Source organism: Triticum urartu, chromosome 2, assembly GCF_003073215.2.
Source record: "Triticum urartu cultivar G1812 chromosome 2, Tu2.1, whole genome shotgun sequence".
Taxonomy (NCBI): Eukaryota; Viridiplantae; Streptophyta; class Magnoliopsida; order Poales; family Poaceae; genus Triticum; species Triticum urartu.
In genome coordinates, this window is record NC_053023.1 from 691,155,828 (window position 1) to 691,227,916 (window position 72,089).

Sequence of the window (72,089 nt, forward strand, 5' to 3'; positions counted from 1 at the left end):
CCACTAGTAGTGCTGATCATAACACTTCTATTAAAATGCTTAAAGAAGCTATTTTTCTGAGGTTTGGAGTCCCTAGATATTTAATGACTGATGGTGGTTCACATTTTTATTCATGGTGCTTTCCATAAAATGCTTGCTAAATATGACGTCAATCATACAATTGCATCTCCGTATCACCACAGTCTAGTGGTCAAGTAGAATTGAGTAATAGAGAACTCAAATTAATTTTGCAAAATACTGTCAATAGGTTTAGAAAGAATTGGTCCAAGAAACTTGATGATGCATTATGGGCCTGTAGAACTGCATATAAAAATCCTATGGGTATGTCTCGGTATAAAATGGTATATGGAAAAGCATGTCACTTACCTCTCGAACTAGAACATAAGGCATATTGGGCTATTAAAGAGCTCAACTATGATTTCAAACTTTCCGGTGAGAAGAGGTTATTTGATATTAGCTCACTTGATGAATGGAGAACGCAAGCTTATGAAAATGCCAAGTTGTTTAAAGAAAAGGTTAAAAGATGGCATGACAAAAGGATACAAAAGCGTGAGTTTAATGTAGGTGATTACGTACTATTATACAACTCTCGTTTAAGATTTTTTGCAGGAAAACTTCTCTCTAAATGGGAAGGCCCCTATGTTATCGAGGAGGTCTATCGTTCTGGTGCCATAAAAATCAACAACTTCGAAGGCACAAATCCGAAGGTGGTAAACGGTCAGAGAATTAAACATTATATCTCAGGTAATCCCATAAATATTGAAACCAATATTATTGAAACTGTAACCCTGGAGGAATACATAAGGGACACTTTCCAGAACGTTTCAGACTCCGAAAAGGAATAGGTATGTGGTACGGTAAGTAAACTGACTCCAAAACAATTTTTAAGGCAATATTTCTCCGTTTTGGAATATTTAGAAAAATAGAAAATTAAGTAGCAGTCCGGGAAGGACACGAGGGCCCCACGAGGGTGGAGGGCGCGCCCTACCCCCCTGGGCGTACCCCCCTACCTCGTGAGCACCTCGTGTGCCTTCCGGACTCCGTTTTCTTGCACGATACATATTTTGGTCGGTAAAAATTCACTATATATTCCCCCGAAGGTTTTGACTCCCGTATCACGCAATTATCCTCTGTTTTTGTTTCGAGCAGTCCCGCTGCAGATTAGATCAACATGTCTTCCCAGGATTCGGAAGGAGAAAGCTATGTGGATGATTACTTAGCTAATCCTAAGGTCTATGGAGATGTGGAGCACGATGGTTGGACCACGGAGGAAGAAGAGGACTATGAACCCAATGGTAAGGAGGAGACGAGCTCAGATGAAGATGAAGCCCCATTACCTCAACCGGGGGATATGCACGTGGAGTTCAAAAAGTCAAGTCTCCCTGATAGGGTAAAGAAACCAAAATTTGAGTTTATCCATTTTCGTCTCTTGCACGAAAATAAGCAGGACCTATGCAAAAAGATATTAACCCTGGAGTGGGAGATTGATGATCTGAGGGATCAAAATGCCGTCCTCAAGCGTAAATTAAGGGAGAAGTCTATGCCATCAACTAAGTCAACAACACCTCCACCTTCTTCATCAACCAAGGAGATATAATCACATGGGTATGGGCACTCCCCTTGGCAACCGCCAAGCTTCGGGGAGGTGCCCCGGTATCGTATCACAATCACAACTCCTATCTTTACCGTTTTCCTTAGTTCGATCCTATTAGTAGTATTTTGATCTAGTAGAATAAAGTTTATGGCATGATCTAGTTTTGAGTTTTGCCTTATGTCCTTCTATGTAATCGAGTCCGTGAGCTATATAATAAAGATTAGTGTTGTGTCAGGGGCTTGATTTTCTTGCTATGATTTTGGGTGAATAAAAGAAAAGAGAAAAAGAATAAGAAGAAACAAAAGTTCATATTGATCTTATTGATAGTAATGACTTCACATAGAAAGAGTGTGACGATTAAAAGTTGTTGGGAGTTGGCAGGCATAGCTTTGGTCGTCGTTGCAATTAATAGGAAGTAATAAGGAAAGAGAGGTTTCACATATAAATATACTATTATTGACATCTTTTATGATTGGGAGCACTCATCGAAATATGACATGCTAAAGAGTTGATGTTGGATAAGGAAGACAACGTAATGGGTTATGTTTTCTTACATCTGAGATAATGTATGTTGTCATGGATCATCCAACATGTTGATCTTGCCTTTCCCCCTCATGCTAGACAAATTCTCAGCACCAAGTAGAGATACTACTTGTGCTTCCAAATACCCTTAAACCAGTTTTGCCATGAGAGTCCACCATATCTACCTATGGATTGAGTAAGATCCTTCAAGTAAGTTGTCATCGGTGCAAAGCAATAAAAATTACTCTAAATATGTATGATTGGTGTGGGAGAAATAAGCTTTATACGATCTTGTGATGTGGAAGTAATAAAAGCGACGGACTGCATAATAAAGGTTCATATCACAAGGGGCAATATAAAGTGACGTTCTTTCGCATTAAGATTTTGTGCATCCAACCATAAAAGCGCATGGCAACCTCTGCTTCCCTCTGCGAAGGGCCTATCTTTTATTATTATCTTCTACCTTATGCAAGTGTCATGGTGATCTTCACCTCTCCCTTTTTCATTTTATCCTTTGGCAAGCCCAGCATGTTGGAAAGAACCTGATATATATATATATCTAATTGGATGTAGGGGGGCATGAGTTATTATTGTTGACATCACCCTCGAGGTAAAAGGTTGTGGGGCGAAACTATAAGCCCCTATCTTTCTCTGTGTCCGATTAAAACTCCGTAACCACAAGTATTGCGTGAGTGTTAGCAATTATGAAGACTAGATGATAGTTGAGTATGTGGACTTGCTTTTTAGCTCTGACATAGACTCTTTCTGATGTTATGATAAATTGCAATTGCTTCAATGACTGAGGTTATAGTTTGTTGGTTCTCAATAAGGTTTCTGATTCATACTTTTGCATTGTGAATAGATCATCACTTGAACATAAGTAATCATATGACAATATTTATGTATGTTGCTGTTATGAGAATAATCATGATGCCCTCATGTCTGTATTTTATTTTTATCGATGCCTCTATGTCTAAACATGGGGACATATTTATTGTTATCGGTTTTCGCTTGAGGACAAGCGAGGTCTAAACTTGGGGGAGTTGATACATCCATTTTGCATCATGCTTTTATATCGATATTTATTGCATTATGGGCTGTTATTTCACATTATGTCACAATACTTATGGCTATTCTCTCTTATTTTACAAGGTTTACATAAGGAGGGAGAATGCCGGCAGCTGGAATTCTGGGCTGGAAAAGGAGCAAATATTAGAGACCTATTCTGCACAACTCCAAAAGTCCTAAAACTCCACGGAATACCTTATAATAAATAATGAAAAATCCTCGCCAAAGATGAAGACTAGGGGGCCCACACCCTTTCCACGAGGGTGGGGGGCGCCCCCCTAGGGCGTGTCCCCCTACCTCGTGGGCCCCCTGGTGGCTCTCCGATGACCATCTTCTCCTATATGAAGTCTTTCGTCGAGAAAAAAATAAGAAGCAACCTTTCGGGACGAAACTCCGCCGCCACGAGGAGGAACCTTGGCAGATCCAATCTAGAGCTCCGGCAGAGCTGTTCTGCCGGGGAAACTTCCCTCCCGGAGGGGGAAATCATCGCCATCGTCATCACCAATGCTCCTCTCATCGGGAGAGGGCAATCTCCATCAACATCTTCATCAGCACCATCTCATCTCAAAACCCTAGTTCATCTCTTGTATCCAATTCTTGTATCCAAGTCCGGGATTGGTGCTAGTAGGTTGCTAGTAGTGTTAATTACTCCTTGTAGTTGATGCTAGTTGGTTTAATTGGTGGAAGATCATATGTTCAGATCCTTTATGCATATTATTACCCCTCTGATTATGAACATGAATGTGCTTTGTGAGTAGTTACGTTTGTTCCTGAGGACAAGGGAGAAGTCTTGCTATTAGTAGTCATGTGAATTTGGTATTCGTTCGATATTTTGATGAGATGTATGTTATCTAGCCTCTAGTGGTGTTATGTGAACGTTGACTACATAACACTTCACCATTATTTGGGCCTAGAGGAAGGCATTGGGAAGTAATAAGTAGATGATGGGTTGCTAGAGTGACAGAAGCTTAAACCCTAGTTTATGCGTTGCTTCGTAAGGGGCTGATTTGGATCCATATGTTTCATGCTATGGTTAGGTTTACCTTAATACTTTTCTTGTAGTTGCGGATGCTTGCAATAGAGGTTAATCATAAGTGGAATGCTTGTTCAAGTAAGAACAGCACCCAAGCACCGGTCCGCCCACATGTCAAATTATCAAAGTACCGAACGCGAATCATATGAACGTGATGAAAACTAGCTTGACAATATTCCCATGTGTCCTCGGGAGCGCTTTTCATTATATAAGAGTTTGTCCAGGCTTGTCCTTTGCTACAAAAAGGATTGGGCCACCTTGCTGCACTTTATTTCAGTACTTGCAGAGAATACCTTGCTGAAAACCGCTTATCATTTCCTTCTGCTCCTTGTTGGGTTCGACACTCTTACTTATCGAAAGGACTACGATAGATCCCCTATACTTGTGGGTCATCAATCACACCATAAGGCTGTGAAGCATATTCTTTGATATCTAGCTCACACACCAACACTTGGATTGTGGTACCCCAAGGGCTCGGCTTTTGATCTCATTGGATTTTCAGACTCAGACTATGTTGGTGATCGTGTGGACCGCAAGTCAACATCTGGCACATGCCATTTCCTCGGACGATCTTTGGTCTGTTGGTCCTCGAAGAAACATAACTGCGTATCACTGTCTACTGCTGAAGCTGAGTACATTGATGTTGGTTCTTGCTGTGCTCAACTACTATGGATGAAGCAAACACTCAAGGACTACGACATCAACGTGAAGAATGTGCCACTATACTATGACAATGACAGTGCCATCAAGATTGCTCATAACCCAGTTCAGCACTCGAAGACAAAGCACATTCAGTTTCGTCATCATTTTCTTCGCGATCATGTGTTGAAGGGCGACATCTCTATTGAGCATGTGAAGACTGAAGAACAGCTAGCCGATATCTTCACTAAGCCCTTGGATGAGAAGAGATTTAGCAAGTTGCGGTGTGAGCTAAATATCCTAGAATCTTCGAATGTTCTTTGAAAAGGACACTCATCCTAACACTTATGCAAAATTGATGACTTATTTGTGCAACACATGAAGAAACGTTTTTCTTCAATCAATGAAGAATAACACTCTAAGTGTGAAGAAATTAACGAAGAATTTGATTCTCAGAACCCTACGACAATTGTACGCCGGGTCTGAAATCATCATTCTTATACGGTGGGCCACGCCACCACAGAATGTTGAAAATCTTCAATTGAGTTTTTCCTCAGTTCTTTGAAATTCCTCAGTTGTTTTTCAACTTGCATTGTCTTCACCATTTCCGTCATTTTTCTTCATTGGATATATATGTTGGGGAACGTAGTAATTTCAAAAAAATGCCTACGCACACGCAAGATCATGGTGATGCATAGCAATGAGAGGGGAGAGTGTTGCCCACGTACCCTCGTAGACCGAAAGCGGAAGCGTTTGCACAACACGGTTGATGTAGTCGTACGTCTTCATGATCCGACCGATCAAGTACCGAACATATGGCACCTCCGAGTTCAGCACACGTTCAGCCCGATGACGTCCCTCGAACTCCGATCCAGCCGAGTGTTGAGGGAGAGTTTCGTCAGCACGACGGCGTGGTGACGATGTTGATGTTCTACCGACGCAGGGCTTCGCCTAAGCACCGCTACAGTATTATCGAGGTGGACTATGGTGGAGGGGGGCACCGCGCACGGCTAAAGGCTCAAACGATCAATTGTTGTGTCCATGGGGTGCCCCCTTGCCCCCATATATAAATGAGCAAGGGGGTGCGGCCGGCCAGGGAGAGGGCGCGCCAGGAGGAGTCCTACTCCCACCGGGAGTAGGACTCCCCCCCTTTCCTAGTTGGAATAGGATTCGGGAGAAGGAAAGAGAGAGGGGAAGAAGGAAAGAGGGGGCCAGCCCCCCTTGCCCTAAACCAATTCGGTTTGGGACTTGGGGGTGCGCCCCACACTCCCCTTGCTTCCCTCTATTTCCACTAAGGCCCATGTAGGCCCATTAAGCCCCCGGGGGGTTCCGGTAACCTCCCGGCACTCCGGTAAAATCCCAATTTCACCCGGAACACTTCCGACATCCAAATATGGGCTTCCAATATATCAATCTTCATGTCTCGACCATTTTGAGACTCCTCGTCATGTCCTTGATCACATCCGGGACTCCGAACAACCTTCGGTACATCAAAACATATAAACTCATAATATAACAGTCATCATAACGTTAAGCGTGTGGACCCTACGGGTTCGAGAACTATGTAGACATGACCGAGACACGTCTCCGGTCAATAACCAATAGCGGAACCTGGATGCTCATATTGGCTCCCACATATTCTACAAATATCTTTATCGGTCAAACCGCACAACAACATACGTTGTTCCCTTTGTCATCGGTATGTTACTTGCCCGAGATTCGATCGTTGGTATCTCAATACCTAGTTCAATCTCGTTACCGGCAAGTCTCTTTACTCGTTTCGTAATACATCATCCTGCAACTAACTCATTAGTTGCAATGCTTGCAAGGCTTAATACAACATTCCTTTATGCTTTGCAGAATAATTCTACATTATCTCCTATCAACAATATGTCATTCACATATACTTATCAGAAATGTTGTAGTGCTCCCACTCACTTTCTTGTAAATACAGGCTTCACCGCAAGTCTATATAAAACTATATGCTTTGATCAACTTATCAAAGCGTATATTCCAACTCCAAGATGCTTGCACCAGTCCATAGATGGATCGCTGGAGCTTGCATATTTTGTTAGTACCTTTAGGATTGACAAAACCTTCTGGTTGCATCATATACAACTCTTCTTTAATAATCCATTAAGGAATGCAGTTTTGTTTATCCATTTGCTAGATTTCATAAAATGCGACAATTGCTAACATGATTCGGACAGACTTAAGCATAGATACGAGTGAGAAACTCTCATCGTAGTCAACACCTTGAACTTATCAAAACCCTTTTTGCAACAATTCTAGCTTTGTAGATAGTAACACTACTATCAGCGTCCGTCTTCCTCTTGAAGATCCATTTAATCTTAATGGCTCACCGATCAATGGGCAAGTCAATCAAAGTCCATACTTTGTTCCCATACATGGATCTCATCTCAGATTTCATGGCCTCAAGCCATTTCGCGGAATCTGGGCTCATCATCGCTTCCTCATAGTTCGTAGGCTCGTCATGGTCAAGTAACATGACCTCCAGAACAGGATTACCGTACCACTCTGGTGCGGATCTCACTCTGATTTACCTACGAGGTTCGGTAATAACTTGATCTGAAGTTACATGATCATCATCATTAGCTTCCTCACTAATTGGTGTAGTAGTTACAGGAACAGATTTATGTGATGAACTACTTTCCCATAAGGGAGCAGGTACAGTTACCTCATCAAGTTCTACTTTCCTCCCACTCACTTCTTTCGAGAGAAACTCCTTCTCTAGAAAGGATCCATTCTCAGCAATGAATATCTTGCCTTCGAATCTGTGATAGAAGGTGTACCCAACATTTTATTTTTGGGTATCCTATGAAGATGCACTTCTCCGGTTTGGGTTTGAGCTTATCAGGTTGAAACTTTTTCACATAAGCATTGCAACCTCAAACTTTAAGAAACGACAGCTTAGGTTTCTTGCCAAACCATAGTTCATACGATGTCTTCTCAACGGATTTAGATGGTGCCCTATTTAATGTGAATGTAGCTGTCTCTAATGCATAACCCCAAAACGATAGTGGTAAATCGGTAAGAGACATCATAGATCGCACAATATCTAATAAAGTATGGTTACGATGTTTGGACACACTATTACACTGTGGTTTTCAAGGTGGCATGAGTAGTGAAACTATTTCACATTGTTTAACTGAAGGCCAAACTCGTAACTCAAATATTTTACTTCTGCGATCATATCGTAGAAACTTTTATTTTTGTTACGATGATTCTCCACTTCACTCTGAAATTCTTTGAACTTTCCAAATGTATCAGACTTGTGTTTCATCAAGTAGATATACTCATATCTGCTCAAATCATCTGTGAAGATCAGAAAATAATGATACCTGCCACGAGCCTCAATATTCATCGGACCACATACATCAGTATGTATGATTTCCAACAAATCTGTTGCTCGCTCCATTGTTCCGGAGAATGGAGTCTTAGTCATCTTGCCCATGAGGCATGGTTCACAAGCGTCAACTGATTCATAATCAAGTGATTCAAAAATCCCATCAGCACGGATTTTCTTCATGCGCTTTACACCAATATGACCTAAACGGCAGTGCCACAAATAAGTTGCACTGTCATTATTAACTTTGCATCTTTTGGCTTCAATATTATAAAAATGTGTATCACCACGATCGAGATCCAACAAACCATTTTCATTGGGTGTATGACCATAGAAGGTTTTATTCATGTAAACAGAACAACAATTATTCTCTAACTTACATGAATAACCGTATTGCAATAAACATGATCCAATCATATTCATGCTCAACGCAAACACTAAATAACATTTATTTTAGGTTTAACACTAATACCGAAAGTATAGGGAGTGTGCGATGATGATCATATCAATCTTGGAACCATTTCCAATACACATTGTCACTTCACCCTTAACTAGTCTCTGTTCATTCTGCAACTCCCGTTTCGAGTTACTATTCTTAGTAACTAAACTAGTATCAAATACTAAAGGGTTGCTATAGACATTAGTAAAGTACACATCAATAACATGTATATCAAATATACCTATGTTCACTTTGCCAACCTTCTTATCCGCCAATTACTTGGGGTAGTTCCGCTTCCAATGACCGGTCCCTTTGCAGTAGAAGCACTCAGTTTCAGGCTTAGGTCCAGACTTGGGTTTTTTTCACTTGAGCAGCAACTTGTTTGTCGTTCTTCTTGAAGTTCCCGTTTCTTCCCTTTGTCCCTTTACTTGAAACTAGTGGTTTTGTTTACCATCAACACTTGATGCTTTTCTTGATTTCTACCTTTGTCGATTTCAGCATCACGAAGAGCTTGGGAATCGTTTCTGTTATCCCTTGCATATTATAGTTCATCACAAAGTTCTACTAACTTGGTGATGGTGACTAGAGAATTCTGTCAATCACTATTTTATTTGGAAGATTAACTCCCACTTGATTCAAGCGATTGTAGTACCCAGACAATCTGAGCACATGCTCACTGCTTGAGCTATTCTCCTCCATCTTTTAGCTATAGAACTTGTTGGAGACTTCATATCTCTCAACTCGGGTATTTAATTGAAATATTAACTTCAACTCCTGGAACATCTCATATGGTCCATGACATTCAAAACGTCTTTGAAGTCCCGATTCTAAGCCGTTTAAGCATGGTGCACTAAACTATCAAGTAGTCATCATATTGAGCTAGCCAAACGTTCATAACATCTGCATCTGCTCCTGCAATAGGTTTGTCACCTAGCGGTGCATCAAGGACATAATTTTTGTGTGCAGCAATGAGGATAAACCTCAGATCACGGATCCAATCCGCATCATTGCCACTAAAATCTTTCAACTTAGTTTTCTCTGCGAACATATCAAAAATAAAACATGGGAGCTAAACGCGAGCTATTGATCTACAACATAGATATGCTAATACTACCAGGACTAAGTTCATGATAAATTTAAGTTCAATTAATCATATTACTTAAGAACTCCCACTTAGAAAGACATCCCTTTAATCTTCTAAGTGATCACGTGAACCAAATCAACTAAACCATAATCGATCATCACGTGAAATGGAGTAGTTTTCAATGGTGAACATCACTATGTTGATCATATCTACTATATGATTCACGCTCGACCTTTCGGTCTCAGTGTTCTGAGGCCATATCTGCATATGCTAGGCTCGTCAAGTTTAACCTGAGGATTCTGCGTGTGCAAAACTGGCTTGCACCCGTTGAAGATGGACGTAGAGCTTATCACACCCGATCATCACGTGGTGTCTGGGCACGATGAACTTTTGCAACGGTGCATACTCAGGGAGAACACTTTTATCTTGAAATTTAGTGAGAGATCATCTTATAATGCTACCGTCAATCAAAGCAAGATAAGATGCATAAAAGATAAACATCACATGCAATCAATATAAGTGATATGATATGGCCATCATCATCTTGTGCTTGTGATCTTCATCTCCGAAGCACCGTCATGATCACTATCGTCACCGGCACGACACCTTGATCACCATCGTAGCATCGTTGTCATCTCGCCGATCTTATGCTTCCACGACTATCGCTACCGCTTAGTGATAAAGTAAAGCATTACAGCGCAATTGCATTGCATACAATAAAGCGACAACCATATGGCTCCTGCCAGTTGCCGATAACTCGGTTACAAAACATGATCATATCATACAATAAAATTTAGCATCATGTCTTGACCATATCACATCACAACATGCCCTGCAAAAACAAGTTAGACGTCCTCTACTTTGTTGTTGCAAGTTTTACGTGGCTGCTACAGGCTTAGCAAGAACCGTTCTTACCTATGCATCAAAACCACAACGATAGTTTGTCAAGTTGGTGTTGTTTTAACCTTCGCAAGGACCGGGCGTAGCCACACTCGGTTCAACTAAAGTTGGAGAAACTGACACCCGCCAGCCACCTGTGTGCAAAGCACGTCGGTAGAACCAGTCTCGCATAAGCGTACGCGTAATGTCGGTCCGGGCCGCTTCATCCAACAATACCGCCGAACCAAAGTATGACATGCTGGTAAGCAGTATGACTTATATCGCCCACAACTCACTTGTGTTCTACTCGTGCATATGACATCTACGCATAAAACCTGGCTCGGATGCCACTGTTGGGGAACATAGTAATTTCAAAAAAATTCCTACGCACACGCAAGATCATGGTGATGCATAGCAACGAGAGGGGAGAGTGTTATCCACGTACCCTCGTAGACCAAAAGCAGAAGCGTTTGCACAACGCGGTTGATGTAGTCGTACGTCTTCACGATCCGACCGATCAAGTATCGAACGTACGGCACATCCGAGTTCAGCACACGTTCAGCCCGATGACGTCCCTCGAACTCCGATCCAGCCGAGTGTTGAGGGAGAGTTTTGACAGCACGATGGCGTGGTGACGATGTTGATGTTCTACCGACGCAGGGCTTCGCCTAAGCACCGCTACAGTATTATCGAGGTGGACTATGGTGGAGGGGGGCACCGCACACGGCTAAAGGATCAAATGATCAATTGTTGTGTCCATGGGATGCCCCCTTGCCCCCATATATAAAGGAGCAAGGGGGGTGCGGCCGGCTAGGGAGAGGGCGCGCCAGGAGGAGTCCTACTCCCACCGGGAGTAGGACTCCCCCCTTTTCCTAGTTGGAATAGGATTTGGGAGAAGGAAAGAGAGAGGGGAAGAAGGAAAGAGGGGGTCGACCCCCCTTTCCCTAAACCAATTCGGTTGGGCCTTGGGGGCGTGCCCCACACTCCTCTTGCTTCCCTCTATTTCCACTAAGGCCCATGTAGGCCCATTAAGCCCCAGGGGGTTCCGGTAACCTCCCGGTACTCCGGTAAAATCCCGATTTCACCCGGAACACTTCCGACATCCAAACATAGGCTTCCAATATATCAATCTTCATGTCTCGACCATTTTGAGACTCCTTGTCATGTCCTTGATCACATCCGGGACTCCGAACAACCTTCGGTACATCAAAACATATAAACTCATAATATAACCGTCATTGTAACGTTAAGCGTGCGGACCCTACGGGTTCGAGAACTATGTAGACATGACCGAGACACATCTCCGGTCAATAACCAATATCGGAACCTGGATGCTCATATTGGCTCCCACATATTCTATGAAGATCTTTGTCGGTCAAACCGCACAACAACATACGTTGTTCCCTTTGTCATCGGTATGTTACTTGCCCGAGATTCGATCGTCGGTATCTCAATACCTAGTTCAATCTCGTTACCGACAAGTCTCTTTCCTCGTTCCTTAATACATCATCCCGCAACTAACTCATTAGTTGCAATGCTTGTAAGGCTTAAGTGATGTGCATTACCGAGAGGGCCCAGAGATACCTCTCCGACAATCGGAGTGACAAATCCTAATCTCAAAATACGCCAACCCAACAAGTACCTTTGGAGACACCTGTAGAGCACCTTTATAATCACCCAGTTTGTAAGTGCATCTAGTGCCACCCCTAGTTGGTTTTGGAGTATTGACGACAAACCTAGCTGAGGGACTAATGTGTTTGTGAGAATTGCAGGAAAACACAGGTAGAAGTCCCTCATTGATTCGGTTTTACTACCAGAGATGACCCCTAAAAATGTACGAAGACATTGAAGACAATGGTGGTTTATGAAGATATTCATATTGAAGACAATGACAGGAGAAGACTCCCTATGAAGCTTTTGGAACTCGAAGACCTAGATCCTTCGTAGTTTTATTTCATTCATGTTGTGTCATAGGAACCACCGTACTGTTAAGTGGGGTCGAAGAGAACCAGTCAGAATGACTGAAGTGATGCCTAATTCAAATCCTATGTCTTCGAGCGAAGACTTTGAGAGAAAATCTTTCCAGAGTCAGACAAGTCAGCTTTACTTGTAGCCCAAGTAAAGTTGTCGTGTGAGTTCAAAATTCGACCGTTGGTACACGTGTCAGTTCCTTAGTGACCCAGGGTCATTTCGGACAGATCAGGTCGGGTTGCCAAGTGGCTATAAATAGTCCACCCCCCACAACCATAAACGGTTGGCTGCTCAGATTTCAGTGCACGGCTTTTGTCGTTTAAGAGCAACCCACCTCGAAGCCTTTAAAAGAAAAATTCCCAGTGAGGAGAAAAGCCCTAACCACCCAGAGCCAGAGCAAATTGGGCATCACTTAAGTCTTCGTGTCTGTGTGATCTGACGACTTATTACACTTGAGGACTGTGCATTCTCCAGACGGTTAGGCGTCGCGTTCTGAGCATCCAAGAGAAATTGTGGATTGTCAGTGAACGAAGTCTGTGAAGGTTTGGGAGTCTACCTTGAAGACTTACTTGAGTGATTGGGCGAGGTCTGTGTGACCTTAGCTCAAGGAGAAAACGGTGAGGACTGGGTGTCTTGGACTAAGTGTCCTTGACTGGGTGTCCGGGACTGTGTGTCCTTTGGTTTAAATACCTAGCCGCTCCAACCAGACGTACAGTTGTCACAGCAACTGGAACTGGTCCAACAAATCATTGTCTTCAACGCATCACTGGTTTCATCTTCACTTCCTTTCACTTACAGTTATTCATTGTGAAGCCATTGCATGCTTGCTTTATCTCTTGTCTTCACAACATGAATGTATGATCTGTTTGGCTTCATAACTTCTTCCTACCTGATCCTTATTACACTGAAGCTGTTTGTCATTGCGCTTTCACTCTATTGAATACATGACCATGGCTGGCCTAGTGTAATCTAACTTCCGCTGCATAGTAATAGGCAAAATCTTCACTGTTTGTCTTCATAACTCTCACGTTTTGAAGACTTTCATAAAAATCGCCTATTCACCCCCCCTCTAGTCGATATAACGCACTTTCAATTGGTATCAGAGCAGGGTGCTCCCTTGTTCTGTGTGATTCGGTTTAACCACCTGGAGTTTTAGCTATGTCGACTGCAGGGATAATCAAAGTCTCCGCTGCTTGTCCCGTCTTCGATGGAACTGAATATCCCTACTGGAAGAATAAGATGCGCATGCATCTTGAAGCCATTGACGTCGACCTATGGTATGTCGTCGAAAACGGCGTTCCTAAGGCTGGAGAAGGTGTCACTGCTGCTGATGTCAAGAAGTTCGTTCAACTGGACTCTACTGCCAAGAATATCATCTGTGGTCATCTGACCAAAGGACAGTATGGCCGTGTGAGTGCCTTGAAGACATCCAAACTGGTCTGGGATTGGCTCTCCAAAGTTAATGAAGGCATATCAACCCAGAGAGATCAAAGAATCAGTGTCCTTCGCAATCTCTTCAACCGCTTCAAACGAAATGACAATGAGAATGTCCAGCACACCTTTGATCGGCTCAATGACATCACAAATGAGCTTCAAGCCCTCGGCGCTACTGAGATCACCAAACATGAAATCGTCAAGACGCTGCTGAGATCACTTGATAGTTCGTTTGACATTCTGGCCCTGATGATTCAAGAACGTCCTGATTTCAAGACACTCGATCCGTCTGACATACTTGAGAGGCTCAACACACATGAGTTTCAGCTTTCTGAGAAAAGAGATATCTACGGTCCAAACTATGGGCGAACTCGTGCCTTGAAGGCAAAAGCTGTCTCCTCATCTGAAGAAGAATCTGACTGCAGTTTTGATGATCCTGAAGACATTGGAAGAGAACTTGCAATGCTAGTGAAGAAGTTCCAAAAATTCACTAAGAAGAAAGGCTTCAGGAAATCTTCACGATCAAGCTCAAGGAATGATGAAGCTTCTGCTCATGACTACAAGAAGAAAACATGTCACAAGTGCAAGAAAACTGGACACTTCATCTCTGAGTGTCCACACTGGGACAATGAGAACAGAAGGAAGAAGAAGAGCAAGGAATATGATTCTGACGACAAGAAGAAGAATAAATACTCAAGGTCTTCTTCCAAAACTTCATCAAGGTCTTCATCACACAAGAAGAGCTCATCTGGCAAGGCACACGCGTTTGTTGGAAAGGAGATGGATTCAGAGGAGGAGTCCGCCTCTGAGGAGGCAGAGGTGGAGTCTGAGGAGGAGTCTGATTCTGGCATTGCGAGTCTGGCTACAGCATACGTCGCCAAGTCCATCTTCAATACTGAAGACAATGACTGCATCACCGACACCGACGCAAATGACAAGAACGACTCCACTCCTACCTACTGCTTCATGGCACGCGGTGCCAAGGTAATCACACGCACAACTCGCTATGAAACATCTAGTGACGATGACTCTGAATGTGATTCAAAACCTAGCTACAAAACACTTGCTAAAATTGCAACTGAACAACAGAAAGCTATGGAACATATTCAAAAATTGTTAGACAGAAGCGATGATCTGTTGGGTGCTGAAATGACTCGATCTGAATCCTTAATTGAAGACATAAAAAACCTTCACGTTAAGTATCAGGAACTTGAAGATCGTCATGATACTCTCTCAACAACTCATGAAAAGCTTTCCTATGATTATCTTCAAAGGAAGCAAGAACTTGAGAAATTGAGGGTGGCTCATGAAGATCTTCAAAAGGAAAACGAGTCACTTCGCGCTGAACAGATCAGTCCCGCTCAGGAAGGATTTGAACCACCATGTCTTAAATGCATTGAGCGTGATAATGCTGCTTCTGTTGCTGAATGTTCCTCTGCTACTACTGTTTCAATATCTTCAACTGTTGATGTGGTAACTAACCCCTCTGCTGAGGATACCACTGCTATTGCTGATGAGAATGCTAGGTTGAAGACATTGCTTGAAACAGGGATGTACAAAAGTCTGAAAGGGCATCAGACATTATGTGATGTCCTTAAGAAGCAGATTCTGAACCGAAACCCTAGGAAAGAGGGTGTTGGGTTCGTGAGGAAAATTAATGCAGATGGGTCTTACTGGAAACCTGAGCAGTACCCCAAAACTACGTGGGTTGCTGCAAAGGAACTTTCAGCAGATCCATCCAATTTATCTGGCTTCACTTGTGCTAACCCAATTGTCATTGATGAATCCTTTGATGCAAACTATAAGCTATTTAAGAATCAGAATGGTGAAGTGTTTGCCAGGTACATTGGTACTAACTGCAGGAATGGACCGCCTATGAAGAAGATCTGGGTTCCGAAAACATGTCTGGAAAATCTTCCTGTGAATGTCTTCATGACACCTCACTTGAAGAAGACAAACCTCAAACCAAAGGCTTCATATGGTCCAAATGCTTCATACAAACAGGGAACTCACCTGAGTCGCACTAACGCAAATGTTTTGCAGGGGAACCATACTCAGGCATATGAATATGAGAGTGGTTCATCGAACCGTCATGTTCATATGACCAAAAATTATTCTGCTTATTCCTATGAGTATTATTGTCCCCCTGCTAGACTGTTTGCTAAGGCTTCAAAGCCAAAATTCTCAGATGCTGCTCTTAGACTCATAGCTTCTAAGCCACCCTTGATGTGGGTGGTTAAGAAAGCTTAACCTTTTTTTTGCAGGGAAAGGTCTCCAGCACAAAAACAAAATCTTCTGATGCTATTGCTGGGGACCATAAAAATCTTGTGGGGCGCAAGATAAACTGCCCAAATGGCATCATTATGTACTTCATTCCTGAATCGCATGCTACTCTCCCCATTAGTCCTAATCTGGATCTAAGTTTTCATAACCCACTGGTTCGCCAAATGTTTATGCTTCACAACACTCTTCGTGAAGCCTATCCCCCTAACTGCACTGTAGGGTACGATACCAGCGACTTCAAAGTCTTCAGAATGGATTATTGACAGTGGGTGTACAAATCACATGACTGGCAGAAGAAGCCTTCTTATGGACTCAACTTTACGTCCATCCGACAAGAGCCACATTACATTCGCTGACACTGGTAAAAGTAAGGTATTGGGTCTAGGTAGAGTTGCAATCTCAAAGGATCAACACATGGATAAAGTCATGCTTGTTGAATCCCTTGGCTTCAACTTAATGTCTGTCTCAATGCTTTGCGATTTGAATATGATTGTAATGTTTGGCAAATATCGCTGCCTGGTGCTAATGGAATCTGACAAATCTCTAGTGTTTGAAGGGTATAGGAAAGGTGATTTGTATGTGGTAGATTTCTCAGCAGGACCACAACTTGCAGTATGTCTTCTTGCAAAAGCTTCAGAATGCTGGCTTTGGCATCGAAGGCTTGGGCATGCTGGCATGAGGAACCTCCACACCCTTGCGAAGAAAAAGCACGTCATAGGCATCGAAGGCGTCAAGTTCAAGAAAGATCACTTATGCGGTGCCTGTGAAGCAGGGAAGATGACAAGGGCAAAACATCCTTCGAAGACAATCATGACCACTACTCAACCTTTCGAACTGCTTCACATGGATCTTTTCGGTCCCACTCACTACTCAACTTTTACTACTTCTGCATGCCTCTATGGCTTCGTAATTGTTGATGATTATTCTAGATATACTTGGGTGCACATAATCCTTTACAAGACTGAAGTGCAGGATGTCTTCAGACGCTTCACAAATCGAGCTATGAACAATTTTGGCGCCAAGATAAAGCACATCAGAAGTGACAATGGCACTGAATTCAAGAACACTGGCCTTGATACATATCTGGATACCTTGGGCATCACACATGAATTCTCAGCTCCAACACACCACAGCAGAATGGCATCGTCAAACGCAAGAACAGAACACTCATTGAGATGGCCAGAACAATGCTAGATGAATACAAGACTCCAAGAAAATTCTGGACTGAAGCCATTGATACTGCATGCCATACAATCAATCGTGTTTATCTTCACAAGCTTCTGAACAAGACATCCTATGAACTCCTAACTGGCAAGAAGCCAAATGTCAGTTATTTCAGAGTATTTGGCGCAAAATGCTGGATCAAGGACCCACACCACAACTCAAAGTTTGCACCAAAAGCACATGAGGGCTTCATACTTGGATATGGAAAGGATTCGCACTCCTACAGAGTCTTCAACCTCTACCACTACAAAGTGGTTGAAACAGTGGATGTGCGGTTTGATGAAACCAATGGATCACAAAGAGAGCAATTGCCAAATGTGCTAGATGAAGTTCCAGCAAATGAATCAATCAAGCTTATGGGAACTGGAGAAATTGTACCTTCTGAAGCTCAACCTGAAGAAGAACTTATCATCTTAGCATCTGATCCACATGAAGACAATGCTCAGCCTGAAGATATACCTTCAAATGACCACACAGATCAGCAAGAGCAAAGTCTTCACCCCACACACCCTCGTGTTGCAAATGAAGTACAAATTGACAAAATACTGGACAACATCAATGCATCTGGTCCACTCACTCGTTCAAGGGCAACTCAGCTAACAAACTTCTGTGGGCATTTCGCATTCGTCTCAATATCAGAACCCAAGAAAGTTGAAGAAGCCTTCATGGAACCTGAATGGATTCAAGCTATGCAAGAAGAGCTTCAACAGTTTGAGCTGAATAATGTATGGGAACTGGTTAAGCGTCCTGATCCACGGAAGCACAACATAATAGGCACCAAATGGATATACCGCAACAAGCAAGATGAGCATGGTCAAGTTGTCAGAAACAAAGCTCGTCTAGTTGCTCAAGGATATACTCAAGTGGAGGGCATTGACTTCGATGAAACATTTGCTCCTGTGGCTAGGCTTGAAGCCATACGCATACTGCTGGCCTATGCAAATCATCATAACATACTTCTCTATCAGATGGATGTGAAAAGTGCCTTTCTCAATGGCAAGATTGAAGAAGAAGTGTATGTTGCACAACCACCTGGCTTTGAAAATCCAAAACATCCTGATATGGTATACAAGCTCAACAAGGCACTGTATGGCCTCAAACAAGCCCCTAGGGCCTGGTATGATACACTCAAGTACTTTCTGAAAAGCAAAGGCTTCATACCTGGTTCCCTGGATCCCACTCTTTTCACGAAGACATATGATGGTGAACTGTTTGTGTGCCAAATATATGTGGATGACATTATCTTCGGCTGCACCAATCAGAAGTATAGTGAAGAGTTTGGATACATGATGCAAGAGCAATATCAGATGTCCATGATGGGGGAGCTGAAGTTCTTTCTCGGTCTTCAAATACGGCAACAACGCAACGGCATCTTCATATCTCAAGAGAAATATCTTAAAGAGTGCCTGAAGAAGTTCGGTGTGCAAGACTGCAAAGGCTTCACAACACCAATGCCAGCCAAGCATCATCTGGGTCCCGACGACAATGGTAAAGAGTTCGATCAAAAGGTATACCGCTCCATGATTGGGTCTTTGCTTTATTTATGTGCATCTAGGCCAGATATCATGCTTAGTGTTTCCATGTGTGCTCGATTTCAAGCGACACCAAAGGAGTCGCATCACTTAGCTGTGAAGCGAATTCTTCGATATTTGGCTCACACCCCAACTCTAGGATTATGGTATCCAAAGGGCTCAGAGTTTGATTTAGTTGGATTTTCGAATGCTGATTATGCTGGTGACAAAGTTGATCGCAAGTCTACATCAGGCACATGTCAATTTCTGGGACGATCACTTGTATGTTGGTCTTCAAAGAAGCAGAACTGTGTATCACTCTCCACTGCTGAATCTGAATACATTGCTGCTGGATCTTGCTGCGCTCAGCTTCTGTGGATGAAGCAAACACTCAAGGATTATGGCATTCATCTGAAGCAAGTGCCACTTTACTGCGACAACGAAAGCGCCATCAAGATTGCCAACAACCCAGTTCAGCACTCGAAGACAAAGCACATTGAAATTCGTCATCACTTTCTCAGAGATCATGTTGTGAAGGAAGACATTGATATCATACACGTCAACACTGAAGAGCAATTGGCAGATATCTTCACAAAGCCCTTGGATGAGAAGAGATTTTGCAAGTTACGGTGTGAGCTAAATATCTTGGAATCCTCAAATGTCCTGTGATCAGGCACACATCCTAACACTTAAACATATTGATGACTTAGATGTGCAACACACGAAGTAGCGTATATCTTCAAACAATGAAGACATACATTCTAAGTGTGAATACATTAATGTGGAATTTGACTTCGGAGCGCCACGATAATTGTGCGCTGTGTCTGGGTCTAATACTTCCTATACGGTGGGTAACGCCACCACCAAACGTTCCATTTTGAAGCATTTCTCTCATGGCGTTACCTCTCAATGTCTTCACAATTGGTTTGGTTTAATTCTCAATATGTCTTCATGATTATCTTCACTGCGTTGATTATATGGATATATATGTACTGATGTTCTGTCCTCTACAGCATTCACTTATAGCTATGTCTTCTTGGTTGAATCTTTTGAACTAAGTGAATGTGATCGGACCCTAACCTCTCTATGCTTTCTATCTCAAACTCTATCTCTCCAAGTCATATGCATTCTGTTGAAACTGTCGAATGTCTTCACTGTGTCCTTGTCAGCCGAAGACATTAAGACAACCATAAAAGTCCGTTTTTAATGCTCATTCCTCCACATAAGATCCGGAGAAGCAGGAACGACCGTCCGACAATTTAGGCGTGCGTGGGACATGAAACAAATCCCAATAGCGTTGTGCCTCAAATGCGAACCGCCAGGGGCACCTGCGTAATAGCGCTGTGCCGCCTCTATCTCTATAAATACATGATTCACTGCGGTCATTATCTCCTTCTTCCACCCTCGCACGAACCCTAGCGCCACCGCTAGCACTCGACGACGCCGGCGACGACGCGCTTCATTGCCGCAACCTCTCCGACGCCGTTTTCACGCCGACCGCGGACATCGCTCTCTCCACCGTCGCCGTAGGTGTCTTCCGTCGCCAAGTTAGGGCACGGAGGATCGAACTGCTCGTCTCAACTCTCACTTCGTCTAGCAGTTCCAAGTGTGGTAAATAAAACCTCTTTTTACAGCTTCTTTTGATCCTACAGTTCAGTCACTTTCTGCCATAAGAAGTTTCTCTTCACACCAGTTAAATCTCTCGCTGCATCTCATAACATGCCTAGTATATTCACTTGTACTTCATAAAGTAGTTAGATTCCTCACTTGTACTGATCTATGGGTTCATACAAATCTGGAACCAACTTCTTATCTATAAGTGAATGTCTTCGCATAATGAGGTCAATGTCTTCTAAACCGATTTATCTTCAAAATCTTCTGAGAATGCATATGACCTCTTCCCCTTCCCTCGCACCTCAATGCTGTCACAGGTACATGTCCGTGGGAGAATCCTTTGGTTCTCATAGTCTGCATTCATTTGCAGAGTACTTGCAGCATCACATCAACTCGCCTGAAGCCAGTTCTTGCAAAAGGAAGCCTTTGAAACCTTTGAACATCTTGAAGCCTTCCAAGTTATTCATGGCTTCAGAAACAGTAGCAAAGAAGGGAGGCAGACAGCGACGTGGTGAAACGTCCAAAGATCTGCCTGATGAATTGGCAGAGATGTACAAAACTGATCCTGAAGAAAGCTATGGTCAGCGCAAGACACGAATCCAATGGATTCGAAGATATTGGGCAGAGCAATGGTTCCACTACCGCTTCGTCACTCAGGAATATGCGGAGAAGTGCGCCATCAAGAGACCGTGGGGAGATGTATTATACAAAAATCTCGTACCCAAGTCCAGAGACGAAGCCATTGCTCAAGGCTTCTATCCATGCATGGTGAGAGGACCACAGCCAGCTGAGGCACATCCGTCATCACTTCTCTGGTGTCGCGATGATAATCTCTTCAAGAGCAACTTTCAGTTTGCACAACAGTCAGCAAAGATAAACAAGAAGAAATTTGGGCTTGACTTCAACCCTGGTCCCTCCTCACCAAGGGCAGATGGCACACGCAACGCCGATCCCAATATCATCGGGCCGTATGCCAATCTTGAAGGCCTCATCACTCGCATCCTAGTCCAAGGGACTGCTGTGAATGACCCTCCAGCATATACTGAGTCAGATGACGCCCCTGCTGCTCCGAAGCCAAAGCAGAAGAAGCCAAAAGCACCAAAAGCTTCAAAGCCAGCCGCTTCTCCCAAGATCGCAAGAGTGAAGCCTTTAGCAACTGCACCTCCCGAAGCCAGTGTGCAGTCAGAGGGCTTATCACGAGTGTCCAAGCCCCAAGAAGCCTCAGCCACACACAGGCAAAGAGCTCACAGCTGCTGACATTCTGCGCTGCGAAGCCATTGATCTCTCAAGCGATGAAGATCTTGGAGATGATGCTCTTGAGCAGCTCATCAAGAGCAAGGAGGAAGCCGAAATCTTCAACAATCTGCCTCTGTTTGATGTCGCCATCATTCACAACTTCATCGATGAATGGTTTGACACACCTGACATAAGCTTCAATGATCTGCAGCTACCCATAGGCCTCAGTGTTGCCTTTCAAGGTGCAATTGCTTCAGAACTTGCAATAGCCCAGCAAATTGTAGAACTGAAGCAGAAAATTGATCATGAAAAGGCTCAGTTCAAGAAGCACGTGGCCAAGCTCAGTGTGCAAGAAGTGAAAAACTTCAAGATCATGTTGCACGAGCTGAAATAGAACTTCCTGAAAACGCGTGCCGAAGCTCAAGGCTCGCGAGAACGCATGAAGACTTTAGCTGAACGCTGCGTGCAAGCCTACAATGAGGCAGAAAAGCGCAAGGCACTTGGGCGTCCCGGCATTGACCCCAGGATGGCCGCGAAGAAGAAAAAGAAGGCGGCTGTGCCCGAACCTGAAGCGCCAAGGTCAGATCCTGATGCTCCGATTGTCTTCCCAGCTGCAACGACTGGCTCGAAGCCAAAGAGTCGATCAACCGCCTCACAGCACAAGAAGACACGGACTGCAGAGGCTAAAGCTAAGAAGAGAAAACATTCTGAAGCCTCTCCTTCTGAACCCATCATCAAGAAGCGCAAGACCAAGAAATCTCGGGCTGCTCCCACAGAGCCCCTGATAGTTGAACCACTCTGCGTCCGCTATCCTGACGCAGACCGTCAGTTGACAGTGCATGAGCCTGCTTACAAAGAGGCTCCGCACGCTGAAGACATTCCAGCAGCCAACCCCAATGCTGCTGAAGACATTGGTCTCCAAGACAATGTGCAAGGTGATGCAGCCCTTCCTCAGCTTGAGACAAGCGAACAGATAAGTATTGGTCGTCCATTGACGCCAATCACACAAAATGCATCGTGGGTAGATCGCCCACAGGAGGAAGATGAGCCCCAACCCACTGCAACTCCACCAGCGCCTACATTCCATAGGCTTCGCAAAGGGCCAAGGGCTCAGGCTGCTGAAGACATTCCGGCTGCATCAGCCGAAGAGCAAGCAGAAATACCACAAGCTCCAACTCCCCCGCACCAACAAGAAGCAGTTCTCAAGGAGAACGTGCCTGAAGCTGAAAATGTTGTGGCTGCCACAAACAACACCGAAGCAAATGTGGAGCCCTCCCCAACAACAGCTTCAGAAGACACCGAAGCTACTGCTCCTGAACATTCTGTGCCTGAGTCTGCTGCCGGACCACAATTCAACTATCATATTGTGCACAGGCCCCAGGTCCAGAAGCCGATCCCACGACTACCAAGGTTCCCAGGTCCTGCATCAGCTCCTGGTTCCTTCAACATCAACGGCTTCAGGGCAGATAACACGTTTTTCGACCGCTCCAAGAACCCTTATTCAAGGGAACGGATTGTATCAGATAGGTTCTGGAGCCATCAACAGCGCAGCTATTATTCATGCATCCTCTACAACCAAAGCCGCATCTTTCCTCACAAGCGCCTTGAGGTTGAAGCTGTTGCAGGTCTGCCTGGTCTGGAAGAAGCACTGGATTGCTTCAAGCAAGTGGGTTTGCTGCCATTTATCACTGACGAAGAGCACTGGAACGAAGAGCTTCTGCTCCAGTTCTATGCCACCTTGCATATCAAAGGCTATAACAGAGATCCGAAGACATGGATCCTGGAGTGGATGACAGGAAATATCCATCATGAAGCCAATGCTTTCGATCTAATTGAGCTTACCGGCCTTCCCACTCCTGGCGAATTCTTTGAAGAAGGTTGCCAACTCCATGCTGAAGCAATTGAGAGCATATTTCAGCGTCCTGAGCCAGATATGAGTCAAATGCTCTCAATGATGAAGCCATTTCCTCCAAATGCACCCTATCCAACTAAGTTCTTCGTTGAAGACTTAGAGTACCTGCCCAGAACAATATATCATATCATAAGGCGGACTCTATGGCCTGTAAAGGGACACTCTCGATATGCAACGATTGATGGTGCAATGAAGACTCTCATCTTCTGCATTCTTCACGGCAAATGCTTCAATACACAGGATCTCTTCATCCGTCAATTTGCAGCGTCTGCTTCAGAACTGTTTGGATTAAAGTTTTATGCTCCTTGGGTTATGAGGCTGATCAAGCTTCACTCTGCAATCTCCTATCAACCCTCAGCCCGCAATCATAGGATATTTTTGCCAGATATGGACACATCTGCTGAAGCAATATATCCAGAGCCGGCCAAGCAACCACTAAGTCTTCAGAATGCAGAACACCAGAGCTTCACTCAAAATATTGAAGGTGTTGAAGCTCTCTCCCGAGTGTATCCAATGGCTGGCACCACACGTGCCCCTGCATCAACTGAAGCCACCAACAGCACAGCTGCAAAGAGACCCAAGAAGCGCGCTCGTACACTCAATGACAGAGAGCTTCTTGTGGCTCTTCACCAAAAGCAAGATAGGCATCACGACTGGCTCAAGAGGCAGATGAGAAGCATCATGCAAGAAGTCAATCGCATTAGAAATCTGGCAACCAAGAATGCATTTGTCACACACGAGACCTGTCGCCGCACTTGGAAGGGCCTCACTATGATGTGCCCTGAAGCTGAACTGCATGAGGATGGCTTCACAGAGCACTTCAAATTTGACTCCACGCCTCCAAGAAGAGCGGTGATGCGCAGCACACCATCACTTGAAGAGTCAGAGTTCTCTTCTTCTGCTGCCACCGTGTCTGCCCGGATCATTGAAGAAGAAGACGACGCGACATCATCTCCACCTGCTTCAACGCACGTCGCATCTGCACCAAGCTCGTCTGCACCGCCGCCAAACAACTCCACCGACCCTGCTGCGCCTGGGAACACGTAGAAACCTCTATGTCTTCAAGCCTTTTTGGTCATCACTGACAAAAGGGGGAGAAGCATATGATGGTTATAGTCTTCAAGCGGGTCATTATGGGCGGGTGCCTTCATATTTTTGCTATATTTTGCTTCGTGCTTACAACTCCCGTTCTTTTGCTACATTTGCTTCATTGAGTTGTAACACTTAGCCTTGATGGTCGTCTGCTACCTGTTTGTCACTCCGTTTTGCGAAGATAAATTCCGCACTTATCTCATTCTGCAGACGTCCATTTTCCATTATGCATGTCATTATCTTCATATACTTTTACATGCATAGTGGATTGTCATAAGTTGAAGTGGATCTCCACAAGTACAACCTGCCATGTGCATTTGCATTCAAGAAGCAAATTACTTATATGCACATCTTCAGGGGGAGCCCTTGCAACTTATGAAGAAAATTCTTTTACAATTTCACAAATTATGTTTCCCGTTGAAAACTTCAACTAGTTTGTCATCAATCACCAAAAAGGGGGAGATTGTAAGTGCATCTAGTGCCACCCCTAGTTGGTTTTGGAGTATTGACGACAAACCTAGCTGAGGGACTAATGTGTTTGTGAGAATTGCAGGAAAACACAGGTAGAAGTCCCTCATTGATTCGGTTTTACTACCAGAGATGACCCCTAAAAATGTACGAAGACATTGAAGACAATGGTGGTTTATGAAGATATTCATATTGAAGACAATGACAGGAGAAGACTCCCTATGAAGCTTTTGGAACTCGAAGACCTAGATCCTTCGTAGTTTTATTTCATTCATGTTGTGTCATAGGAACCACCGTACTATTAAGTGGGGTCGAAGAGAACCAGTCAGAATGACTGAAGTGATGCCTAATTCAAATCCTATGTCTTCGAGCGAAGACTTTGAGAGAAAATCTTTGTCCAGAGTCAGACAAGTCAGCGTTACTTGTAGCCCAAGTAAAGTTGTCGTGTGAGTTTAAAATTCGACCGTTGGTACACATGTCAGTTCCTTAGTGACCCATGGTCATTTCGGACAGATCAGGTCGGGTTGCCAAGTGGCTATAAATAGTCCACCCCCCACAACCATAAACGGTTGGCTGCTCAGATTTCGGTGCACGGCTTTTGTCGTTTGAGAGCAACCCACCTCGAAGCCTTTGAAAGAAAAATTCCCAGTGAGGAGAAAAGCCCTAACCACCCAGAGCCAGAGTAAATTGGGCATCACTTAAGTCTTCGTGTCTGTGTGATTTGAAGACTTATTACACTTGAGGACTGTGCATCCTCCAGACGGTTAGGCGTCGCGTTCTGAGCATCCAAGAGAAATTGTGGATTGCCAGTGAACGAAGTCTGTGAAGGTTTGGGAGTCTACCTTGAAGACTTACCTGAGTGATTGGGCGAGGTCTGTGTGACCTTAGCTCAAGGAGAAAACGGTGAGGACTGGGTGTCTTGGACTAAGTGTCCTTGACTGGGTGTCCGGGACTGTGTGTCCTTCGGTTTAAATACCTAGCCGCTCCAACCAGACGTACAGTTGTCACAGCAACTGGAACTGGTCCAACAAATCATTGTCTTCAACGTGTCACTGGTTTCATCTTCACTTCCCTTCACTTACAGTTATTCATTGTGAAGCCATTGCATGCTTGCTTTATCTTTTGTCTTCACAACATGAATGTATGATCTGTTTGGCTTCATAACTTCTTCCTACCTGATCCTTATTACACTGAAGCTGTTTGTCATTGCGCTTTCACTCTATTGAATACATGACCATGGCTGGCCTAGTGTAATCTAACTTCCGCTGCATAGTAATAGGCATGATCTTCACTGTTTGTCTTCACAACTCTCACGTTTTGAAGACTTTCATAAAAATCGCCTATTCACCCCCCCTCTAGTCGATATAACGCACTTTCACAGTTACGTTGTGATGTTTGGTAGCACACAAAGTGTTCCTCCGGTAAACAGGAGTTTCATAATCTCATAGTCATAGGAACATGTATAAGTCATGAAGAAAGCAATAGCAACATACTAAACGATCGGGTGCTAAGATAACGGAATGGGTCATGTCAATCACATCGTTCTCCTAATGATGTGACCCCGTTAATCAAATGACAACTCATATCTATGGCTAAGAAAATTAACCATCTTTTATTCAACAAGCTAGGCAAGTAGAGGCATACTAGTGACATACTGTTTGTCTATGTATTCACACATGTATTATGTTTCCGGTTAATACAATTCTAGCATGAATAATAAACATTTATCAGGATATAAGGAAATAAATAACTTTATTATTTCCTCTAGGGCATATTTCCTTCAATATATGTATGTGAGTTTATGTCCTCTACAGCATTCACTTATTGCTATTTCTTCAAGTTGCTTGTTCTGCTAAGTGAATGTGATCGAACCCTTTCCCCCTCTATGCTAAAGTCAACCCAGTCTATTCACAAATTCTTCATGTGCATTCTAGTTGAATCTCGTTTAAAATCTTCACTGTGCTCTTGTCAGCTGAAGAAATTGCGAACGGAACTTTAAAACCTATCTTATCTAAATTTTCGGCTTTGCCGCTCAAACCGTTCTGCATTCTATGCGATGTTTATCTTTTCACCCACGATCGCACACGATCGTCACCTCTCTATATGTGGGTGACACATGTCAAGAAAATGAGAAAGTTCAGGGGCACGTTCGTCCTATTTCCTCGGGCGAGCGGTTTTTCACTTCGGCTATAAATACCCCTCTCCCTTCCTCACTTCACTTTTACTCCGCTCGATCTCACTCCCTCGCTCGAGCTTCCCAACCCATAGCGCCGCCGCTACCTCCATCGTCGCCGGTGAGGAAGAGCTTCACTGCCTCGACCTCGTCGCCGCCGTACTCACGCCGAAGGCGGATTTCTTCACTCCGCCGCCGTCGTAGCTGTCTTCCTCATCCAAGTTAGGGCGTGGAAGATCTAAACCGACGAGCTTCAAATCTACACTTCCTAGTTCGTCGTGTTCTTCGTCAAGTGTAATTAAGAGTTACTTTTACTGCCCTTGTTGATTCTGATGTTTTCTTCAAATCTTCAAAAGGTGTTTATTCTCAACTCTTCACACACTAAACACCTCACATATCATCTGTTCTTGATCTGTTTCTCTAAGCAATTTTTCTTCAAGATTCCTCAATTATGTGGATTTTAAAATCTGTACAACTCTGGAACCTAAGTCAAAGAATGCTTAGTGAAATTCTTGAAGACTCATCTGGTCAATTTCCTCAAACTTGTTCTTTTTGCAAAAACTTTGAGAACATATGACCTCTCCAAATTCTTCGCACCTATACTCTGTTCACAGGTACTGATGTCCGCTGCTGAATCATTAGGTTCTCATCAACTTAACTCATTTGCAGCGTTCCTCGAAGAAAAGTTGCATACCTCTTCAGAGAACTCAATTGTTAAAAACCCTCAGCTGAAGAAAATGGAAGATGGCAAGAAACCTCGGAAGGGAGGAAAGAGGTTGGAAGTCAACACTGCATTTGAAATCCCTGAGGACATATACAAGGATTATTGCACTCCTGATGAGGCCACTCATGGAAAGGAAACCAAGAATGAGCGCAAAGTGCGCATCCAAAGAATAGAGAGGAGATGAGCACGGGAATGGAGGGAATACAGATATGTCACTCCCAAGTATATGAAGAAATTCACTCTTCATCTCCTTCCCCAAGACCTCCCTTGGCACCTGGCCAAGAAGCTGATCCCACCAGCCTCAAGCGTGGTGAGGATTATCCTGATGAATGGGCCAAGCGCTAGGCCAAGCTTGCCAGAGTTGCTAAGGAAGTAGTGAGGAAATTCAATGAAGACTCTGCTGCTGCTGCCGCCACTGCTGAGGCCTCTGCAAGTAAGCCCAAGAAGGCTATGCCAAAGAAGCCGACTCATAAGCCAAGTGCTTCTACTCAAATGCCCTCTCGGCCAAGTTTCTCAGCTATGCCCTCACGGCCAGTTTCTTCAAAGCCCTCACGGCAAATTCCTCAACCCTCACATGCTCCTCCAAAGTCCTCAGCTGCTCCGACCAAATCCTCAGCACATGTGCATCTCGCCACGTGCCAAAGGACAACAGGCATCTCTATTGCCTTCAAGAGTATCTGTAGTTCCTCAGCACCACTGCATTCTTCAATGGTCCCACTCTGTTGAAGACCAAGGCAACTGCTGGACGAGGCTCTCGACCAAGTCCTCAAAAGAAGTAGGTCACTTTTCAAGTACCGTCTGATGAAGACGAAGCTGATGATGAAGAACTTGCTGAAATCATCAGGGATAGACAAGTCAAGGCCGCTAGAGCCTAAGGCACAAGTGTGCCTCTGCTTTTGGATCCAAAGTTGATCCTTGATTACATTGATCTCTGGCACAAGGTACCCAACACTCCCATGCCTATTTCAAGTTGACTCCTGGCCAAAATCATATGTTGACTCACTTCATTCAAGAAGAGAAATGGAAATTTTAAAAGGCCAGGCAAATCAAGAAAGCGCAGTATAAAAAGGAGCGCTTCCTAAGAAAAACGTTGTCTCTAGACAACTAAAGAACCCGTCAATATGCAGTCTGAGATCAAGAAACTCAGTGATGAATTTGACGCATACCATGCTGATTTGTTGGGAGCCAAGGTTCGTTTTGTGAGACTCATTGACAACTTCACCTCCGTGTTGCTGCCCAATCACAACAAGAAATTCCTCAGGCTGCTGCATCTGCTCAGCCTACTGAAGAAAATGCCAGCACCACTGATGACACTCAGGCTGCTAAAGAAAATGCTAATTCCAGGGCTGATGACTGCATTTCAGCGCTGAAGAAATTACCAGGGCAACCACTAGTGTTGTGCCTGAAGAAAATGAAGAAGTCAAGGCAACTACATCAGTTGTGCCTGAAGAAATTCAACCAAATTCCTCTGCTCCTCCTACGCCTACACCAACTCCGATCCTTCCATCTGCATCAGATGCGAAGAAACCAAGGCTGCAGAGCATGTAGCTGTGAAGAAAAGGAAGGCATCAACTGCATCGATTCTTCAACTTCGAAGAAAATGAAGCCACTGACAAGTTCCTATGACAATCCAATTGATGTTGTTCCTATCTCATTCATGCCATCAAAGGACCTTATTCCTTTTGATGAAGAATATGTGATCCCAAGCGGATCAGATGATGACATTCTTTTTGCTGTTCGTCAGAGCAGTTGGATGAAGAAATTGAAGTGGATGAAATCCCTTCAACCCCACTTATCTCATCGCCCATGCCTCAGTTCACTCTGAAGAGGCCGGCGTTAAGAAATGGATGAAGAAGAAGATGTGGACATTGGAAGCACTACTCCAGTGATGAATGATGACTTTTGGGAAAGTCAGCACCCCAATTCTCCTCTGTTAACACCTCTTCAACAAATTCCTCAGTCCCCTGTAGCTACTGAAGTACAAATGGGATCTGAAGAACCGCATGCAATCCCATTCTGTTCATGAAGAAATTCCAGCCACTAGTGCTGAAGAAAATGTAAATGAAGAATTGAAGTCTCAGGCTGCCACTGAAGAAGAACCTGAAATTCTCAGCCTGCGGAACCTGAGATCGAGATCCCTGAGGTTGTGATGCAATTGACTGACACTCCTCACCCCAAGCCAAAGGATCCCTTCTCGAAGAAGCAAAAATTCAAGGCTGATGACTTCTTTGGCGAGCATGTATTCTTCACTGACTACAATCCTTATGACTCTGCTCGTCTAAGGAGGAAGCATTTCTGGACTGCAAGCCAGGCCAAACTTCTATTCTTCACTGCTTTTCAACAAGGACAAAATCTTCTACCATGAGCATATTCCTCACGTGGACATGGAATCATTGCCTTGTTTTCTCCTATCCTCGGTGTGCTTCATGATGCAGGCCTCCTCAACTTTTGCTCTGACATTGTTGATTGGAATGAAGAGCTTATTCTTCAGTTCTACGCTACACTGCATATCACTGGTGATCCTGAAGATATCAACACCTGGGTCTTGGACTGGATGACCGATAACACTCACTATAAGGCACGGCATCTGAATTACTTCATGCCCTGCCCATCAGTCCACCCAGTGAAGGAGCTCATTGCATGTACCAAGAACCTGAACTCACTGCTCATTAGATGCAAGTTCTAATGAAGCCTCTGAAGCACGGTCAAGCCCCAAGGACCAAATTCCTTGTGAAGGACTTACTCTATGTGCCCAGAACAGTCTATCACATTCCGACGAGGACAATGAGTCCTATCAAAGGCCACGATTCATCTGATGAGGACATTGTTAGCATCATGAAGAATTTGCTATTCAACATCATTCATAACATTCCTGTCAATTACTATGATTTCTTCATGAGGACTCTAGCAAATGTTGCACTCTCTCTGTTTGAGTTGAAGCCTTATGCTTCTTGGATTATGAGATTCCTCAGAACAAGGTCTTCACTCAACTACAAGGCTGATTTTCAGAATCACCTCAGCTACCTGCCCCCGATTAAAGTCCTCAAGCAGACCTTTACCTCAACGATGAAAAAGGGAAGGCACCTTGTTGTCATTATGAAGGCATTCGTCCATTGGATGGTCAGTTTCGCAAAGTGCATCTTATTCCACCAATGATGACTCTGCCACTCATGACTCTGCTGAAAATGCACCCAAGTCTACTCCTCAAGCCACAGCTCCAAGAGTGATGACTGACCGTGAGTTGCGTCTTAGTCTTCACCAGAAGGTGGATCGCAACCATAAATGGGTTAAGCGTCAGTTTGGTTCAATTCTTCACAACATGACTGCTACACATAATGTAGTGAAGAAAAACCATTACTACCTCCATGAAGTTTTCGGTCGCACCTGGGTTGTCTTATCACATCTGTATGGCGAGGAAGATCTGAAGCAAATGGGTCTCAAGGAGAACTTTGACTGGTCTGCACCTCCTCCAAAGAAATTCAAGAAGGTCAAAGTTCCTACCTTGGTGGCGACAGCTCCTATTCTCCTCATCCCGCAACTCTCGTTCTTCTGAGACTTTATTCGATCGAGTTGTAAACTTAAACTCTATGGTGGTCTGATACTTTTGCTGAGTTTTTCTGCATGCTTATTCCTCATTAATGTTAATGCACACATGTTGAATTACATCAGTCACCATATTTCTTCATGCATTTCAAACTCTTCGTATTATATGTTAAATTCTTGTATGAATTACAAGATATAGGGGGAGATTTCCATGATTCGACTCTTCAAGTGTGCATTGATTCAAAAGAAAATTCCTCACTATGCACATCTTCAGGGGGAGTTCTTCTATATCTTGCAATCAAAATCCTCAATATCAGTATTTACACTTCATATGTTTATCCCCGTTGAAAACTTAACCTATATTGTCATCAATCACCAAAAAGGGGGAGATTGTAAGTGCATCTAGTGCCCCTTAGTGATTTTGGTGTATTGAAGACTTATAGGTTAAGGGACTAATGCGTTTGTGAGTGTACACAGGTCTATAAGTCTATGAGGAGTTTGATATTTACAGAGAAAGTCGACCCCTAAAAATGAAGTTCTTCGACTGAAGACTTTGTATTCTGAAGACTTTCTGAAGACTTTGAAAGTGAAGAAATTGGTGTGACCTGAAGACTTGGTATTTATTCGAGGAACATGAAGCGTGAAGACTTTTGTTTTCGTAGTTTCATTTTCTCTTTCTTGAGTCATAGGAAACACCGTACTATTAAAGGGGGTCGAGGAAATACTAAGGAAAAATTTCCAAGTAATGCTCAACTCAAATCCTATAGCTACCAATCCCTTCGAGTGAAGCCATTGGAAATCTCATACAGCTTAGTCAATTTCTTCAGTGACAGAGATGAAGTTCTTCTGGTCTCTGAGGAATTTGTTCTGACTGAGGAGTTAGGAATTCGCCAGTGCAGATTGCCTACACAGTGAGGAACATGATAGCCCTGAGGATTTTGCTACTCAAAATTCCGACTGTTGTTGTGCTATGCTCCAGTTGTCCCTAAATATCTACCCACCTAACGGTCATATCATTGAAGGGCATTTATGTCTTATCATGTCGGGTTGCTCCCTAGGCTATAAATAGCCGCCCCCTACAACCACTAGATGGTTGGCTGCTCTGAGAGAAACTGACACTTGTCATTTGAGAGCATCCCATCCTTCGAGGACTTTGAGTGAAAATCATCAAGTGAGGAAAACCCAAACCCAAAGTGATTGAGTATCACTGAAGAGATTGATCCTGTGTGGATCCGACGCTTGTTACCTTTGAAGATTGTGCATCTTCCAGACGGTTAGGCGTCATGATCTAGAGCATCCAAGAGGAAATTGTGGATCTCCGAGTGACCGAGTCTGTGAAGGTTTGGAAGTCACCTGAAGACTTACCACGAGTGATTGGGCGAGGTCTGTATGACCTTAGCTCAAGGGGAATACGGTAGGACTGAGTGTTCTGGACTGCGTGTTCAGAACTGTGTGTCCTCAGGTTTAAATACCTAGCCGCCCTAACCAGACGTACAACTGTCACAACAGTTGGAACTGGTCTATCAAATCATTGTCTTCACCAAGCTACCTGGTTCCATTTACTCAACCCCTTCATTTCCTCATTTCTGTGTTGTGAGCTTGTTCATATCTGTTTGAAGACTTTGACTGAAGACTTTCTCTATTTACTCAGTTCAATTTCTTCAGTCTGTTTGTCTTCATTCTGTGTTATACTGTGTTTACGCTTTCTGTACTTTGTGCTTGTTTTTCATTTCATCATGAAGACCATGCTCATGTTCTGTTATGTTTACTTCTGAGTACTTATTCCGTTGCAAGTAGTTCTTCACTCAGGAATTTCCTCACCCTGAAATTCCTCAGTGAAGATTTCATAAAAATCGCCTATTCACCCCCCTCTAGTCGATATAACGCACTTTCACACGGGCTCATCGCCGGGCAGTGCAATGCCAAGGGGTGTTGTGGGGTGCTTCAATGGCTACCCGAGAGACGATACCCGTTGATGCAAGAGACCACCAATGCTGCAAATGGGGTCACGCAACGGTGCTGCAATAGAGGGTCACCAGCGCTCCGCGCAATGCTTCAAGCAGGTGGCGAGTGCTGCAACTAGGGCTCGCTCACCATCTCGCAACATCTTTCTTGCTTCCAGGAGTCATCGGTGCTGCGATGGAGCACCACTGAGCTGTCGGTGCTTTAATGGAACCAACACGAGGTTGCTGCGAGGGTGTCACACGGTGCTACAAAAGCGTCGGCGCTGCAATGGTGCATCATCGGGCCGTCGGAGCATCATCGGTTCAAGAGGTGGTCGCAACAACGGTGTTGCTACAACCCAAAGCTCGTTGGGGCTGCTGCCGTGACCGGTGCATGGCGAGCTCGTCGGTGTTTTGTTGTGAGCTAACCGACGACGCAATTTCTGCATCTGAGTGTTGTGGCTATGCAAGCGAGCTGCGCATGTGGTGTGGGAAGCGGGGGTGTTATGTTGCAGCTTACCTGATGGTTGGAGACGCTCCGAGGAGACATGGAATGAGTAATGGTACATGTACAGACACTTACGGGCGGAATTTAATTACAGGGCATGCCTGTGATTGGAAAGAAGGGGAATGAAGCAGGCCACCCCGGTGGGAATTGGTGGGGGGGGGGGGGGGGGGGAAGAAATTTAGCGAAGGAGTGCATGTAATAGGCCTATATGTCTAGGATTATCGCGTGGGAATATTAGGATGGAAGTTATGGTGTGGCTTTTTTACCAGCGTATCAAGTGACCCACATCATATTACCAACCCAAATCATCGACTAGCTAGGCGACTGATCATTTCCTAAGATTAGTCGGCTGATGCCTAGCAGCTTTCATAGTTTATTCAGCGACAACCGAAGACAAATAATTATTTTTAGTAAAAATAATAATTTAGCAGATTTTTGGGAACCAACTGAAAGCAAATTTTTTTTAACAAATAACAAAGTTTTTTTTATTTTAGAACAAGATGATGACCTTCCTTAATTATGGCCTGCAGAGAACTGTCGGCCCATGTGAAATGTACCCACGTTCGCGGGCCGGACAACGGCAGGTGGACCTAGCAGCGCCACCAGTCCTCCGCCTCCTCCGGAGCCAGCCACGATTTGTATGGTGCGGCGGGGCGAGGCTGCCTGCCGTTTCAATCGAGCCACATCGTCCGCCCCCCCCTCCGATCCCCCGCCATTCCCTTCCCCCCAGCGAGGAGAACCCTAGCGCCCCGAGCTCCTCCGCCGCCAGCCCTGTCCGCGGCGTCCCTCCCCTCTCCTCCTCTCCCCCGCCCGCGGACGATCATCTCTCCTCCCCAAGGCGACGGCGCGCGGACGGAGGTCGTGATTTCAGGGGTAATCGCTCACTCCCATCTGTACTAGCCCACGCATGTATGGCTGGCTCATGTCTGGTTTGTTTCTTTCAGTTTTATTTTGTGAAAAATTCTGATCGGTTCTCCGAGTCTCAGATTGACTCTGGTTCCTCTGTTTTGATCCGATGATGTTTTGGGCCGTGCCACATGGTAGGACGAGATGGGATGATTTTCTAGATTGACCGGGTGGGAGGTTCTCACCCGTGCCCCTCTCGTCTGGATATTGGTTCGATTTTGTCTAACATGTTAATGCGTTGGATGGGATACTGATAAGAATTTGCCATTCAGATGTCAGCATCAAGCGTTTTATGTCCAGGAAATGTATGTTCTAGGAGCTCACTGTTTAGAATTTAAGATGTGTGGGTACATTAGTAAATGAAGAATTTAAGCCACTTGGATCGATTATTGCATAACATTTTAAATAAGGAAAGTAATTATGTTTTGTTAATGTGGGATTTATTAATTTGCTGTTATGGACAAAAATGGTTTGCAGCAGCATTCGGTTTGACTAGCTTGTGTACCTTTGTATTTTCAACATGCAGTTTACATCATTGATTTCAAACTGTGGCCATCTGGCTTCTGAAAACAGTATCATGAGAAACTGCCTTTTTTGCATTCAGTTACCGGCAGAGTTCTTGCCTCTTTTATAAAGAAAATCTGTTGTTCTGATTGAAGGTAAATTCAAACCAACAGGGTAGTCTCAGCACTCTTGGGTGAAGCTGCCGCTGCAAAAAGTTGAAGCAAGCCAGTAGAGATGACATCAGAAGGGAATAAAGCTGCTGCGCCTAATGAACCGCTGCCCATTGAGCCACTCGCAAGCTCTGGTGCAAAGCGTAAGCGTGGTCGTCCAAGGAAGTACGAGTATTCTACATTTGAACAGCCACACATGGCACAGCCCATTCAGAGCATTCCACCTCTTCGCAGTGCGCTGTATAACCCAAATATCCAACATGATGGGGTGCATATTAACCATAAATTAGGTGGTACTCTTGACACTAAAATGCACACAGTTTATGTGCTGCCTGCACAGCAGACTCAAGGTGATAGGCCCAGTCGACCTGTAGAGTCTGGTAGCACAGTCAAGTTTCGTGAAAATCAAGTCTCCAGCAGTAGTAGTGCTCATCTGCAAGGTAATTTAGGCAAGGATGTTATCATTGGCAAGCATTTTGTTGGAAAGATGACCAAGCAATGTCCTGGATTTTCTCTTATTACGGTGAGAGTGAAGGACAATCAGGTGCTCAGAGGTTGGATCCCAGATGAAACTAACCTACGCCCAATAACACCGAAGGATGATCTTGCCCCTGACCTCCCCATGCTCCAACCAAGTAAACTTCAAAAGAAAGCATCTGCAATCCACAGACAAGCTGCTCCTCCCTTACCAGTCCACTTAGAGAACGTTACAATTGCAAAGCCTCTTCAGATGAGGAGGCCTGTGGAGACATCTACCACTAAGCACATCATCCCTCCTGCTCCAAGACCTTACGTTGGTTCTGGGGTTGTTGCAGCAGCACCTGTTTCGGTTATATCTGGGAATGTATCAAGGCCTTTGCCCAAGCAAGACACTGGATATTTGAGCCAAGAACCATCAGCTACTGTGGTGCCAGTCACAGTTAAACCTGCCCAGCCTGTATTAGTATCATGCAGACATGTGGATCAAGATGTGCATGTTGAAGGAAAATCTGTCCCTGAGTTTAACACTGATTCTGAATCTTCAAGTGGAAGCAAGGAGTCATCAGGTATGCTTCTTGGATTAGATGCCCTTCTGTGGTTCAGATAAAATCCACATTGACCTGAAATCCTAATCTGTCCTTCCCCAGGACAAGTTCAGAAACTTGTCAACCCTGTCAGTTATGCATGACTCTCAGGAAACTTCGTGTACTATGTGAAGTTTTGATCTTGTGAGCTTTAATTGTATTTATGTTAATGCTCAGCACTTATTACCTGAAAAACTGAATACTGTTCTTGTGGACGTAGTTATGAAAGAATCTCCAGGTTAATCTAAGTTTTATGCAGTTAAGAAGCATGCAATTAAAAATTTGAACAAACGCTACCTGTAATATGGAAAAGAGTTCAGTTCATGTGTCATGATTTTGGATCTTATCTTGGCAGGCCAAACTCCGCGTGGTTTTCCAGCTGCCATGGACGAGACTGAGATAACATCAGGTATCACATTAGGCCCTGTATGCTTGCTCATGTCCTTGATGAGTAAATGGCTTCTTAATGAATAATTAACGGTGCTATTTTGGTAGGCTCCAAGGAACACTCAAATACTGCTAATAGCGACCAACATATTTGTAAGGAACCATCAGGTAATATGTAATTTTATTTTTATTTGGTTGATACGCTCAACAGTTATCCTGAGCTAATTCTTTGGGTGTGAAAATTCAGATAACCCAGAACTGTCTGATGAACCAAAGACAGAATCTAGCATCCTGAAAGGAGTTGATGGCTCAATGACAGAAGCCTCAGGTAGACCAAGACCCGACCTTTCTGATTAGTCTTTCTAATCATACCTTGGATGACTTTTGAGTCCTCATTTTATGAACAAAAAAATTATGATGAGTGAGATTTGTGTAGATCAGCTTAAACTGGAAATGAATGATTGGACTTGTTTGGCTGTATGAGACTAAAGTACAGTATAATACAAAATAAGAAGCTTCATTTTTTTCAAAACATCTTGATCATTTTTTCTCTTCACTCCCGTGAATAGTAATGCCACAATTACTATAGTTATATGCACATGCCAATATATTTCTTGTCTGCCATGTCAAAGTGTCCATAATTTCTTCTTTCGTAGGAACTACACCAGCGGCAGAGGCCTCAAGTGCAACTCCTAATCCCCTAGGTAGTTTACTCTGCTTGGAACATCAATTAAATTGATAGACTTCTTTTTCACTTCAAGGGCTAACAAACTGATGCGACCTTAATATTTGCATCCCAGATGATGTTCAGTCTGCTGTTAAGGAAGACGAACTGAAGGTTGACAGCAAAGAAAGCAGGCTGACAACGACGACATAGGTCCTGTTGTTTGGTTTATGCTGTTTCGGCCAAGCTTACAGGAATCTCAACGTAAAGTGGGGTCTTTCTGTGGATGGTTGAACCCTAGAGCACACTAGTATCATTCATTTTTTTATTCTTCTCTGACTTTATATGGTCAAAGGTTCAGAGGAGAAACAAATTCATAGAATCTTTTTGACCTTGCAGCTAGCTTATGGCAATGAGTAGAACGGAAAAAAATGTATATACATTTTAGCCTTTTAGGAAGATGACGAATATATACAAGCGTCTGGATGGTAAGTGGATCCTCTGCATTTCTCTCTTAAAATGCAGAGGCGCTACTGAGCTTGTGCTTTGTTAGCAGCGGTTCTACAATTGTTCTTTTGCCAAACGTTTGCTTCAGTGTAAACTACTCCCTCCGTCCCATAATATAAGACGTTTTTTGACACTACACTAGTATCAAAAAACGTCTTATATTTTGGGACGGAGGGAATACAGTATACGGCAACGGACAGGTGCTATTAAGCTTCTTCTGTTTCCCCTATACTTGCTTATCTGAGAAAAGATTCTCGAGCAACAGGAAAATAAAAGGCTGGCAGACCTGTAGGCCTGGATTGATTGATGGACTCGGCCTCAGAGGGTAGTCTGTTGTGTCATCCTCGATTGCTTAAAGGTCTAATTTTTTTTAACGCAGGTGGTTTGGAAAAGCAGAAGCCATGGTGATATCCGGCACTTTGGGTAGTTGTTTTTTAATGACCTCCGCTGGGAATTTCCTCCATCTCGAGAGGTTAAGAGGTAGGTGTAGGAACGAAAAAAACTAAGGGAAATGGAGATTCTTATACCAAACTACTCCTAGGCAACCCGTTTCATCAAACTATCCCACTGTTATTGGAATTCTGATTGATCAAACAAGAGAATCTATGCACTATTGTTATACGTTGGCCATACATAGCTATCACTTCTCATGCCACAGCGCTCCCCGGAGGAACACCCATCCACTAAGATTTAGCGCTAAATCAGTGACACTTATTTTGGAATGAAGGGAGTAACTTCTTCAAGGTCGAAGATGCCAAGCAACTTGTAGAAGGATGGCATTCATCTTTCCTTTTGCTTGAACAACCAAGTCAAACCCATAGCTATCACTTATCATGCCAAAGCGCTCTTATTCGGAGGTCCAAGATGCCATGCAGCTCGTAGAAGGCCAGCATTCATCTTCCTTTATTCTTGAACAACTCAGGCAAACCAAGCCATGTAGATGCTGAGGGGGGTGGGTGGGGGGGCAATAAGGTTTGCTAGCAATTCCAAGGTGCATTAGACGATTGCGGCAGTATGTATGTATGCAAATTCATAAGAAGCCAGAAGCTATGAGCTTTAATTTGGCAATACCTAAACCCCCATAGGTTTTCGACTTGAAAACAAAAAAATTACCCACACAACTAGGCACTTGGCTAAGGTTATTTATTCAAAATAAATTTTACATTGGTTTTTTGTACGGATACTTCAAAATTTCCAACTTCGATCAATTTCTTCTTCTCAAAGGCTTCCCTTTGTCGCCGGGTTTCTCTTGAAAAGCCAGTGGGAGGTGCTTAAACCCGTCAGTCGGTCGCCGTGGTCACCGACAAAACTTTTGTCAATTGGGATAATTCAAACTTCTGGCATGCATCCTTGAGCCGCTCGCAGTGGTGCTGATCCGCCAATGCCGACGTGGTTGTGAAGGTCTCCGCGTCGATCCTTTGGCACAACTCTTCTTCGCACATCAACTTCAGCCTGTCCAACCCGTACCTATCCGATGCAACCAGTAAATGTTGCATCACTGCCGTACTGTAGCCTTCTTCATCATCACATATAGGCCTCCAATCCGTGTAGATGTAGTGAAGTATCATGTCAAAGATGGCAGGCTCCATGTCGACGACCTTGACGCACTGCATATCCTTGTCCGCCATGGGGCCAAATAGCTGCGCCTCGAAGACGGCCGATCGCGCGGCCAAGAGGGGCCTGTGCGCGCGAAACTCCTGGCCGTCCACACGGAACGTGACGTCCGTTTCTCTCCCGTCCCTGCGCATGCCCTCCAGGTCGCGGGGCAGTTCCATCGCCGGTGACTCGTCGATGATGACGGTGAAGACACAGAGTATCGTGAAGCAGCCGTCGCCGAGTTCCGACAGGGAGTCTAGCTTGGCCTTCTTCACGAATTCGGGATAGCCCCAGTTGCAGAGTTTCCTCCGAGTGAAGACGCACTTCCCCACCATGGGGCTGACCACGTCTACCTGGCTCTTTTTCTCCAGCATGCTAAGTGCCCACCTGGTGCTCACAGGCTCCTCCTTGCGCGCGTTGAGGTAGTACACAAGCACTGAGGCGTTGTCATCACATTCGTTGTTGCAGCCATCCGGGTAGAACCTCATCTCCCAGTCGTTCCCACCGACCTTGAAGACGCGCGATTTGATGCACTGGCCCACGCCCATGCCCTTGAGCTTCGGGTAATCTGTCACCTCGAGACTGAGCGTCGCGGTGCTCTCCGTGACAGTGATGCTTCTCGACGTGGTGATCTCGGAATCCTCGGGTACGCGCTCCTCTGCTGCCGACGTTGAGCTTTTAGCCATGGCGAAGGTAAACGCCCGAGGGCCGAGGGAAACTGGCGTCTTATTTTAGGGAGAGAACGTGGATAGGGAAAACAAACATGGAAGTAATAATGACTCTACATGATACGATGGGAGGCTCTCGCAGGAACCGTGAAGAGCCAAAACTGTTGGTCCAGTCTACGCAGGAACGGTACGGTTCAACAGGGCTGAACAGAGGTAAATCATCGATCATATTCAGCAAAAACACTAAGGCGGCTGCCAAACATGCGATGATGGCAACCTTGGTATTACAACAGGAGGCGGCCAACAGGAAGTACATGGGTCTGCCACTACAAGGAAAAACACATGTTGCCTTGTAAGTTAAAAAACACTCGGCTTATAGAACCGTAAGAACTAAATTGCTCTTCTCGGTTTAGATATATAAGCCGAGTGTGAGTCCACAGAATGCACGGCTTACAGGTAATACGTGCCAGCAACCTGGATCCCCGGATGGTCACAGAACACCATGAGGTGGCACTCGGTTTATGTATAAATCGTAATAGCAGGAACGACACTCGGCTTACATGGGCGTGCCGGCTTATAGCCACGCCACGTAGCGCCACCTTAGGTGCTGTCGGCTGTGATCTCCTATATACGCCGGCTACAAGCATATTATACTCGGCTTACAAATAAGCCGTGTTTTCAATCTTTAAAACACGGCTTACATACCCTAAGCCGAAACACTCTAAGCCATGATGTTTAAACCGAGTGTAACACTCGGCGTACGCTAAGTCGTGGTTAAAATGGCCTTTGCCGTGTATGAAACATACACGGAATGCTTTTCTGGTAATGTGCTGATGTATATTGGACGTTCTATTGCACAATGCTTTGAGTATATCGAGGAGCGAGACTGTGAAGCACAGGTTTGACTTTCATGAAAAGCACAAGCTTGCTTTTTGTGAAGCACAACTATGACTTTCAAAAAAAAAAACTATGCTTTCACGAGAAGCACAAGTTTGCTTTCATGAGAAAGCACAACTGTGTTTTACAAAATAAAAATGAGTTTCCACAAGAATCACATATTTGCTTCCCCGAGAAGTATAGTTATACTTCTCTAGGAAGAAAGGAAAATCACAGTTTGTGCTTCTATAAACAAAGTGAAAAACCACAACCGTGCTTGTTGGCTTTGGTTTTATTCTTCCATTTTTAGGTATTCATTTTTGCACGAACCGTTTTATTTTGGTTTTCGTCTTTTGGATTTCGTTTTTTGTTTTTTTTCTGTTTATGTTTTTTTGTGAAATGAAAAGTTCATCGCAACATATTAGCATGTGATTTAGTTTCAAAGATCATGACGCGAGAAATGCAACGGTGAAAACGGTTCAGTATTTGGATGCAAGGTTTAAGAGATAAAAACGTTAAAAAATGAATCTATGAAAATAAGGGAAACTGTCAAGTTGCAACAAGTGGCCTCCATGTCATGTGTGAAACAAAATACTTTTGAAAGCATTTTGGAGGACTGACTTTTTTTTGCCACGCCTTCCACGAATGTGATCTCGTAAGAAAAATTTGCAATCAATTAGAATATTTGTTGAAGTTTGCAACAAAAAAAATCAGTTTATTTTTTATTTTTACTGTTTATCCTAGCTCATTTGAGCTCGAGCTCAGAAGGGTACTTTCGGGAAGGAGTGAGTTTTTGCAAGGGATACCATTTAAATAGTGATTCCGCGACAGGCTAACTTTCATTTTCCCTACATATGGGTTGGGAATTTTTGCAGGCCACATGCCATTGCTTGCGTAGCCTGGGGCCAAGCTCCGCCTTTGCTCGCAGAGCTGTCTTGCGGACAGATGAACTTGTGTACTTTCTATGTATCGGTGTATTAGGCACATTACGAAAATCGAATAATTCCAAAACACTTAAGTGTGATGCATTAATTTCCCACCTCGGTTCCTATTTCTTGCCATGTAAAAAGTAATCAACAAATACGAGACATGAGGCGCGTATGCCTTCAATGACTTGAGACTATATAGCACATCAATGTCGTGATTAGTTCTCTGCATGCAAATGGTATTTGTAATTAGCAAATAAACATCAAGTTTCTTTCTTTCTTTTTTCTCCGTCTAGGTCGCGGTGCACAAACTAAGATGGACTGATATGGAGGGAGTATTTTATAACTTAATTATTCCCGCGGTTGAAGGGGAAAATTAGTCTTAATGTTCCTGGTTGAGGATCTATTTGCATGTCGCTCCAATGTAAAACGCCATTCCTTTAATGGCAACTTAATGAAACCGGGCTAACAAAACGCTTCTTTTTAATGAGCAACTCAATTAAACCAAGCTAACCAGCTCGTTGAAGATAAATATGTAAGTCATATTGGCCCCATCTCTATTACGATTTTAGCATAACGGTACAAGTTGAAGTTGCCTAAGAAAATCCATAGTGCATAACTAGCTATGTCTAGTTCAGAAAGCTAATCCTATATACCTAAGAGACTCATCCTCACTATCATATTTATCTTAACATGCAGCCTATCCACATCATCGAGTGAGTCCCAACATCACGACACATGCCACATCACAAATTATTTTATTTTTCTTTTTTTTTTGTCCTCTAAACTTGCATGCATAAGCTGAAGCGACGTCCTCCCGTCTTTTTCCACATTTTTTATTTTGATTAGCCTCCGACTGGTGTTTTTTTGCTGCTATTTATGCGTCAGTGCCTTCAGTTATAGTTGTTGTTCCGTCCCCCCACTCATGCATGTGTGGAAACGAACTGATGGGATCATTAAATCCGGCCAGACATTCAAGCGGCAGGCCATCTGTCCGCAAACATATAACAATCGCATCACATCGGTGCCTCACAATATCCCCAGATCTTGAATAACTTTCATGTTGAGCATGTCAGGTGTTGTGGTGGCTCCCCTGGATCTCCCTCGACTATCTAATAGGTGCCTTATTGGTTGGTTGTCTCCTTTTTTCTGACCTGTGTTTCTTTTTGTGGAATCGTGAAGATATACGGAATATGTATTTAGTTTCTCAGATGAAAATTTGGTGTCGATGGACATGTTGTTTGCCTCCCTTGCACATATCCTGCTCCCTCATATTTCTCAACTGTTTTGAAACACTACAACTGCTATATAGATTAAAGATTTGCCTGCTAAAAAGAGCAACGCCCCGCGTCGTCTCGGCTGAGGTGGCACGGGCGGAGACTCAGTCGCGCCGCCGGGCCGCCCTCCCGCCCCCCTCCTTCTTCCCCTCGCCGTCGCCGGAGGAGGCCGCCGGGCTAAGCCCTGGCGGCGGACGGCGGCGGCGGGGGCGTTTTCCTCTCGCCAGGCCGCGAGATCTCGGGATGGGAAGGCTCGATCCCCTTTTTCCGCGTCGCGCGATGGATCCGTCGGGGGCTTCTGCTGCGGCTCCGGCGGGCCCCTGTGTCTCCTGGCAGCGGCCTTCGCGGGTGGAAGCCGCAATAGCCCCGTCGGCGGGCGCCTGGCCTCCGGCCCGGCTGCTCCTTTCCGACGCGTCGGGGCAGGCGCGGCCCCCCCGCCTGCCTTGTGGGGCGCGGTCCCCGGTCGGGCCGGTGGTGGGCTGGCCTCTGGTGGCTCCTGTTGCGCAGCGGTGGTGGGATGCCAGATCGGCCGGATCTGGCCTGTCGGCGTCTTCTCATCCGGTGGGGAGGTGAGGTGTGGTGGCTCTCCGATGCTGCTGGCGCGGTGGCTTCGCGAGAGGTGGGCGGGTCAGCGAAGGTGCAGTGCGTAAGGGTGCTGGTGGTGTTGGGGATACTCCGGGCGAAAGCTTGGCTGGTCTTGCCGACCGGCGGCGTCGGCGTCTGTGGACGTCGTTTAACCTCCTTGGAGGCGTCGTTGTGGAGTCCGGCATCCCCTTACGCCCTCGGATCTTGCTCTTCGGGTGAAAGCCTAAGGCCCGGCTGGGTCGGGCGACGGCGTCGACATGGTCGCTTCCCTCTTTGGGGTGTCGCCTTGAAGAGCTTCAGATCCCGGTTGCATGCTTCATGGGTTGGATGCTCGCGGCATTGTGGTCGGCAGGTGCCCGTCTGGCAATGCGGATGTTGCGCGGCTTCTTGTTTGTGGCAACGATGGCGGCTTCGGGCGGAGTCAGGTTTGCTGATGGTTCTTGGTAGTCGGTCTTTTCCGGCGTGTTCGAGGAGTCGCCGCTCTGGCGCTGGCTCGGCGCAAGCCCAACGCTCTTCTCCTGCAATGCTCGTCGACAGAGTCGGAGCTGCCTAGTCGCCGGCGCGTGTGGTTGGCTGTTTGGCATCGGCCGGCGCAAGCCTCGACGCTTCCCCTCGGTGGCGTGTGTGTGTTCTTGTGTGGGTTGTCAGGTCGCCCTGTGTGCCTTGTTTCTGCGGGCCAGTTGTGACGGTTTTCGCCCGGTTTTCCGTTTATTAACCGGGCAATTCTCTTCGAGCTTATTTAATGAATCGGACCCTAAGGGACTGCGTTTCAAAAAAAAAAAGATTTGCCTGCTCTGGGAAGTTACTGCAGCCTATTTAGTCTTTTTGCACTGTATTTCTACAATTGTATATTCTTGCCACTGACTAGGTGATTCCTTGAATTATTCAGGTCGTTGTAGCATACCAGTTTGATGGCCTAAATTCTATGGAGAGAAAATTTGGTTTCCGGAATCGATCTACTCAAATCAACAGGTTTTTCATATCACAAACACATGCATATTGTAAGTTCCATCCATGAAGCAATGAAATAGGCCGACACATGCAGCTAGTTTGCTGTTCTGACATTTTCCCTTTTTAAGTATATTACTTTTCTCTCTATCTGCATATTGGGTTGTCAATCTTTCCTGGAGTGGATTTTCTGCTACAGCTTCTAACAGTAACTAATCCAGGAAAGAACTTCTGATCTTTTATCTAACTGTTTTGTAGAACCCCCCAGATTGAACATATATATTGCATGCTGTCCATCCACAATAGATTTTTTGTCCATTGTTTTCAATAATCAAGATGCAACAACTGGATCAAAAAACTATGGTTTTCCTACCTAACATGTGTTCTGAGGGTTCAAGCTACAAGAAAACCTATTACTACCATAATGCCTATATATGTCCATTCAGTTGTTTGGATGCATATTATGCTGTGTAAAATACATACATATACCGTTACAATATGTCTCAAAGAAGTCGACAAAAATTTCCACTGCAACGCGTGGGGAATTTTCTAGTATGTACAAAGTTCGAGCACCGAGGCTCATCACCAGGTCCACAAGGCTGGTCATAGTGGTGAGTAACTTAGACCAGTAACATGTACATGTTACTAGTCTATGCTACTATTTAGTGATTAGTGTTATATGTATGATAACATAGAGAACTTTATTTACCCGCAAAAAAAAACATAGAGAACTTTAGTTATTACTTTGTAGAATCATTTTTTCATTGGAAACTACTATTGATTGTAACATATTATGTTACTCAATTTGTCTCTCCTCATTAGCTACTTGAGATATCATCTTTTTTGCTTATGTAGCATGCATGTTAGTACTACTTATATTACTCTCCCACTATGAGGGGCCTAAACGTTTTACCCATGTTTTGACATCTGACAAAGCAATACATGTAACATCAATCAAAATGCCAAAAGTTTTCCGCGATATAATACGACCAGAGAGAACCCTGATGTTCCATCGAACAAAAAGCCCACCAGACTGTTAGCAAATAAGCCACGGCGGGGCACTTGTCTGACCATAGTCTGGGTTGTGTCCGACTATTGTATGGCTTGGCCATAGTCTGGGCATAGTCCGACTGGTATCTTGGGTTAGTCTGACTTGTGTCTAGGCTTAGTCCAGCTAGTGTACGGGTGCGTGCGTGTGCGGTGAGTGTGCTGGATGCGAGTCCGTGGCCGCGCCCAGTCAGTGGCAAGTGTGCGTGCGTGTGTGTGTGTGTAGCAGCACGTGTACGTGCGCGCGTGCGTGTGTGTGTGTGTGTAGCAGCACGTGTACGTGCGCGCGTGCGTGTGTGAGCTGGTTGGCGAGGAGCCAGGAGGTGTGACCGCGTCGCCCGTGATGGGAGTGGTCGCATCGTCCGTGGGCACGGCCTGGCGTATGTGCGTAGGCGTATAAGGCTCCCCTATCCCTCTGTGTATTGCTGAAGCAGCTGGACTGAGTTCGTGCTCAGGAAAAAAGAGAACGCCGTTCGTGCGGTGGGTGGTGTACGTGCGCCGGAAAATACTTGTGTCCCTGTGAACTTCTTCTTCCTCCAGTTCAGTTCTTCCTCGAGTGCAGAGAGAGAGATAGAGGTAGAGCTCCGGTGAGTGAGGGAGAAGGGGCGCGGCAACAACACAGAAACACAAGGAAAATGATCAAACGAATACAAATTTGCAAATTAACGAGCAATCAAAACACTTTTCCTAGTCTATTGCAAACACACGACCGAGAGGGCACTTTCTTCAATCTTATTTCTAGGCGCAGGCCATTTGAAATTGACATTCAGACCAACAGGGAAACGTTCTTCAAAACAGATCTATGACCGACGACGACGCCATACCCTGAACTGAAACGACAGACTGAGAAAAGACACGAGCACTAAGGGGTTGGCGAAGAGGATGCTCCTCCCTCCGTGAGCTCCGCTGAAACAATTGCACTCGCCGTGAGCACATCGGATTTCTTACGCCTAGCTAGAAGAGGTTCAGGGGAGCGCCATCTCAACATATCCTTCCTTGTCACTTCTAAGAACACGACGGAGCTTGGTGTCACTTCTTAGACCACGACGGAGCTTGGTGCCGACGATGGGTGTGGTTGACTTGACACGTTTACCTCGAGGACGCCCACGTGCGGCAGCCGGAAACAACTCTAGGCATGCATCCTTGAGTCGCTTGCAGTGGTGCTGATCTGCCAGCATCGACATGGTTGCGATGGTCTCCGCATCGATTCTTTTGCACAACTCTTCCTCGCATATAAGTTTCAGTCTGTCAAGCCCATACCTATCAGCCGCGACCAGTAAATGTTGCATGGCCGCTGTGCTATAGCCTCCTCCTTCATCGGGGCATGGCGGTAGGAAGTCCGTGTAGATGTAGTGAAGCATCGTCTCAAAGATGAAAGGCTTCACGCCGACGATCTTGACGCGCCCCATGTCCTTGTCCGCCATGGGGCCATAGAGCTGAGCTTCGAAGACGGGCGACCGTGCGGCGAGGACGGGACTGTGAGCGTGGAACTTCCGACGGCCCACGTGGAACGTAACGTCCGTGCCTCTCCCGTCTCTGAGCACGCGTCCGAGGTGGAAAGGCAGCTCCACCGGCAGCGAATCGTGTGTGACGGTCACGTCGCACAGTACCGTGAAGCAGCCGTCCCCGAGCTGCGACAGCGATTCCAGCTTGGCCTTGTCCACGAATTTGTAGTGGCCCCAGCTATCGTCCTTGTATGGCCCCGAAGAGAAGACGCGCTTCGACACGTCGAAGCTTGCTACCGGCGGTGACCGGCCCTTCTTCTCCAGCATTCTCATCCCGAACTTGGTGCTCACGTCCACGTCTTGGCCAAGATAGGTCAGGAACGCTGAGGCGTTGCCGGCACAGTCCTCGTTTTCTCCGTCCGGGAAGAAGTCGATGCGCCAGTCGTAGCCGCCGATTCTGAAGGCCGGGAAGAAACGAACTTGCTGACGCCCATGCCCGTGAGCTGCAGGTAGTTGGTCACCTCGAGAGATAGAGTCGCGGTGGTTTCTGCGAAGATCGTCGACGACGTTATCTTCTCAGGTAGGCGCTCTCCTGCCATGGAGAAGGTAGGCCAGAACGCATTCACGCGGAAAACAACCTGAAGGGAGTTTTCTTTTGGAGAGACTAGTAAGCGTGCACGTGCAACGCACGTATAACCCTATGACAAGAAAACAAAAATGCTCCAAAACAAAAGTGATTAAAGACTGGACAGTTGACTGTCTAGGGTTACATCTAGCATTACGTCTAATGCCCTATCACTACAATCAACCTATCATTGGCTTCATCAACAAGTTCTGGGCCCACTATGATGCCACTTAAAAAGTTGACGTCTGTCTTGCGGAACAACGTATCTACCTTCCAGACTCACGCAGATACATGATAATTGTACTGCCAGCTTCTATTACCTCGTTACTATGAGGTATAGGTTGTATGCCCTCCATGTAGTTTGCATACAAAAGAAGGCATTAACCAGCACCATGTAGGAGAGATGACATTCAGAAGCATTTATGTAAGAACCAGTCCAAGGAAGCTTGCGAGCACCTTCAATATACTTTGGAACCTTGGCTGTTGCAGCATTCTCTTGTATCTTGTATTTTGATTTCCTTACCAACACTTCTTGTATATATCCAATAAGATACCAGTAGAACCATCTATCACAGTCACACACACACCCATCTTTTCTTTAAATGCATATGTACCAAGAAATATCTGCGATCTGGTAGCATACAGCTTCACCTCCTCACATCACCAGAGCATTAACGCTCTAAACTCATGTTGAAACACCACAACTGAAACTCAGATGTCTTTCCACGTCTGGTTCATTCAGGTTTAGGAGAGCATAGTTCTGTTGATAGAGCACAACACAATTTTGGTCCTATCTTTTTATTTCAAAACAGAATGTATGTTTTGAATTATCACCAAGTCAGAAATTAGAGAAGAGTAATAGTTATGCAAACAACCTAAATACATGGGGGATTCCTCTATACACATCCCCAGAAAGTACCATAGTAACCATCTTGTGGTAAAGTGCAGCTGTATATTTTGTCTACACCCCAAGGAAACAATGTCATTTTTTAGGTGCAGCTGCATATTCCTGTTGCATATTTTTCACATACACAATCTAATCAGACTATCAGGCACTCAATTTTGAGTGAACAAAACATTCTCATTAAGCGATTAAAAGTTTATCATGATATCTATGGTATAATAAAATAAACAAACCAAATACAAGCTATATATATGATTACTGAAAATAGTTGTTTGCTATCAAGAAAAGTAATGGTGTTGCAGCAAGATGATCTGAATGTAAATCAAATGGAGCCGAATGCTGAACCTACTTCTTGCGGCTAGCTCGTCTAACAACGGAATATGAGTAACCCATTTGTATGAGAAGACAAGTGAGTCAGAACTCTCGTGTATTCACATTGAGCGATTACATGGGTTTATATACATGCATGTCCAACGATTGAGCCCTATCTAATCATGATAAGCATGAGGATCGTGCGGAGTGCTACGGCCGTTGCGGATCGCTCCTAAAGACTCGGTGCAGCCGGTGGAGTGGGAATCGTGAAAGGGGTTCCAACAGTATGCACTACCTTATTGCAGTAGCTAAAGGGGCCTGTCCCCCACTCGCTCATGTCATCGGCTATCAGCTATCAAGGATGATGAGATGTATCATGTATGCTCTTAGCATTACTAAAAAAAGGATACCTGAACGATAAGATGTATTCTCTTAGAATTACTCAAAATCAAAGAGTCCACTTTTAAATTTCCCAACATCTGAGTTGGAACTTTATATCTCTAATTATCCTCTACTAAAAAAACATGTCAATTACTCGCAAAACCTGCCATCACCAAGACATCAAACACTTGCAGCATAGAGCATCGTATCTACCATTATATATCATCGGCTCGTCTCATGTTGCCTAAATCTACATGGACCAATCAAATAGATAGCATATGAAAGGCAAAACTGAACCAGTTCAAACAAAGGCAAAGAATCTTCAGGCTCTGTACCAACAATGGGATTGCTCCTATTTTTGATAGGCTACAGCCATGGAAAAGATGCAGCCGATGGGCGGCCCGAAGATGATGTTGACTCGGCGGCCGGCAGTGGGGAGGAGGCCATAGAGAAAGGTGGCGGCATGAGGAACACGAGAGATAAGGTAGGTGGTGTCAGGTGTGGTTGTAAGATGCATAAGCTTTCAGGGACACTAATAAATACAAAAACGGTGCTAAGATGCTTCATAATTTACATTCATCTGCCTACATGATTCTTCTCCTAGCATGTTATGAGTTTGTGAGAAAAAACAGACCCAAAGAACAATACGGCATTAATGGCACAAGTTTACATTTAGAAAGGGTAAAGGTTTCAGTTTCATCAGGGAATATATCTATTTCACGATCGACTGAAAACCAATTAGCATTCATTCAATTTTTCCAGCTAGTAGAAGATTCAAAACTGTATGTATGACTCGTGTACTGTATGTCCTGTGTGGACAACCCCAAAAAAAGGACTGAAAATGGTCAGCTTCATTTAAATTTGAGACCAAATGAAAAGCTTACAACTATATGTATGACAAAAACGTAACATGGTCTGCATGTCAGTTCTAAAGGATCTTAAAGCTGATTTCTTTGTAGCCCATTTACAACCGGACATACAGCAACTTGTGCATATACCGACACTAATTCCCATACAATCCTGGTTCATGCAAATTTAAGAAACAAGATATACAACTCCATTTCAGAAATTTCAGTACACCTAGAAAATACTGTAAAAATGTATAGCCAAATAGTAAGTCATGAGTATTTCAGTAGTAAATCATGTGCACTGAAATCGTGGATGCTGCCAAAAAATGACACCTGCTTGTGTCGAGATAATCTATCATCTTTCAAAAAGATATTGTATCATGTTAACTCTTAAATCCACTCACAACCATAAGGTGCAGTAATCTAAAGCCGAACAATGCGTTAAATCAGCTTTTCTAACAAAGCTCTATAACAGAACAAATTATGCACAACAACAATGTACAAAAGAAAGAGAAAACTCTAAACTGCTCTTTGGTAAATCGCTGCTCGATTGTAGGTTGCCTTTCACTTAAAGTTACCAAAGAAATGTAAAAGAATCAACAACAAGTTGTAACATAAATGATAGAGGAACAAACTGGAATTCTGTTGTAGAGCTCCGTATCTAAAAATGGGAAGCGAGGTGATTCTGGAAAAAATGGGAAGGGAGGCCCAATCAGTTTACTGAAAATCAAGAAATTGGAATTCTTTATTACAAATGCACTTCTGAAGAATGAATTGTACGACCAGTTTCGCAAAGGAGCTCATTTTGCCTAATATAAAAGTTAAACACCGGTATCTATAAAGTTTGTAGAAACTTTGCTCCATCCGAATTAGGATTTTCAATCATGAATTTCGTGAGCACATAGTAACCATGCACATGCAACGCATGTGTAACCATATGACCGAGGAATGCATTTTTTTCCAGCATCTTTACTCCATGTTTTATTCTAGTGCGTTAACTGATCATGAGCTCTTATTGTAGCGCGCTAACTGATCCTCTTACACATGGAATTTAATCACAACAACATTAATTTCATACAAATGTCGTTAGATATTACTGTATTAAGAACTGTAGAAATATATATTTTTAGCCATCAGGATCAGAAACTATACCTGGAATGCAGAATTGTTAGGTGACGCCTCCATAGCCAAATCATAGTCCCGCACTCTCGCTACTTCCCATAAGATCATAGTTCAGAAAGAAAAAATGTTCAGTCCGTTAAATGCGGCCTCAAACCTTACAGACAAATCTGTTAACAATCAACTAAATTCATGTTAACAAAAGAAAAAGTCTTACATCTCTATCAACAGAACTTGGGAGCAAGCATGAATCTTTGGCCACTAATAAATATGAACTGAAAAGATAGTAAATCAGTACAGGGGAGATGTAACCTTGAAGAAGATGCTGAATCAGCTGTGAAACAACCCTCTTGTATCCTCTGTATAACCCAAAAGTTCTGTAATAGTCACATAGAACAAATATCAAACATTTGGTGTGCACTAACAAATATAGTTAACCATCAGTTTCTGTACGTTCATAAGGATATAAGTTCAATCAGTCTGTTACTTCTGATCTTATGAGCTGAAGAGTGGCGCACAGAGCTGAAAAGACCAATTCCGTCAGCAACAGAGCCACTGAATAGGCATCCGACGAACGCTCCCCCCAAACATATGCTCCCCACGAAAATCGGCAGCAAAACGAACGGAATGCGCCCAAAGGGGATCGACGGGGCTGTCGCACGGACCTGGGTCAGCAGAGGAGAACGGCAGGCGGCCACGGTGCCCCACGCTCATGTCCGTGGGGCAGCAGAGGTGGAGCGGACGATGGTGCCGGAGACCCTCGCTTGCATCCATGAGGCGGCAGAGGAGAGCGGCAACCGGCGGACGGCGGCATGTGCTCGCATCCTTGAGGCGAGGAGGAGCGGACGGCGGCGACTGAGTTTTGTGTTCGCGTCCGAGCAGTAGCAGAAGAGGAGCGGACAACGGCGACGTCGATCCACGCTCGCGTCCATGGGGCAGCAGCCAGCAGAGGAGGAGCGGTGGGCGGTGGCGGCGATCTGCTCTCGCGTCGGTGGGGCAAGAGGAGGAGAGACGGCGTGTTGTGAGGGAGAGAGAAGATTACGGGATAGAAATCCCCTATCCCATTAATTGAGGACGAAGGAGGAGCGTCTGCTGGCAGAACATTTAATCTGCATCGTTCATTTGTGTGACAGACCCCTAATGTAATATGGATTGTTAGATATGATTTAGTTGGATTAATCCAACGTTTTTGGTGATTCTGTATACATTTTATGGTGTGTCTGTTGGGAAATTATGTTTGCTTTTTTAATAGTAGTATAGATGTAAACTACTTGAATAGGAAGACCAAATCATGGAAAGAAATCAAGGACTCTGATCGACTGGACTCGTAGAGTCGTAGGGAACCGTATAAAGAGCCAAAACTGTAGGTCCAGCGTAAAGGTCAAGGGCATCGGCGTATATTTATTTTGACCTTTACTCAGCTTAAATTTTGTACCAGATATTTCCAAACCAAAAATGAAGGAGTATTGGTACTCCCAAAATAAACATGGAAGTTCCAAACACACCTGACCATGCATTGAGGAGTATTGAGGTGTATATTATGGGAAACGTTTGGGGCCGGGGCACCGGCGGAACATTGGGCCGGTCTCCCTCTTCCTCGCGTCTCCTTCATCGCAGCTCCCCCACATCTCGCGCAGCTCGCCGGGGCGCGCGCCGCCCTCTTCTTCTGCCCCTCCACCCCATCCCTTCCCCCTCCCCCCCTCACCCCCCGGTCGCAGCACCACGCCTCCCCTCCCCGCTCGAAGCTTCCATGGCTTTGCGCGGTGACCATCCCATCTCGCCGGCGACCACGGGAGATGCTGCAACTGGGGGCGACGGGGTGCTACCACAGCGACGCGCTACCTCGCAGCATCGGAGCTCTGCCTACCTCACCGGACCTGGCCACGCCGGAGCTACAACCAGCCATGGCAGACTACACCCCCATAGCGATTTTTTTGCTGAAACTGGTTGTAGCAAATTCAATCGCCGGTGGTAGCAAAAATCTACTACGCTTGCAGCAAAACGGCGTCATTGTCATCACGGGGTCGCAGCTGAGATAAGAAGTTTGAAACTTTTTTCAATGCGGTTGTAACTTTTATAACTGTCGGTTGCAACTTTTCCTTTTTCGTCCATGGCTTCGTTTCCACGGCTGAAACTTTTTTTATAGTCGGATGAATCTTTTTTCATCGCTAGATGAAGCTTTTTCTGTCATCGGTTGTAACTTTTCGTCCATGCCTTCGTTTCCACGGTTGAAACTTTTTTTATAGTCAGATGAAGCTTTTTTCATCGCTAGATGAAGCTTTTTCTGTCACTGGTTGTAACTTTTCATCCATGCCTTCGTTTCCATGGTTGAAACTTTTTTTATAGTCGGATGAAGCTTTTTTCATCGCTAGATGAAGCTTTTTCTGTCACCGGTTGTAACTTTTCTTGGTCATCCATAACTCCAGTCGTATACTGGTTGAATCTTTTTTCGTAGCCGGTTGAAGCTTTTCCTATCGCTAGTTGTAGCTTTTTTTCGTTGTAGTTTGCAGCACTGGGCATCTCCCTGGGCGCTCGATTTTTTTTGTTCGCAAGCGGGGGATGAGCGCCGGCGAGCACACCGATGAGCACGCCGGTGAGCTCCAGTCGTCGCCACCGGAGCTGCAACGGTGGCCATGGAAGCTACAACCGCAGGGATTTGCTATTTGCATGGGACGAAGCTGGTGAAGAGGATGGTCGCCGAGGACTGGGACCGGGACGACCGGCGACCAGGGCGGCCGGGAAAGACGGCTAGTGAGGACGGCGACCAGGGACGAGGAGGGCAGGCGAGGGAGGAGCGGCGACGAGGGGGGACGCGGGGCGGCCGTCGAGATGGGGTTCACGAGAGGAAGACGACGATCTGGTTGGATAAGGATCCAACGGTTCGGGACGGGCCGATCTGACGGCTAGGGTGCGACCGGCCGAAGCGTTCGGCCGGCGCACCGACGCCTAGCATCGCCCGCATATTATGGACTTTTGCCTGACAGAAATAAAAAACCCTCGATCAAGATCAAGTTTTGGATTTTTTTTTAATAGAGAAGGCAGATGCTGGACTTTATTATAAATAAAGTCATCACGGCAAAAGTTTTTTCTTCCAACAACTAGACGATCGTAGGAGTAATAGAGCTTTAAGGTCTTTTAAGATTTGGGTGCTTCAAGCACACGGCCGGACAGACGACGGCCGGTTTGGGACCTGATATGGAAGAACGCAGCTCCAGCGAAAGTTCGTGTTTTTGCATGGCTTGCAGCTCGTGAGTCCCTTGCAACGCAAGCCACCAAGCATCATAGACATATGGAAAACGACCTTCCATGCTTGATGTGTGGTCATGCAACGGAGGATGTACACCACGCAGTGGCATTTTGGGAAGCTATGCGTGAACAGTGGGATCTTCCATCTACTGCTGTCCTGCGCGATGCCGAGCCTGACTGGATCTTTCGCCTGTTGGAGAAACTCTCTGACGTCCAGCGGCTGGCGTCTCTGATGATTATGTGGCGAATTTGGTATGCTAGAAATGAGGTTACTCACCACAAAACACCAGTCCCGATTGAGGCTTCGCGCAGATTTCTTACTAGCTATATCACGTCCCTGCTGGCCATTAGCAACATCCGAAGGCCGACATGACAAAGGGCAAGCAGATGATCAACTTCTCAAGCAGTCTCCAGGTGAACATACCTGAAGTAACACACACTCCATGCTGGGAGGCTCCTCCAGCAGGTCATGCAAAACTGAACATTGATGGTTCTTTTCTGAAGGAAGATGGAACGGCTGGAGCTGGTATGCTCTTGCGGGATCATGAAGGTGTTGTGATCTTCGCAGCGACAAGGGTGCTCTTCAATTGCGGTGACCCCCTAGAAACTGAAATGACGGCGATGGAAGAAGGACTTCGGCTTGCCCTCCACTGGTCTGACCTACCATTGATTGTTGAGACCGATTGTGCTGAGTTGTTGAAGGTGGTGCAATTTAAAGGTACGGACCGTTCGAGGCATGCATTTCGTATTAATGGGATCAGAAGCATTCTGCTGACTCTAGAAAGAAACATTAGTCTAGCTAAGATCAGTAGGCACACGAACATGGCGAGTCATACTCTTGCTTGTATGGGCCGTTCGCAGCAATGCACGGCGTGCTGGCTTCGGAACTCGCCTATGGAGATAGCTAGCATTGTGGACTCTGAATGTAACCATCATGGTTGATTAATGAAAAGTTCCTTTCCCGCAAAAAAGTCTTTAATACCTAATAAATAATAATACATGTTTTTCCAGAAAAGAAATAATCATACATATACCTTTATTACTTTTAAATTTGTTTTCCTCGAGTCTTTCTACAGGGGCTATCGACGCGTTTGTTTTGAAAGAATGGCGACAGTTTCCCATTACTACGCTTTCTGAAACGGCACCCAACATTTGGTACGCCAAGAACGTATTTCGTAGCAGTGTCTTCCGATACGGAGGTTCACAAACTCGAAAACACCCAAATCGAGGCTGATTAGGAAAGCGGGAGTGGGGCGGCCAAACTAAACACATCACGTATTCGTAAAGAAGAAAAGGGAACCGGAGCTTCCCAATACCTTAACCGAAGACATTACCTGAGGACGAACCAAACGCGTCTATGTGGTTCATGTCCTTTCAGATATGGTGCTGAAGTTGGTGTTTCAACATTTGTGGTTTAGAAATATCTGGTACAACATTTATTTCAAAGAACACCTCCTCACAAAATTATTGTTATGCAAAAGAAAGAACAATTAACATTTAACATTCTGTAGGTGTCTTTCTAATCAATTTTATCCTCTCGACTACTACTTTGGTCCTTGAATCCCCCCCTGCAAAGCACCATATGTGAAGACACTTGTGATGAACTGCATGCTCCAAGAAACTTATCAATCGGTCGCCAAGACGGGCAGCCATTACTTGGTCGATGATTTGAACTCCGTGCATGCAACTTTGAGGCGTTTGCACCGGTGCTGATCTGCCAACGCCGACATGGTTGTGATGGTCTCTGAGTCGATTCTTTTGCACAGTTCTTCTTCGCATACCAGCTTCAACCTTTCTAGGCCGTACCTATTTGCTGCCACCAGTAAATGCTGCATCACCCTGATGTTGTTTCCGCCTTGATCGTCGTACGGTGGCAGCGACTCCGTGTAGATGTAGTGAAGCATCATCTTGAATATGGCAGGCTCCACGTCCACGATCTCCACTCGCCGCACACCCTCCATTAGGTCAAATAGCTGCGCCGCAAAGACCGGCGATCGCGCCGCCAGGAGAAAACTGTGAGCGCGGAACTCCTGGTTGGCCACGCTGAACGTCACGTCGGCGCCCCTCCCGTCCTCGAGCATGCGCTCGAGGTGGCTGTGCAGCTCCAGAGGCGGTGGCTCGTCCATGACGACGGTGACGACGCACAGTATCGTGAAGCAGCCGTCCCCGAGCTGCGACAGCGATTCCAGCTTGGCCCTCTCCACGAATTTGGGGTGGCCCCACTCGTCGTATCTCGTTGCTTTTGGAGAGAAGACGCGCTTCCTCGGGTCGAAGCTTGCTACCTGCACCTGGCCCTTGGTGTGCAGCATGCTCAACGTGAACCGGGTGCTCACGTCCTTCACTTGGCTGCGGCAGAACACGTACGCGGAGGCGTTGCCGGCACAGTGCCAGTCTTTTCCGCCTGGGTAGAACCTCATCTCCCACTCGTAGCCACCGACCGGGAAGACGCGCGAGCTAACGAACTCGCCGACGCCCATGTCCTTAACCTGCAGGTAGTCGGACACCTCCAAACTGAGTGTGTCCGTGTGCTCCTTGAAGCTGCTTGACGACATGGTCTCCCGTACACGCACCACTGCCGTGGTCGAGCTTTTACCCACGGCGAAGGTAGACGATCGACGACGGATCACGGGCAAACACGATCGAGCCAAATAAATAACTTGGAAAGGAAGAACAGATTATATGGAATTAATCAACCCAAGGACTCCTATACGATATCGGTCTGGTAGGCACCGTAAAGAGCCAAAACTGTAGGTTTTGTATGGTCACCCAAATACTCGTGGTAGGAAGGTCATTAGCCAGGGTCTATACACAATGGACAGCACTAGGCGCCGGTCGACCGGCCGCCGCGTGCCCCATCCGATTGACCCCGCCCGCACAATTGGATTCCTCTTGCTTTTTTTTAGAAACACATGCAATTTTATTTATACTCGTAACAATTACACATACACTGATTTAGATCTAAAATCAAAAAAAAAATATAACTCCTATGACTAAGAATTACAATGAAATTTTGGAAACATATTCTACTTGAAAAAAAATACTTCAAAGAGGTCCGTAAAGAGGCTGCAATTGGACTGGAGCAACGATTTTTTTTTTGAAATGGAGGAGGACCCCCTGCCTCTGCATCTGGACGATGCATGCAACCACTTTATTAAAAATTCAACAAGACCTTACAAAGTCATACAAAAGTAAGCCTAAAGCCACCGCCTATGCAACATCTGTCGCTACTCCTATCCAGTTGATGTAGGGATGCTGATAGTCTGAGCCTAATACCAAACAGACCTCACAGCCAAACCTAACATCTAAGACCTAAGATCCCAACCAGGACGCCTGCCGAGTATGGGTCACCCACCAGTCCGTCACACTTCTCAACTAGGACGCCTGCTGGGTATGGGGCCGCCGCAGCTACCTGCCACCAATCCATCTTCAGAGTTGTACTGTTGCATCTACTGTGCCAGGTCTCTCTGCCATCGATGCCACCACGATGCCAGACAACGTCGTCCTCCTGCGCTAGTCCATCTTCGTACATCGGGCGTTGAGTCTCCACTGCGCCACATCAATGTGTAGGATGAAGCACCACTCCACCAAGAAATCCACCCACTGGTCCCTCGATCCCGTGTACGCCTCCAAGAATGACGCCCCAAAGGAGGAAACGACACCAATGCGCCGTCGTCATCCGATCTACTGATTTAGGGTTTCCCCAGGAGGTAGTAGATAGATGTCTTGAACTTCTCCTTGGCGATGCCTTCAAGAAGGAAACACCGCATACCAGCGCCGTCACCGCCGGCCTTGGCCAGGTTTTCACCCGGATCAGAACAGAGGACCTCCATCAAGCAACTTGTACACGAACCGTCACCATCACTGCCGAGGACTGGACGGAGAATCCAGGCCGCCGCCGCCTGACCGGCCATGGCGCCACCATGGTGCCTAGGCCGGCGTCGTCAGGCCCACCATGCCCGCCTATAGACGCTCACCAGATCCGCCGGCCAGCCGAAACCCATTTAGCCGAAACCCACAGGGGCTCCTCTGCCACGGTATCGCGCTGTCACACTCGCCGCCGGGAACCCGCCGCTCCACGCCGCCGGGAACTCGCAGTTCCGTGCGTCGCCGCCATCATCGGCCAGGCTACGGGCGTGGCCTCTGGTGGCGGCAGGGGAGAGAGGACGTGGGAGGAGGCCTTTGGGCCGGCGGCAGATCTCGCCCCCGTGTCGCCTAAGGCGACGCGGGGGCAGGGGAGAAGACGCGATTTGTTCTGTCAGCCCTGATAAATTGCTCTGGTACAACAATGTTTCACTCTTTCACCCGCTATAGTACCAGCCAAGTTTTTTTTACAGCCGGTTTGTAACAGTGGGGTCTGCTACATTTCATGTGATTGTTGTTCTGGTGCTTTGGTCCTTTAGGGTCTTAGCACTACGATTCCCCGATTGTCTACGACAATAAGTTGTGCCCGGCTCCGTCAAGGGAGGAGCGATGACGGTGGCGTGCCTTCGGCTCGCTTCAGTGCTTGTAGTCGTGGCTAGATGGTCTATGGATCTGGATGTAATTTTTATTTCTGATGTTCGTTGTACTGCCATGATTGGAAATGAATAGATTGGAAGTTTTCACGCAAAAAAAAAGTTTGATGTTCAAGGGTCCTTTGGGGCCGATCGATCTTCTCCGTGGCGCAAAGGACTCTTGATGTTCAAGGGTCTTTATTATACATATAAAAAAATTGTGGTCTTAAAAACATGACCTCATCAGTCAATGCGGCAATAGCTCATGCAAAATATAAGTATTTGCAACTCAAAAGGAAAACATACGTAGTACTCCCTCTGTCTGGAAATACTTATTACAGAAAAGAATAAAAATGAATGTATTTAGAACTAAAATATATCTAGATATATCCATTTCTCCGACAAGTATTTTCGGACGGAGGGAATATCAACTTCCTAAGAAACTGCGGTCCGTCTTTAATTTCTGGCCTGGATCAGTTTCTTCCTCTGGATGGCTACGCTTATTTGTCCCCGGGACATGATCCCCCTCCAGAGGCAATGGTCGGTAATTTGTCATGCAGAGCTCGTTGAACCCGCTACTCTCAAGGACGGTGCCTAGGACTTCCGGCGACCACGTAAGAAACTGGAGGCATGCATGCTTGAGCCGATGACAATGGTGCCGATTTGCGAGCGCGTGCATGGACATGATGGTCTGTGCGTCGATCCTCCGGCACAGCTCTTCCTCGCACATGAGCTTCAGCCTGTCCAGCCCGTACCTGTCCGCCGCGACAAGCAAACGCTGCATCACCGCAGCGCTGCGGCCGCCTTGGTCGTTGCATGACGGCAGTGAGTCCGTATAGATATAGCGAAGCATCATCTTGAAGATGACCGGCCTCATGCCGACAACCTTTATGCGCCGCATGTCCTTCTCCGCCATGGGGCCAAAGAGCTGAGCTTCGAAGACGGGCGACCGCTCGGCCAGGATAGAGCTGTGCGCGCGGAAGTTTCGGCCGCGCACCCGAAACCGGACGTCCGCGCGTCTTCCGTTCTCCAGCATGCGCTCGAGGTGGCCGGGCAGCTCCATCGGCCGGGACTCGACGTTGATGATGGTGAGGACGTACTGTAACGTGAAGCCGCCGTCCCCGAGCTCGGACAGCGGTTTCAGCTCTGTGCCCCAGCAGTTGTTGGGTTCCACCGGAGAAAAGAGTCCCTCAAACACGCCGAAGCTGGCTACCGGTTCCTCTCCCTCGTTACCCAGCACGCTCAGCGTGTACTTGGTATGCACAGGCCCCGCAGGGCTGAGAAACCACAAGTAGGCCATGGCATTGCTGGCCTGGTTGGCGTCCCACCACCCGTACGGGTACAAATCGATGCCCCAATCGTAGCCGCCGAAGCTGTAGACGTCTGATCTAGCGCACTCGTCCACGCCCATGGCTTCGAGATTGGGGTAATGAGCAGCTGCCACCTCGAAGCTGAGAGTCCCAGTGACGGTGCTCTCCGGGATGCATCTCGACGATGTGATCTCGGGCACCCGCACCCTCTTCCCTAACAAGTTCCAGCGGTTGGCCATGGCAACGGTGCCAAGAAAAGGGAGACGGGTCACGGGAGTTGGTCTGCGGCCTTGAACAGAGAGAGTTTGCATATTTAAGAGAAGAACGTGGATAGGCAGAACAAATCGGATCTAGTCAAGGACTCCTTTTTTTTTGCAATCCAATCCGAGAGCTTTTATTCAACAAAGGTGTTGTGATTAATTAGCATATATTAATTAGAAGGAAAATCTCCTCTTGTCTAATAGTGCGTGTGGTTCTCTATAGCAACCGACGCGTCTCTTTTTCTCAACCGTCGTGACTTCTAGCCTATGACAATTCATGTAAAGACGCCTTCTACTTGCGTCCTTTGTACTCATATAAATAGCTACTCTATCAATACAAAGATCAGTCGATCATTTTTCACTCAAACACGTTATCACGCACGCTCTGCCGAGAGCACACGAAGGCCTCGCCAACGTTCTCTACGGTAACAATCCGATGGAAGAGGAATTATGCCTTGTGGATAGTGCAACCACAAACTCCATACTGAGGGAGATGAAATATTTTCAAACTCTGAAAAAGATGAATGGAGATATTCTAACTATCGCTGGACGCGATACGGTAATCGTTGGCACTGGACGTGCCATATTTACCCTCCCAGGTGGTACACAAGTGACAATTGAGGATGCTTTGTTGTATCCCGACTCATCACATACCCTAATCAGTTATCGAGATATCCGTAAAAATGGATTTCACATTGAAACCCATGAAGACAACAAAGAGGAGTATCTACTCTTCACCAAAGATCATGGATATGGCAAGCAGGTACATAAAAAAATTCCTTCTCTATCGTCTGGTTTGTACTATACGTACATCAAACCCGTAGAACATGTTGCATACAAAATAATTTTTTTTAAATGTTGACGCATTTCAAACCTGGCATGATCGCCTAGGCCATCCCAGGATCGGGATGATGAGAAAAATTACTAGCAATTTCATTGGTCATAATTTGCTTGAGTCAAAATTTCCTCAATCTTCAGACTTTGTGTGCACATCTTGTGCCACGGGAAAGCTAATTTTGAGACCCTCTCACCTCAAAATACAAGCTGAACCACTTCGGTTTCTTGAACGTATTCAAGGAGACATTTGTGGTCCCATCCAACCATTATCTGGACCTTTCCGGTACTTCATGGTTCTAATTGATGCATCTACATCACACGTGTGTCTTCTGTCCACACGAAACCATGCATTTGCCAAGATAATGAGGCAAGTCATTAAGTTACAAGCCCATTATCCAGAAAGTCGAATTAAGACAATTCGCATGGACAACGCTGCAGAATTCTCCTCACGTGCTTTCAATGATTATTGCATGGCCCTCGGGATTGAAGTTCAGCATTCCGTTCCATATGTCCATACACAAAATGGTTTGGCTGAATCATTGATTAAAAGGATTAAACTCATTGCAAGACCTTTGTTAATGAATTGCAGCTTGCCAACCTCTTGTTGGGGTCATGCGGTTCTACACGCTGCTGACTTGATACAATTGAGGCCTACTGCATATCACAGTACTTCCCCTCTGCAATTGGTACGTGGAAATCCTCCTAGCATTTCCCATCTGCGTAAGTTCGGATGTGCTGCATACATCCCGATCTCACCACCACAGCGGACATCCATGGGCCCACATAGGAAATTGGGGATCTATGTAGGGTACAAATCACCGTCGATTATTAAGTACCTGGAACCCCTTACTGGGGACCTGTTCACAGCCCATCACGCTGATTGTATATTTAATGAGGAACACTTTCTAGCATTAGGGGGAGACTTCAAGTACCAGAAAGAATGTCCGGAAATTGATTGGAATGCTTAACCCATTTCGTCCTCTGATCCACGTACACAAGAGACCGAACTCCAAGTTCGAAAAATCATTAATTTGCAACATCTTGCAAATAACCTGCCAGATTCATTTACTGATCTAAAAGGTGTTACAAAGTCCTTAAACCCGGCCAGAAATGCGCCCAAAAGAGTGGAGGTACCAATAAAAACCACTCAACTCCCTGTTCCTAAAAAGAGGGGAGTAGTACGGTCTCTGACCTAGAACAAGCTTCCAGCAAGCAACAAAGGAAATCGAGGAGAAAAACCTCGGAGCCAGTAAATGCAAGTCAGCTCAACGTTGACAAACACCTTATGGGTAGTATACACCCAGTGGAAGGCCAACCTCCACAACCCAACTTCAGTTTGCACACACTGGCTGGGCCATCGGAACACCCAGACTCATGTGTATTGGGAAATCATGAAGAGTCACTAGGAGTGCAGAAAATTTCCATCAACTATATCAATTCTGGAGAATCTTTTGATCATAAGTCTACGACTGTCGACATTTATTTTGCTGAAAAAATTGCAGATATCCTTCTCACAGATCATGATCCAAAGACCATCGTTGAGTGCCAAAAGCGTTCCGACTGGCCTAAATGGAAGGACGCAATACAAGCAGAAGTTGCCTCGCTTAATAAAAGAAAGGTATTCACTGAAGCAATACCGACACCTCCCAATGTTTTCCCCGTCGGATACAAATGGGGTTTTCTCCGGAAACGGAATGAGAACAATGAGGTGGTGAGATACAAAGCAAGGCTCGTAGCACAAGGGTTCACGCAGAGACCCGGCATTGATTTCAATGAGACATATTTTCCTGTAATGAGTGGAACCACTTTCCGATATCTTATATCTTTGGCAGTGCAAAACCGTCTATCTATGCAGTTGATGGATGTTGTGACCGCATATCTTTACGGGTCACTAGATTCGGACATGTATATGAAGGTTCCTGATGGAATCTCTATCCCGAATACAAGCGCAAAACGCAACATGTATTGTGTAAAACTTAATAAGTCAATATATGGCTTAAGACAGTCGGGACGGATGTGGTACAACCGACTTAGTGAGTTCCTTCTACAAAAAGGCTACTCCAATAGTAGTGATTGCCCATGTGTCTTTATCAAAAAGTCCTCTACAGGATTTTGCATCATTTCCGTGTACTTCGATGACCTCAACATAATTGGCAACATACATGACATTGATGAGGCATGCAATCACCTAAAGATGGAATTTGAGATGAAGGATTTGGGTAAAACCAAATTTTGCTTAGGTATTCAATTTGAGCACCTTCCCTCAGGAATCATGGTATACCAAGCTGCTTATATCCAGAAAATATTGGAGAAATTCAATATGGACATATCCTACCCATCTAAAACTCCCATGGTGGTTCGCTCTCTAGACGTAGAGAAAGATCCGTTCAGGCCAAGGGACGATGGAGAAGAAATATTGGGACATGAGGTTCCATATCTTAGTGCCGTTGGAGCGCTCACGTATCTTGCAAATTGCACGAGACCTGACCTCGCATTTGCAGTGAATCTACTTGCTAGACATAGCGCAGCTCCCACCAAACGCCATTGGTCCGGAGTTAAGAATATCTTTCGATATCTCCAAGGCACAAAGGATCTTGGCCTATTCTTTCAGTTCCGGAGAAATCAGGACTCTGATATGATTGGATACGCCGATGCTAGCTATTTATCTGATCCCCATAATGCCAGATCGCAGTCCGGCTTTGTGTTCCTACATGGTGGAACTGCCATATCATGGAAGTCTTCTAAACAGACTTTGGTGGCAACATCTACCAATCATTCTGAAATTATTTCACTATTTGAGGCATCACGCGAATGTGTGTGGCTTCGCAGAATGATAAACCACATACAACAGTCATGTGGAATTGGTTCAATAGAATCACCTACCATTATCTACGAAGATAATGCGGCTTGTGTTGCACAGATGCAAACATGATACATCAAGAGTAATATCACTAAGCATATTTCTCCTAAGTGGTTTTTCCCGCATGAACTTCAGAAAAGTGGGGAAATAAATATCTTGCAAATTAAATCATGTGAAAATCTTGCTGATTTATTTACCAAGTCTCTACCAAATTCTACATTCCAAAAATATGTTCATGGAATTGGTATGCGACGACTTCGGGACTTGCAAGAATCAGGGGGAGTGTCTCCCTGAACTGTACCTGTTTGAACTATCATATTACATTTCTTTCTCTCTGTGAGTTTTATGTTTCAGGTTCTCATCAAGAATGTTAATGAAGAATTGCCGGAGAAGAATCCTTTTTGAGATGATGATGCAGCCTAGACAATCTTTCGAAATGACGATTCTACCTGATGATCATATGACGATTCTACATGGACAAGCGTAGATTAGGGGGAGTGTTGTGATTAATTAGCATATATTAATTAGAGGGAAAATCTCCTCTTGTCTAATAGTGCGTGCGGTTCTCTATAGAAACCGACGCGTCTCCTTTCCTCAACCGTCGTGACTTCTAGCCTATGACGATTCATGTAAAGACGCCTTCTACTTGCATCCCTTGTACTCATATAAATAGCTACTCTATCAATACAAAGATCAGTCGATCATTTTTCACTCAAACAAAAGGCACTCCTAGCATCATCCGCCAAAAGGCTGGTGAGTAGGAAGGACGGTCTCGAACCAATCCAACTCTCGGTGACCAACAGTGTGCTTACATGTTTAGCACAAAGGTGGGCCGGTACGTTGGCTGATCTTATTACATGTTGAACAACGAAAGAAGAAAAAGAGGAAGCTAGCTCTCCAATTTCTAAAAGTAAAGGAGCCACAACAGAAAGGCTGTTATGATGAGTATTCCAGAGATTGACTATCTCCAGGCAGTCTGTTTCCATGATCACATGTGAGAAACCGCGTAGGCTAGCAAAAATAACTCCATCGCGCAAAGCCATGGTCTCTCCAATGAACGGATCTGATAACCCCGGATAGGGTTTACTCCAAGCTCCCAACAAGGCCGTGGTGGAACGTGCTACACCTCCCGCTTCAACCTTATTGGAGTCCAAATTCACAGCCGCATCAGTGTTTATCTTGATCACCCCCTCCTCGGGAGGTGTCCATCCAAAACCTGGCAGCACCGAAGCATGTGGAAGAGGAATATCGAGTAACGCCAGGTCCTCTCGAATCCTCTTAACTGATGTAACTGGATCAAGTTGATCATCATCATGAGTAACTCTATTTCTAGAGTGCCAAATAGCCCACATCACTGAGATCATCTGAGACCTTTCCAAATCAGAAAAACGCCCATCATAGATTATATCACGGGCCCATGTATCCGGGTGCAATCGTGGCCGACGGAGATCGAACATTGCAAACGCCTGCTCCCAGAACAACTTGGCATGAGAGCAATGCACTAGAGCGTGCATTAAATCTTCATCCATCGCATGACAAACATTACATCGACTGATGAGTTTGATATGGCGGTACCTCAGAGTGCATTCATCAGGAAGGATACCACGGACGACGCTCCACTAGAAAACACGCACCTTCGGCAAAACCTTGAGCTTCCATAACGACTTCCACATCTGCTCTTCAGTCTGTGAGGTTCCGGTAACCGTCCCTTCCTCTAGAGCAATACGCTCTTTTTGATTCACAAGAGAACGGTACGCCGACTTGACAGAATAGATGCCGCTTCTTTCATGGGCCCAAGCAAAAAAATCATCACCGCCACCACTGCGTAGTGGAATATTGAGTATCGCATCCGCGTCGGGTGCAGCAAACACATCACGGATTAGTTCCCGACGCCATGACCAATTGTCTGTATCAATTAGTTGGTCCACTGTTTCCAGCGTCGTTCCTCCGGGTACAATCATAGGGGATAGTGTATCTAAACCTGGGATCCATTTGTCATGCCAAATGGAGATAGTATTCCCGTCACCAACCCTCTTGATTAGACCAACATCGAGCGCCTTCCTGCCTGCGACAATCGCTCGCCAAATGGCAGACGCCGTCTTCGGCACCGTGGCCACCAGGAAATTCCCATCGGGAAAATACCGGCCCTTTATAACCCTGGCGCATAATGAATCCGGATTGGTAATGAACCTCCAACCGTGCTTCCCGAGCAGCGCCAGGTTGAACAATTTCATGTCGCGGAAGCCCATACCCCCTCGAGCTTTTGGAGATGCAAGTTTATCCCATGCCAACCAATGCATCGAACGTCGGTCAAGGGATCCACTCCACCAGAATTTAGCCATGCTAGCCGTCAAACTTTTGCATACCTTATTTGAAAGAAGGAAGCAACTCATACTGAACATTGGGATTGCTTGGATAACGGACTTGATAAGTGTTTCTCTCCCAACGCAAGCTAGAAGTCTCTCTGCCCAACCATTCATTTTACCCCTCGATCGCTCCCCAATGTGATCAAACGTACCACTGGAGATCCTCCCAACCGCTGTTGGTAGTCCAAGGTAACGATCGCTGAAAGCCTCCACTTGGATGCCTAGTAGCAGTTTGAGATCATGTCGCCGGCCCACTGGGGTATTTGGCGAAAAGAAAACTGCACTTTTATCTCTATTAACCGACTGACCTGAGCATGAAGCATAGATAACCAAGATTTCATTCAGCCAGATCACGCTCTCCTGCGTTGCACTGATGAAGATGAGGCTATCATCGGCAAATAACAAATGGCTCACCCACGGTGCCCGCAATGACACTCGGATGCCTCTGTCGATACGCGGGTAGCCATAGGAGTTCAACAAAGATGTAAGGCCTTCTGCACATAACAAGAAGAGAAAAGGAGATACTGGATCACCTTGTCTCAAACCACATGAGGGAGTAAAGTATGGCAAAAGCTCTCCATTAACTCTGATTGTAAACTGAACCAAAGAAACACACTTCATTATGAGGGAAACAAAACTCCTGCTGAAACCAAGCTTAGTCATGATTGCCTCGAGGTAAAGCCATTCGACTCAGTCATAGGCCTTCATCATATCTAACTTGACAGCACATGAGTAATTCTTCCCCTTCTTCTTTCGTCTCATTGTGTGGACGCTCTCAAAGGCTACCACCACATTATCAGTAATCAATCTCCCGGGAACAAACACACTTTGTTCTTCTCCAACCACTGTGTCCATAAACTCTTTTAAACGATTAGTAATCATCTTCGCCCCAATCTTGTAGGGAACCGAACATAATGATATGGGTCGGAATTGAGCGATACATTGGGGTTGCGTACCTTTGGTATGAGTGTGATCGATGTGTCGTTAAACCCCAAAGGCAGCTCGCCACCATTAAGAAAACCCAAGATGGCTGGAACTAGATCTTGTTGAAGAATATTCCAGTGTCGTTGAAAGAAACCCGCCGTAAACCCATCAATTCCCGGAGCCTTCGAAGGTGACATTTGAAAGAGGGCTGCACGGACCTCCTCCGGTTCATAGGGTTTATCAAGCAACATATTCATGTCACCCGTTACGCGCTCGGGGACAAACTGCAGCAGCTCGTTCATATCGTTATAGCCTTGTGAGGAGTACAAATTCTGATAAAACGACTGCACTTCCACCATATCCTCCTGTTCGGATGCACACACTGTTTCGTCCGCCCGACGAAGATTGGAAATTCTGTTCAAACGTTTGCGCTGCGCCGCTTGTGCATGGTAATAAGCTGTGTTACGATCACCTTTCCGGAGCCATGGCACATGCGAGCGTTGTTTCATCCATATTTCCTCTTGCCTCAAAGCCTCACGGAGCTGCAGCACCGTGGCCTTTTTTTCATCATTCGGTCCTCTGCCAATAGACTGCTTCCTCAAGGTTTCAAGTCTGGATTGTAGTTTCTTTACCTTTTTGGCGAGACACCCAAACTCCCGGGCACCCCACGCTCCAAGCTTGCCTTGGAGTTTCTGCAGGGTATCCTGGATACCTGCAAGCCCCTGACCGGCACGATTCCTCCTCCACGCCTCAGCGACAAAGTTATCGTACTCAGCGTGGGACTGCCAAACATCTTCATAACGAAACAGTTTCGGTCCCCGACGTGGTTACACTTGTTGTGACTCCACCAACACGAAGCAGTGATCCGATTCCACCGCACTAATGTGGCGAACACGCACAAGATCGAACCTTTGTAGGAACTCCTCGTTCGCTACACCACGATCAAGACGGGCTTTTACATTCATCGCCCCCCCCGCCGCCCCCCCCGCCCCCTTGTTTATTATCCCATGTGTATGGTACCCCTGAGAACCCCAGGTCCTGGCAGGGAACAATCTTCCAATGCTTCCCGAAAGGCTAGCATTTGCACTTCCGGTCTCGCAGCCCTGCTGAAATGTTCTGTACCAAAAAGTGTCTCATTGAAATCTCCAAGGCACATCCATGCTTGATGCGGTATATCATTCAGCATCCTCAAACAGCGCCAACTATGGTGCCTGTCCTCTTTCAAGGACTCCTTTTTTTATCCGTAGTCAAGGACTCCAATACGGAATAGACCCCTCCAACACCTATACAAATACAGTAGCCTTTTTTTTTGAGCAACGACCGTAGCCATGTAGGAACCGTAAAGAGCCAGAACTGTACGTCTAGGTGTTCAACAAAAATGCTACACGTACGGGACTTTACAGGCTGTTACGGACTCCTTCCCAACTTAATAAACATGCTATCGCAAAAAAAAAAAACTTAATAAACATGCCCCCTGATTTTTTTTTGAACGTAGACGCTAGTCGCGTCCGGCTTTAAATTAATAAAGCCACACAGACAGCATCCAAGGTTTGCACATCACAAACAACACATAACATAACAGTCTCAAGAGGCTACATCAGCCACGCACAACACATCGAATATAACAGTCTCAGGGAGGACCCGACCCACTCTAGCTCACAAACTAGACCCAAAAGGGAACAGAAGACGCTTCAATTCGCTTGCCGCAGACTTGGGATACATGCAGCGATCTGCTCCATAGTGCTCTTCATCTGGTCGGCATCACATTGCTTCCCCAACGGTGCCCAGCTCTGTAAAAATAAATGACATTTGAAAATAACATCAGTCGGATTGGACGGAAACTTGTGTTCCATAGTCATTTTGTTACGCACAGTTCAAAGGGACCAAAGCAATGCTCCCACGCAAATCCACAGAATCCTGGCCTTGGTGCCCCTCTGCGCCTGTAATATAACTAACAACTCGGTCCCAGTACTAGGATTCCAATTCTGTTAGAAAACCTGTCGCACCGCGCTCCAGGCAAAGCGAGCCAGTGCGCATTGGAACATGGCATGGTTCGCGTCCTCTAGCGACTCACATACCACACACGTCCCGTCCGAGGGCCCGTTGCGTTTAGCCACGTTCTCAGCCGTCGGTAACCTATTGCGGAATAATTGCCACAGAAAAATCTTAATCTTTAGCGGCACCCTAGCCTTCCAAAGGTTCCTGGCAATATCTAACGAAGGGCCCTCCGTCAGCTTATTGTAAAGGGACTTCACCGTGAATTTACGAGACACCGACAGGTCCCAAGAGACAACATCCTCATCTAGGTTCATAGTAATGTGTCCCAGCCGCGCCAGAAGCAAGTCCCAGCTTGCTATTTCCGCCGCGTTCAACTGTCTCAGAAAGTTAATCGCAGGCGGTGTCGAGCGTAAAGCCTCTCCCACCAGGATTAGCGGGTCCGTTGTCACCTGGTATAACTGCGGAAACTCTTGCCACAGCAGCCTGTCGCCCAACCAACGATCCAACCAGAACCTAGTCGATCTGCCGCTATTCACCTCAAATCTCGCCCCTAACGAGAAGGCTGGCCTAACCGCCTGTAGCCCATTCCAAAACGGCGAGCCCGAAGCCTTGGCAGAAAATACATCGCCGTCCGGGAAGTATTTTGCCCGCAGGAGGTCCGCCCATAGACCCCCTTCCTTAGAAGCTAACTTCCACCACCATTTGGAAAGCAACGCCACATTCATAAGTTTGGAATTAGTGATCCCTAACCCACCATACTTCTTAGGGCGGCAGACCGCCGCCCATTTTAACATATGGTATTTCTTTTTAAGTCCCACTCCCTCCCAAAAGAATTTGGAGCGCGGCGTATCTAACTTCCCATGCACCCCGTCTGCCAACAAGAACATACCCATCGTAAACAGAGGGAGGGATGACAGACTCGAATTGGTGAGAACCAATCGAGCCGCCGAAGACATAAAACGTCCCCGCCATGGACTAACCCTATTGGCGACTTTACCATACAACGGTTCCCATTCGGAGATGGCAAGCTTTTTATGCGAGATCGGTAACCCGAGGTACTTAATTGGAAAACTCCCTAGTTTACAATTAAGGAGGTTAGCAATCCTGACACGCTCGTGCTGGTCCATTCCCATTATAATAACCTCACTCTTGAGGAAATTAATCTTGAGCCCCGATGGCATTTCAAATGCTAGGAGGAGCAGCTTGATAGTAGCAATGTTGTGTTCATCAGGTTGGAACAACAACATCGTATCATCAGCGTATTGCAGATGCGTCACCCCCCCTGGGATGAGGTGTGGCACTACGCCTTTCACATGACCCGCCCCTTGGGCCCTTGCCACCATTGCAGCAAGCGCGTCTGCCACAAAATTAAAAATCAAAGGGAAGCTAGGGTCTCCCTGCCGAAGACCCCTTTTGTTTCGGAAGAATTTTCCCATCTCCCCATTAATCGACACTGCTGTTTGCCCACAGCTAATCAGGTGCATAATCCTATGAACAAAGCCCGCGTCAAATCCCTTTTTGAGCAGCACCTCCCGCACGAACTCCTAGTTCACGCGGTCATAGGCTTTCTCGAAGTCGAGCTTGAGCAGAACCCCTTGCCCTTTCGTTCGTTTTAGCTCATGCACGATCTCCGCTAGCGCAACTGGTCCCTCCAAAATATTGCGCCCCTTGATGAACCCAGTCTGACACCTACTGATCACCCTTTGAGCAATAGGTGTCAGCCGGACAGTGTAGGCTTTGGCGCACAGCTTGAACGGTACATTAATAAGCGTGAT

The 72,089-nt window shown here is 45.6% G+C and overlaps 3 protein-coding genes and 1 pseudogene across 4 annotated transcripts; 1 reads left to right on the forward strand and 3 right to left on the reverse strand.

Moving 5' to 3' along the window:
- The first annotated feature begins 34,912 nt into the window (after nucleotides 1–34,912).
- Nucleotides 34,913–38,518, forward strand: LOC125539783. 2 transcript variants are annotated; one of them, XM_048703299.1, is made up of 7 exons: nucleotides 34,913–35,134; nucleotides 35,827–36,887; nucleotides 37,261–37,314; nucleotides 37,401–37,460; nucleotides 37,540–37,620; nucleotides 37,949–37,996; nucleotides 38,093–38,518. In XM_048703299.1, exons 2-7 carry the CDS (start codon nucleotides 35,906–35,908, stop codon nucleotides 38,167–38,169), a joined length of 1,302 nt encoding a protein of 433 aa, XP_048559256.1. In that variant the 5' UTR covers nucleotides 34,913–35,134; nucleotides 35,827–35,905; the 3' UTR covers nucleotides 38,170–38,518. The 2 variants fall into 2 exon arrangements, with proteins under 2 accessions (XP_048559256.1, XP_048559255.1); XM_048703298.1 differs by having other exon boundaries at nucleotides 34,914–35,134; nucleotides 35,845–36,887.
- A 1,225-nt stretch (nucleotides 38,519–39,743) lies between these two features.
- Nucleotides 39,744–40,745, reverse strand: LOC125534150 (BTB/POZ and MATH domain-containing protein 2-like). Its single transcript, XM_048697439.1, has one exon. It carries the CDS (start codon nucleotides 40,743–40,745, stop codon nucleotides 39,744–39,746), a length of 1,002 nt encoding a protein of 333 aa, XP_048553396.1.
- A 4,225-nt stretch (nucleotides 40,746–44,970) lies between these two features.
- On the reverse strand, nucleotides 44,971–51,144 carry LOC125539784 (annotated as a pseudogene).
- Nucleotides 51,145–56,918: 5,774 nt separating this feature from the next.
- LOC125537931 (BTB/POZ and MATH domain-containing protein 2-like) lies at nucleotides 56,919–59,177 on the reverse strand. Its single transcript, XM_048701251.1, has 2 exons — nucleotides 59,036–59,177; nucleotides 56,919–57,922 (listed from the first exon to the last, which is right to left on the reverse strand). Exons 1-2 carry the CDS (start codon nucleotides 59,175–59,177, stop codon nucleotides 56,919–56,921), a joined length of 1,146 nt encoding a protein of 381 aa, XP_048557208.1.
- Nucleotides 59,178–72,089: the final 12,912 nt, after the last annotated feature.

Bases quoted from the DNA above. Each gene is read 5' to 3' on its own strand.
- LOC125539783 (XM_048703299.1), top strand. From the start codon at position 35,906: ATGACATCAGAAGGGAATAAAGCTGCTGCGCCTAATGAACCGCTGCCC. The intron at 36,888-37,260 runs GTATGCTTCTTG...TTATCTTGGCAG, and splicing joins TGGAAGCAAGGAGTCATCAG to GCCAAACTCCGCGTGGTTTT. The intron at 37,621-37,948 runs GTAGACCAAGAC...CTTCTTTCGTAG, and splicing joins CTCAATGACAGAAGCCTCAG to GAACTACACCAGCGGCAGAG.
- LOC125534150 (XM_048697439.1), bottom strand. From the start codon at position 40,745: ATGGCTAAAAGCTCAACGTCGGCAGCAGAGGAGCGCGTACCCGAGGAT.
- LOC125537931 (XM_048701251.1), bottom strand. From the start codon at position 59,177: ATGGCCGGTCAGGCGGCGGCGGCCTGGATTCTCCGTCCAGTCCTCGGC. The intron at 57,923-59,035 runs GTATGCGGTGTT...TTCCTTTCCAAG, and splicing joins GGCCGGCGGTGACGGCGCTG to TTATTTATTTGGCTCGATCG.